This window comes from Macaca fascicularis, chromosome 10 (assembly GCF_037993035.2).
Source record: "Macaca fascicularis isolate 582-1 chromosome 10, T2T-MFA8v1.1".
Lineage (NCBI taxonomy): Eukaryota > Metazoa > Chordata > Mammalia > Primates > Cercopithecidae > Macaca > Macaca fascicularis.
The window spans coordinates 106,150,905-106,211,852 of NC_088384.1; the positions used below are offsets into that span (position 1 = coordinate 106,150,905).

The 60,948-nt window shown below is 47.2% G+C and overlaps 1 protein-coding gene across 11 annotated transcripts; it reads right to left on the bottom strand.

Annotated features, from left to right (window-relative positions):
• Positions 1 to 20,618: 20,618 nt before the first annotated feature.
• UBE2V1 (ubiquitin conjugating enzyme E2 V1) lies at positions 20,619 to 55,686 on the bottom strand. 11 transcript variants are annotated; one of them, XM_074005544.1, is made up of 7 exons: positions 55,628 to 55,686; positions 49,536 to 49,593; positions 47,102 to 47,216; positions 38,578 to 38,677; positions 36,612 to 36,760; positions 23,607 to 23,732; positions 20,619 to 22,408 (listed from the first exon to the last, which is right to left on the bottom strand). In XM_074005544.1, the coding sequence occupies exons 5-7, from the start codon at positions 36,654 to 36,656 to the stop codon at positions 22,262 to 22,264; spliced, it is 318 nt and encodes a 105-aa protein (XP_073861645.1). In that variant the 5' UTR covers positions 36,657 to 36,760; positions 38,578 to 38,677; positions 47,102 to 47,216; positions 49,536 to 49,593; positions 55,628 to 55,686; the 3' UTR covers positions 20,619 to 22,261. The 11 variants fall into 11 exon arrangements, with proteins under 11 accessions (XP_073861645.1, XP_073861644.1, XP_045219046.1 ...); XM_074005543.1 differs by having other exon boundaries at positions 38,570 to 38,677; XM_045363111.3 differs by lacking the exon at positions 38,578 to 38,677.
• Between the last annotated feature and the right edge of the window lie 5,262 nt (positions 55,687 to 60,948).

A 60,948-nucleotide genomic window follows, 5' to 3' on the forward strand; every position in this document is an offset into this window, starting at 1 on the left:
CAGGGCTGCAGGTGTTGTCCCCTCTGGGTCAGGCCCCCGTGGCTCCTCGGGGCACCCCTTGTCTGGACCACTTCTGCCCCAGGGCCCCCCAAGAGTAGGATAAGGAATCAAGAGGGGTTGAGCAGGTGGGAAGGAAGTGACGAGTCAGGTGCAGTGGCTTACGCCTTTAATTCCAGCACTTTGGGAGGCCAAGACAGGAGGATCACCTGAGCTCGGGAGTTCAAGACCAGCCTGGACAACATAGCAAGACCCCATCTCTACAAAAAATGCAAAAATTAGCCAGGCATAGTGGCATGAGCCTGTGGTCTCAGCTACTTGGGAGGCTGAGGTGGGAGCATCACTTGGGCCCAGGAGGTCGAGGCTGCAGTGAGTAGTGATCACGTCACTGTACTCCAGCCTGGCAATCTCAGTTCACGGCAACCTCCGCCTCCTGGGTTGAAGTGATTCTCTTGCCTCAGTCTCCTGAGTAGCTGGGATTACAGGGGTGCATCACCAGGTCTGGCTAATTTTTGTATTTTTAGTAGGGATGGGGTTTCACCATGTTGGCCAGGCTGGTCTCGAACTCCTGACCTCATGTGATCTGTCTACCTCAGTCTCCCAAACTGCTGGGATTACAAGTGTGAGCCACCGAGCCTGGTCCCCATTTCTTAAAAAATAAAAAATAAAAACATTTTAAAAGGAAGGGAGGGAGGCAGGGTGGGAAGAAGAGGCCCTGCACCCGCCATCGCCCGCAGCAGCCACTGCAGGGAGGACTCTGCTGAGGGAAGCCCAGGGGCTACAGGGTCAGGCCCCAGGGCTGACAGCTCCCTCCCAGGCACACACACAGGGGCCGCTCAGTCCCATTACACAAATGAGGATGCCCCTGAGGTGGCAGGGTGATGGCTTCCAGGCTGTCTACCCAGGAGGGCCGTGTCTGCAGGAGGGGACCTTTCCCTAATCTGAACAAAGGCCTCCCTTTCTCCTTCTGTGCAGAGGTTGGGTTGTTCGCCCAAAGTCACACAGCAGTAAATCACGGGCTGGGATTTAAACACAGACTGCCTGCTCCGGAATCCTCGTTTTACCCATTCCGTATCTTATATGGCTTGTGGACATGCATACGTGTGTTTGGACACACACACACAGAGACACTCACACACACGCACAGACACACACACACACACACACGCAGTGGCAGCTGCTCCCCCAGACTCAAGAACCCCTGCATCTGTCTCCAGGGCCCTCTGAGACCTGGGGCCGCAGCAGCTGTGTCTGGTTTGCAGCCCAGCTGAGAGCAGATAATCCCAAGTCCCTCAGACTCCATTCCAGCCCCCATCAGCCCACTCCCCAGCTGTGCATCTTTGGACAAATGGAGCCTCTCTCGGAGCCTCAGGGTCCTTGCCACCCCAGCACCCCCGCACCCCAGGACTTTGCTAGGGGTCCAGTGAGCTGAGGCTGCTTTGTGATTTATCTGAGCAGAGTTCCAGTGGGGCGCAGAGACCACCACACGCAGCTGGCGTCCATGCAGCCTGGCTGGCTGGTAGGGCTCAGTGGCCTCCCAGGGTCCCTGCTCCGTCAGGCTTCAGGGCCTGGTGTGTATGATTTCATAGGAAGCACTGACCTTGGGCAAAAATGTCACAGGGCATCAGCCTAACGGATTTGGCCTGGCTGAGAGTGAGCGGGAGGGTCGGAGTCCCCCTCCTGGGGCCGGGTTCTTCAGCGTGGGGGAACTCAGGGACCTCGGTCATTGCCTGTGATCAGGGTGAGGAGACAGAGGCCCAGGGACCAGCGGCTGCTGGTCACCCAGCACTGCCTGACCTCTTCCACCACCTCGGGGTCTTTGGGAAGGACAGGGTCGGTGGGGGTACAGGAACCTGCAGGGGCCAACAGACCTTCTCCTGGCAGGTCATTGAGGCCTCAGTTTCCTCTTCCGTAAGGTGGGTTTGATCAATAGTCCCGATCTCAGGGCTGGGGGAGAGTACATGAATTGCTTTGTAATGAGCTCAGCATAGAGAAGGGGCTCATTATGTCTTTTTTTTTTTTTTTCTTTTTGAGACAGAGTCTCGCTTTGTCGCCCAGGCTGGAGTGCCGTGGCGCGATCTTGGCTCACTGCAACCTCTGCCTCCCGGATTCAAGCGATTCTCCTGCCTCAGCCTCCCAAGTAGCTGGGATTACAGGCATGCGCCACCATGCCCGGCTAACTTTTGTATTTTTAGTAGAGATGGCGTTTCGCTGTGTTGGCCAGGCTGGTCTCGAACTCCTGACCTGAGGTTATCCGCCTGTCTCGGCCTCCCAAAGTGCTGGGATTACAGGCGTGAGCCACCGCGACCGACTGTCATTGTTGGTTTGCCTCACATCCCTGACCCCATCTGGAAAGCTCTGTACTTAGACAGTGCTGACTGCTTGGCGCTGCCAGTCCTGGGTTCAGATCCCAGCTCTGGTGGGTCACCCTGAGCTAGTGACAGAGCCTCTTGGAGCCTCAGTGTCCTCATCTGTGAAACGGTGTCACCAACACTACCAAGGAATGGTTGGGAGCAAAGTGAGATGGTGGCTGTGAGGCACTTCAGGCACCTCAGTTCATCAGGGTAAGTAAAGTTGCTCTCTGTTGACCTTGCCAGGCTAGAAGTAGCTGATTAATTGTCATGGTGAGCGGCAGATGGGCAGCTAAGGCCACCGGCTCAAGGTCACAGGGATCAGAGTGGAATCTCACTTTGTGGCTCAAAGCTGTGTGATCTTGGGCAAGTCACTTGGCCTCTCTGGGCCTCAATTTCATCCTGTTGGCATCAGAAGACCCCAGGACCATACAGTGGAGGACTGAGTGTAACTTGGCATCCAGTCAGTGATGTGCTTTGCACCCATTGCCTGGCACAGCGCTGCGCCCACCAGGAGAGGTGGAAGGGTGATGGCTCCCAGGTCGTCTGCCCAGGTGGGCCGTGCCTGCTGGAGGGGAGACCTTTCCTAATCTGAACAAAGGCCTCCTTTCTTCCATCCACACCCTCCCCTGGGAGTGCAGCCTCACACCTTAACCCGTTTCCACAGGGGCCACTCTGGTGCCTGTCCCCGGGTCACTCTGGACTGGCCAGCCTCCTTGAGCCCCCAATCTGAGGGTCTCACAGGCATTGTAGTTTAACACACTCCCATCCAGCTCCGGAAGGCCCCCACAAACTGCCTCTTCCTGAGCCTCCCCTGAGTTAGGCCAAAACCTGGGAGTCCCCCAGCTCCTTTCCCCCTCTTACTCTCTCACTTCTGAGTCCTGTGGGCTCCCTGGTCTGAGCGTTCTGCATTTCATGGACATCTAAGAGGCCACAGGAAAGGTATGCATTCCAGAATCAAGGAAATGCGGGAGCTGGAGTCTCATTCTGTTGCTATGTTGCTCAGGCTGGTCTTGAACTCGTGGCCTAAAGTGATCCTTTCACCTCGGCCTCCCAAAGTGGTGGCATTACAGGCATGAGCCACTATGCCCGGCTCCTGATCACTTCTTACCTCTTCTGGAACACCAGGTCCAGTGCCATCCTCTGCCCCTCTGGTCTATGGCAGTCAACTCCCTGCTTCCAGCAATGCCCCGTGGTCTGTTCTCTGAAGGAAGCTAGAGGGAAGCTAGAGGTAAAAACCTGGGGCATGGCCGGGCGCGGTGGCTCAAGCCTGTAATCCCAGCACTTTGGGAGGCCGAGACGGGCGGATCACGAGGTCAGGAGATCGAGACCATCCTGGCTAACACGGTGAAACCCCGTCTCTACTAGGAAATACAAAAAAACTAGCCGGGCGAGGTGGCGGGCGCCTGTAGTCCCAGCTACTCGGGAGGCTGAGGCCGGAGAATGGCGTGAACCCGGGAGGCGGAGCTTGCAGTGAGCTGAGATCCGGCCACTGCACTCCAGCCTGGGCTACAGAGCGAGACTCCGTCTCAAAAAAAAAAAAAAAAAAAAACAAACAAACAAAAAAAAAACCTGGGGCACATGCGTCCCTCCTCTGCAATGGTTCCCATCTCCCTTGGATAAAAAGATGGATCTTTGAAAGGCCCTGTAGGATCTGCCCCCCCACCCCTCCCCCACCCCTCCCCCACCCCTCCCCCACCCCATCTGCTAAGCTTCCTCCCCGCTCCCTGACCCTGCACTCTGCTCCAGCCGCACTGGCCTCCTGGCTGTTTCTCCAACAAATTAGGCATGCTCCTGCCTCACGGCATTTGCACTGGCTGCTTCCTCTGCAGGACACATTCTTCCCCCAGATGTCCACATGCCTCACTCCCTCACCTCCTGCAGGTCTTTGCTCAGACGCCATTTCTCAAGCATCAGGCACCTGCCCCCACTCCAGTTTTCAATGGCAACTCTGCCCCACCCCATCCCCATCCCCCTCCCTGCCTTGTTTCCCTCTATAGAATGTATCACCATCTCATCTTCTACATCGTTTACTTTTTCATCTGTTTACTGTTTCTCCCTAGTCCCTTGCCCTGCCCATCACCATTCCCAGAACATCCATTTCACGAGAGCCACGTTTCTGACTGTTTTGCTCCCTGCTGTGTCTGCTGGGCCTGCACACAGTAGCTGCTCATTAAATATCTGTGGAATGGGCGGCTCTGGAGTGTGGATACCTGCATGCCCCTGGCGAAGCAGGAGCTCTAGGATTTGGAATCAGCCTGTAAGCTGTAGAGGGCAGTGTCCTTTGGATGGCACAGCTGGGTCAGCATGTTCCCAGCAGGGGTTTGTGGGGAACAGCTGTGGAGGGTCCTGGTGTCTACAGTCAGATTCCCAGGGGAGAATGCTGATGGATGGGCCATGGCACGATGGGGAGGCCAGGGGGTGTGGCTGGGTCCGGCTTTAAGCCTCTGGCCACCGTATCAGGTTTGTGAAGCAAAGGGTCAGGAAGGCACCAAGGGCAGTGTGGCAGGAAGTGAACGGCCCAGGCTTCTGGGAAAAAAAAGAATTATATTCCAAGGAACCCATGGCTTGGGCGCCTGAGCCACTGGGGGCAGGGAGGACTGTGAAACGGGCAGGGCTTTCGTGGGCAGATGGTGGCCTCGCCTGAGGTTCAGAGTGGTCAGGTCTGTAGGTCAGGGTGACCCTGGAGAGCTGGGATTTTGACCAGGTCAGGGGAAGTGTCCCCAGATTGTGAATGGCTGGGGCGTGGCAGCCAGTCCACAGCTCCTGCTGCGGTGGGGAGGGGAGACCCCCACTATGGGCTGGAGTGCAGCTCAGGGAGCCCCAGAGGTGACTGAGCCACTTCCTTGTGCCAGCCGGTGTCCATGTCCACCCCCAGGGCCAGATGTGGGCAACCAAGCCAAGAGAGGGGGCTGCCGAGGCCCCAAGCTCATCCATGTGTCCGTTTATCCATCTGTTTACAGAGTGTCTATTGCATGCCCTGGGCTGCAGACTCTTTTTTTTTGAGATAGAGTCTCGCTCTGTCACCCAGGCTGGAGTGCAGTGCCATGATCTCAGCTCAGTGCAACCTCCACCTCCCAGGTTCAAGCGATTCTTCTGCCTCAGCCTCCTGAGTAGCTGGGATTACAGGTGTGTGCCACCATGCTCGGCTAATTTTTGCATTTTTAGTAGAGACAGGGTTTCGCCATGTTGGCCAGGCTGGTCTCGAACTCCAGACCTCAGGTGATCCACCTGCCTCGGCCTCCCAAAGTGCTGGGATCACAGGCGTGAGCCACTGCACCCAGCCCCTGTGCTGTAGACTTAATGTGATAATATGACATGCATCTTACGGCCCGGGCCTCTGCTCTTGCTGTTCCCTTGGCCTGGAACTGTACCTACCAGACTCCAGACCTGGCAGCTCCTTCTCGCTTGTGGTCACCTCCTCCAGGAGGCTCCCTGCCCACTGCTGCCTGCCCACCCTCTGTTCCTTTACTTGGATATGTGCTGAATGCCTGGAAGAGAACCTGGTGCATTTCCTTCTTTGTTGTCTAACTCCCCCATTCAAATATCAGCTCCAGAAAGGAGGGTTTTGTCTCTTTCATCACTGCATGTCCCTAGCACAAGATTTGGCACACTGTAAACACTCAATGAATGCCTGTTGAATGAACGAATGGACAAATGAACAAATGGAAGCTCTACTGCGGAAGCTCGGGGATGGAGACTGGTTCCTAACCCAGAGGGAGAAGATGTCCTGGGTAATGCAGTCCTGGAAGATGCAGTCACTGGTAAACTGAAGCCTAAAGAAGCTCAGGCAGGCGGGTGGAGAAACCAGGGAGACGGTTTTGTTTCAAAACACCTTCCTCCAAGGGAGGAAGAGGTGAGCTACCTCCAAGGTTGCTCAGAGGTGGAGACTGTGATTAAAAATAAAAAAGGCGGCCAGGTGTGGTGGCTCACGCCTGTAATCTCAGCACTTTGGGAGGCCAAGGGGGGCGGATCCCCTGAGGTCAGGAGTTTGAGACCAGCGTGGGCAATATGGTAAAACCTCATCTCTATTAAAAATACAAAAAGTAGCCGGGTGTGGTGGTGCACACCTGTAGTCCCAGCTACTCGGGAGGCTGAGGCAGAAGAATCGCTTGAACCTGGGAGGCGGAGGTAGCAGGGAGCCGAGATCACGCCACTGCACTTCAGCCTGGCTGCAGAGCAAGACTCCATCCCAAAATAAATAAATAAATAAACAAACAAATAAGGCTAGAAGTGGTGGCTCACATCTGTTATCTCAGCACTTTGGGAGGTCAAGACGAGAGGATCACTTGAGGCCAAGGGTTCAAGACCAGCCTGGGCAATATAATGAGACTCTGGCTCTACAAAAACAACAAAGCCTTTAATTCATTGCTACCATAAAAATCGAGATATTTCACTACATCCTGATGTTCCTGTCTCTCTTGAAGACTTGGAAGATCTGGCCATGTGGGCCAGCATTCTAGAGGCAAACGTGGTCAGTCCTGTGTTCTCCACAGCCCCTATCAGGTCCTTGAGGTATGTGAGCTTCAAAGCCTTGTATTCACAGCGCCACCCTCACTACCCCCACCTGCTGGGTGACCTTGGACAACTCTTTCTGAGTCTTACCTGGTCCTTGGCAAAAAATGGGTTGGAGGCCAGGCATGGTGGCTTACGCCTGCAATCCCAGCACTTTAGGAGGCCAAGGCAGGATCACTTGAGCCCAGGAGTTTGAGACCAGCCTGGGGAACACAGCGAGACCACGTCTCTACTAAACAAATTTTTTTTTTTTTTTTTTTTTTGAGAGGGAGCCTTGCTCAGTCGCCCAGCCTGGAGTGCAGTGGCGCGATCTCAGCTCACTGCAAGCTCTGCCTCCCGGGTTCATGCCATTCTCCTGCCTCAGCCTCCCGAGTAGCTGGGACTACAGGCGCCCGCCACCACCTCCGGCTAATTTAAAAAAAATTTGTTTTTTAATTGGCCAGCGGCCCGCACCTGTAGTACCAGCTACTCAGGAGGCTGAGGCAGGAGGATTGCTTGAGGAGGAGGTTGAGGTTGCAGTCAGACTTGATCATGCCACTGCACCCCAGCCTGGGTGACAGAGTGAGACCCTGTCTCTAAATGAATAAATAATTAGTTGGGCGTGATGGCGCCCACTTTTGTTCCGGCTACCCGGGAGGCTGAGACAGGAGAATCGCTTGAGCCCAGGAGTTGGAGGCTGCAGTGATCTGTGATCGCCTCACTGCACTCCAGCCTGGGCGACAGAGACCCTGTCACAAAAAAAAAAAAAAAGGGTTGGAAGCGCAGGTACTGGGGGAAAAAGCTTGCCCACTCTGCTTTGGGGGTCTCCAGCAGGCTCCCGCTGTGCCAAATGCACACACCCAGATGCCCGGTGGTCCACCCCTGCCCGGCGGTCACGCCTGTTCCCTCCTCCAGCCCCAGCCCCGGGTCGGCTGAGAGGTGACGCGTGGCCCGGCCCAGCCGGAGCGTTGGTCCCTAGAGCGCTAGCGCCCTCTGCTGGCCCAGGGCGGGCGCGCAGGCCCGAGCCGGAGCCGGGAAGCCGGGCGCCGGGAGAACCGGGAGCTTCACTCTTCCGGTAGGTGAGGTGGAGAAGAGCAACAGCTAATATATAAGCAGAATATACCGAAAGGAAAGGAAAGAACAACAGCGAACTAACATTTACGGAGGCGGTGCTCCGTGCCGAGGACTGCAAGAAGCCCACACCATGTAAAACCACACGTAATCCTTAGAATAACCCGGCGAAGTGGCTACGGAAACGCACGGAGAGGTTAAGGAGCCCGCCGGGGGCCACACAGCTGGTAGTGGAAACGGCTGACTCCTGGGCCTGCGCTGGTATCCACCGAGGCGGAGAGAGGATGTGAAGGTATCACCTCTGCTCATTCACTCATGCATGGCCTTCCAGCCACTCACCCATTCACAAGTATTCGCTGAGCACCTACTGTATGTCAGACATTGTGTGAGATGGCAGGAACACAGCCATGAACACAACTGGCCCCGTGCCTACCCTCTTGAAGCTGACATTTTAGTGGGGTGGGAGGGGGCAGATAATGAACATGAATATATCATTAACAGCTGCGCCAGAGGCCAAAGGATAAACGTGTATGCACTCGCTGATGTTACTCGGGCACCTACCCCAACATGGTATTTTGCCGCATCTGAGCCCCACCTGTACTATGATTTACTTGACATTTGCTCCTAGACAGTTGGTTTTTAGTTAAGTGTATTTACTTATTTATATATTTATTTATTTATTTATTGAGACAGAGTCTCGCTTTGTTGCCCAGGCTGGAGTGTAGTGGCGCAATCATGGCCCACTGCAACCTCCACCTCTTGGGCTCAAGCGATCCTCCCACCTCGGCCTCCTGAGTAGCTGGCATTACAGATGTGCAACACCATACCTACCTAATTTTTGTATTTTTTTGTAGAGATGGGGTTTTGCTGTGTTGCCCAGGCTGGTCTCGAACTTCTGGACTCAAGTGATCTGCCCACCTTGGCTTCCCAGAGTGTTGGGATTACAGGTGTGAACCACTGTGCCAGGCCAAAGTTGTTGTTGTTGTTGTTGTTGTTTTCCGAGATGCAGTCTCACTCTGTCACCCGGGTTGGAGTGCAGTGGCACAATGTCGACTCACTGCAACCTCCGCCTCCTGGATTCAAGTGATTCTCCTGCCTCAGCCTCCCGAGTAGCTGGGATTACAGGCACGCACCACCATGGCCAGCCAATTTTTGTATTTTTAGTAGAGACGGGGTTTCACCATATTGGCCAGGCTAGTCTCAAACTCCTGACCTCAAGTGATCCGCCCACCTGGGCCTCCTGAAGTGCTGGGATTACAGGCATGAACCACCGTGCCCGCCTGCCAAAGTGTATTTTTTTTTTTTTTTTTTTTGAGACGGAGTTTCGCTCTGTCTCCCAGGCTGGAGTGCAGTGGCCAGATCTCAGCTCACTGCAAGCTCCGCCTCCCGGGTTCCCGCCATTCTCCTGCCTCAGCCTCCCGAGTAGCTGGGACTACAGGCGCCCGCCACCTCGCCCGGCTAGTTTTTTGTATTTTTTTAGTAGAGACGGGGTTTCACCGTGTTAGCCAGGATGGTCTCGATCTCCCGACTTCGTGATCTGCCCGTCTCGGCCTCCCAAAGTGCTGGGATTACAGGCTTGAGCCACCGTGCCCGGCCCAAAGTGTATTTTTAAAAGGGAATCTCGGCATGGTGAAACTCTGTCTTTACTAAAAATACAAAAATTAGCCGGGCCTGGTGTTGTGCACCTGTAGTCCCAGCTACTTGGGAGGCTGAGGCGGGAGAATCGCTTGAACATTGGAGGCAGAGGCTGCAGTGAGCCAAGATTGCACCACTGCACTCTGGCCTGGGCCACAGAGCGAGACTCCATCTCAAAAAAAAAAAAAAAAGGGGGGGAGGGGGCGAGGGAATCTCACATCACCACACCTAGCCAACCAGTATCAGCTGTCACTTATCAGACAGCATCCTGGACTGACGATGAGGTATTGACATCACTGTTATGTTAATCAATGTCCTTGGCATGCCACATCAGTTCCCCTGGTGCCTGGCAGGGGCACTAGAATCTCCCCCTGGGAATCCCAAGATGAAGCCAGCCCCAGGGCCAGGCCTAGGGAACGAAGGTGCCATCAGCTTCTGAAGAAGGTGGGTGGCCTCTCCAGGATCCTCCCAGTCATTGTGGCCTGTGCCTTCTCTGGATTCTGCTGATGACCCTGAAGAATCTGAAGTGCAGGCCTTCCCTGGCCAATCTGAAAGCAGTGGCTTCCATCTTAGCTTCCTGCCCGCCATGGACAACCCTGGGTCGTGGAACCCCTGTCTGCTTCCTTTCATGGCCAGCAATGGGTGTAAGGGAGACTTGCTCAGACCTGATTCTCAAAATTCCTACCAGGGAAGGCCAGGCTTCTGAGCCAGTCCATCTGTTGTCCCCCCGACCCAGCCATCCAGCTTCCCTGCGTGCTGGGCAGAGGGAACAGGAGGCCCCATGGGGCCACTGGGACCCTTCCCTTGTCACTGCCAATGGCCTGAGAGGTCCACGTGACCCACCAAGAGAGGAAGGCCAGGCCCAGCCCTGAGGAGTGATTCACTGATTCAGTTGACACAGTCTGACTGTGCTGGACACTGCTTTTTGTTGTTGTTTTGTTATTTGAGATAGGATCTCGCTCTGTCTCCCAGGCTGGAGTGCACTGGCGTGATCTTGGCTCACTGCAACCTCCGCCTCCCGGGTTCAAGTGATTCTCCTGCCTCAGCCTCAGGAGTAGCTGGTATTACAGGTGTGCACACCATGCCTGGCTAATTTTTGTATTTTTAGTAGAGACAGGGTTTTGCTATGTTGGCCAGGCTGGTCTTGAACTCCTGGTCTCAAGTGATCCTCCCACCTCACCCCCCAAAGTATTGAGATTATGGGCTTGAGCCACCATGCCTGGCCTAGACACTATTCTTTTTATTATTATTATTATTATTATTATTATTATTATTATTTTGAGACAGAGTTTTGTTCTTGTCTCCCAGGCTGGAGTGCAATCGCGCGATCTCGGCTCACTGCAACTTCCGCCTCCTGGGTTCAAGTGATTTTCCTGCCTCAGCCTCCTGAGTAGCTGGGATTACAGGCACCTACCACCACACCCAGCTAATTTTTTGTATTTTTAGTAGAGAGAGGGTTTCACCATGTTGGTCAGGCTGGTTTTGAACTCCTGACCTCAGGTGATGCATCTGCTTCCGCCTCCCAAAGTGCTAGGATTACAGGTATGAGCCACCATGCCCAGCCTATTCTTATTATATTTTGAGACAGAGTCTGGCTCTGTTACCCAGGCTGGAGTGCAATGATTTGATCTCGGCTCACTGCAACCTCCACTACCCAGGTTCAAGTGATTCTCCTGTCTCAGCCTCCCAAGTTGCTGGGATTACAGGCACGTGCCACCATGCCTGGCTAATTTTTGTATTTTTAGTAGAGATGGGGTTTCACCATGTTGGCCAGGCTGCTCTCGAACTCCTGATCTCAGGTGATCCACCTGCCTCGACCTCCCAAAATGCTGGGATTACAGGCTTGAGCCACTGTGCCCAGCCTTCAACACTGTTTTTAACACTGGCTTCATGGCAGTGAAGAAGCCAGATGAGGCGCCCACCTGCAAGAGGGACAAAGGAATAACTACCACAATGAATGAGATAGTTAAAATATACTGGGCATGGGAGTCCAAGGAGGGTGGATCATTTGAGGTCAGGAGTTCGAGAACAGCCAACATGGTGAAACCCCATCTCTACTAAAAATACAAAAATTAGCTGGGCATGGTGGCAAGTGCCTGTAATTCCAGCTACTTGGGAGGCTGAGGTAGAAGAATCGCTTGAACCTGGGAGGCTGAGGTTGCACTGAGCCAAGGTCGTGCCACTGCACTCCAGCCTGGGTGACAGAGTGAGATTCTGTCTCAAAAAACAAACAAACAAACAAACAAAAACACTGGGCAGAGGACTGGGGGCGGCTGCTTTGCATGACTCAGGGAGGGCCTCTCTCAGGAGGAGACACACGAGTGATAACAGAGGGGCTGGGAGGCAGCCACCTAGAGAGAGGAGAGAAGCAGGAAGAGCATTCTGTGCTCAAGTGCAAAGGTCAAGGTAGGGTGAGGTTCCTGAGTTGAGCAGGATCCCTCTGGCTGTGTGACTGAGAGCCCAGGGTGGGAACAGTGACTTGGGGTTCGAAGGCAGCCGTATCCTGAGACCTGGCTTTGGACGCAGGAGTGTTCTAGGGTGTAAGCCTGGAGAACCCACTTGCTGGCGCGAGGCTGGTGCTTTTCAAATCACTGCCCTGGGCTGGAGACAGCAGAAACGCACGCCAAGCAGTGAAGACATGCTCTGGTCACGGGCAAGCTATGGGTGATGTCAGGCAGCCACCCTGCCAGCCTGCCAGGCTTCGATTTCAACACCTCTTCATCCACAAGACTCTGAAGGGCTGAGGCCACTTTCCTGCCTTTCGAGGGAGGAACTGAAAATGTCCCCAACTGACCACAGGGGAAGCTTCTGATCTAACTGCACAAACTCACCCACCCACCTGTTCCACAAGCCACTTGGCAGCTGGTGAAGGTGGCTCCTGCTGGGCCAGTCCTGCGAAGCCATGACAGAGACACTTGTTTATTCAGTCAATGACCGTCTCAGACAGCGAGAACTCCTTTACATAAGGCAGTCTTACAGGTGAGTGGGAAAAAGTAACAAAGGCCAGGCACAGTGGCTCATGCCTGTAATACTAGCACTTTGGGTGACTGAGGCAGGAGGATCACTTGAGTCTAGGAGTTCAAGACCAGCCTGGGCAATGTAGTGAGACCCCCATCTTTACAAAAAATTTAAAAATTAGCTGAGTGTGGTGGCCCACACTTGCAATCCCAGCTACTTGGGAGGCTGAGGTGGGAGGATCACTTGAGCCAAGAAGGTCGAGGCCACAATGAACTGTGATCATGCACTCAGCCTGAGCAACAGAGCGAAACCTTGTCTCAAATTAAAAAAGAAAAGAAAAAATAACAAAGATGAGTGAATGACAGAGTTGGCTTTTCACCACAAGGAAGGACACGAAGCCTCGTCCTCATGAAAACCAGGCAGCACCACGTTCAGAGCAAAGACGAGCAGGCACAGACGCGTGCCCACACAGAAAGGGAGGGGACCAGGTGGGTCTGCAGTGTTGGTGGGAGAGGAAGGCCACCATTCTTTGCTGGGAACTTGAAAATGTCAAAATTTAAAACGCAGCCGGGCACGGTGGCTCATGTCTCTAATCCCAGTACTTTGGGAGGCCGAGGCAGGAGGATCAAGAGGTCAGGAGATCGAGACCATCCGGGCTAACACACTGAAACCCCGTCTCTACTAAAAATATAAAAAAATTAGCCGGGTGTGGTGGCAGGGGGCTGTAGTCCCAGCTACTTGGGAGGCTGAGGCAGGAGAGGCGTGAACCCGGGAAGTGGAGCTTGCAGTGAGCTGAGATCGCGCCACTGCACTCCAGCCTGGGCGACAAAGCGAGACTTCCGTCTAAAAAAAAAAAAAAAAACGGCCGATATCTGGCTGGCTGTAGTGGCTCATGCCGGTAATCCCAGCACTTTGGGAGGCTGAGGCAGGTGGATCACCTGAGGTCAGGTTCAAGACCAGCCTGGCCAACATGGCGAAACCCTGTTTCTACTAAAAATACAAAAATTAGCTGGGTATGGTGGCAGGCGCCTGTAATCCCAGCTACTCGGGAGGCTGAGGCAGGAGAATCGCTTGAACCTGGGAGGCGTAGGTTGCAGTGAGCCGGGATAGTGCTATTGCACTCCAGCCTGGGCAACAAAGTGAGACTCTGTCTCAAAAATAAAATAAAATAATAAAATGCCTGTATCCTTGGATGGAGAAACCTGTTCCTAGAACTGTGTTCTACAGAGGTATGCAAATGCACACACATGCCCCGAAGCCAGCGGGCAGCAGAGCAGCGGAGACCACCTCAGGTCCAGCAGTCCAGGCCTGGCCACTGTGGTGGTGGCCCTTTGTGTGCTAGGTGTGCTGAAATTAACTAAGGAGCAGATCCCCAAGGCTGCTCTGCAGGGCGCTGGGAAGAATATCCCAGGGAGGAGTACAGTGGAGACCACATTCCCATTTGTGTAAAAAAGTGGGGGAAAGTGCATGAGGGGAGGGGAAAGAATGCGAAGTGGTGCTGGCTGCACATGCATGCGCTCGCGTGCTGCCTGTGCCATCTCAGAGGCTCACACAGTGGTGCTTGCCTTGGGAGAACGGGGTCAGAGGTGCGACTTCACCCTGCACTCTATTCCCTTTCTTTTTCTTTTCTTCCCATTTTTTTTTTTGGAGACAGAGTCTTACTCTGTCACCCAGGCTGGAGTGCAGTGGTGCAATCCTGGCTCACTGCAGCCTCCATCTCCCAGGTTCAAGCGATTCTCCTGCCTCAGCCTCTTGAGTAGCTGGAATTACAGGCATGTGTCACCACACCCGGCTAATTTTTGTATTTTTAGTAGAGACAGAGTTTCATCATGTTGGTCAGACTGGTCTCAAACTCCTGAACTCAGGCGATCCGCCCACCTCAGCCTCCTAAAATGCTGGGATAACAGACATGAACCACTGATCCCGGCATCTTTTTTTTTTCTCTTTTTTTTTTAGACGGAATCTCACTCTGTCACCCAGGCTGGAGTGCAGTGGTGTCATCCCAGCTCACTGCACCCTCTGCCTCCCTGGTTCAAGCGATTCTCCTGCCTCAGCCTACTGAGTAGCTGGGATTACAGGCATGCACCACCACGCCCGGCTAATTTTTGCATTTTTTGTAGATGGGGTTTCACCATATTGGCCAGTCTGGTCTCAAACTCCTGACCTCAAGTGATCCACCCGCCTTGGCCTCCCAAAGTGCTGGGATCACAGGCTTGAGCCACTTCGCGCAGCCATTCTATTCCCTTTCTGCTGTTTGAAATCCGTTCTAGGATCATGTATTCTCTATTTAATAAAATAAAAACGGGCTCTTCAGCTCGGATCTCCCCCAATAGTGTAAGGGGCCGATTCATTTTGTCAGCAGGGTTTTGATATGGTCTCTGGCCTTCACCGGCAGTGGCTCATTCCCTGTCACAACTGACAAACCCCCTCTGCCTTTCATCGACTCTAAAATGGACATCTTCACATTTCTGGAATTGGAATGTTTCTTACAGTTATAGTGTCTTACGCTTATAATTGGCAGTGTTTTTCCTTTTTTTCTTTTTTTCTTTGAGATGGAGTCCCAAAGTGCTGGGATTACAGAGTGAGCCACCATGCCAAGCATTTTTTCTTGATGGTATATAAACTAATAGTGCATCTTGCAGCAGGTTCAGTTACCTGTGGGTCTGGTTCCCATGGGTCTCCTAAAAGCAGGTGCCGCAACCCAGGCTCAAGCATGTCCCTGGGCAGAGCTGCCAGAACCACAGACCTCCTAGAGGTTAAAGGAACATCACATTGACCTTCTTGGGAGGACCAGGGACAGCTGGTGACAGAGAGTCACATATAGCAGTCTCAGCTGTGGCCTGTGCTGGGCACGGCTCATGAATGAGTTTATTTTTTTCTACGTGGGATAGGAGAGGTTTTTGTTTTGTTTTGTGTTTTGAGACAGGGTCTCACTCAGTCGCCCAGGTTGGAGTGCAGTAGCATTATCATTACTCCCTGCAGCCTCGACCTCCTGGACTCAGGTGATCCTCTCTCCTCAGCCTCCCGAGTAGCTAGAACTACAGGCATGTGCCACCATGCCCGGCTAATTTTTTAATTTTTGTAGAGACAGGGTTTCACCACATTGCCCAGTTTGATCTCAAACTTGTTGGCTGAACGGATCTGCCAGCCTTGGCCTCCGAAAGTGCTAAGATTATAGGCATGAGCCACTGCCCCGGCCAACTCTGTTAATTGACACATAAATGTGGGGAGACGTCATGTAAAATTCTGCCTTCACAGCTTCCTTGGAAAATCAGAAAAATCTGGCATTCACTCAGCCCATGTGCCCAGTACTTAGTAATACCTTCACACTCACCTGTCCTCACCCAGCTGCATGACATCAGACACATGTCAGAACCCCAAAGATGTGGCCAGTGTCGTCTTCTCACAGTGACAGGGCCACCGGCAGCAATGAGACGGCTCTAGCCTAAGGTCTCCCCTCTCCCAAGGTCACCTTGGCCCGTGTGTGACAGCTGACTGCATCTAGCAGGTGACCTTGCCCAGGTCTCACAAGGAAGTCTTTGATGTTGATCTGTTATCATCTAGAGCTCAGAGCTCTGTACAATCCACCCGCCCCAGCAGCTTGTTTCTTGCAAACTGGAAAGAATGAAGCTTTCGCAAACTGCTTTTTTTTGTTGTTGTTTTGAGATGGAGTTTCACTCTTGTTGCCCAGACTGGATTGCAATGGCGCGATCTCGGCTCGCCACAACCTCCACCTCCCAGGTTCAAGATATTCTCCTGACTCAGCCTCCTGAGTAGCTGGGATTACAGGCATGCGCCACCACACCCAGCTAATTTTGTATTTTTAGTAGAGACGAGATTTCTCCATGTTGGTTAGGCTGGTCTCGAACTCCTGACTTCAGGTGATCCGCCTGCCTTGGCCTCCCAAAGTGCTGGGATTACAGGTGTGAGCCACCGTGCCCGGCCAAGCTGCCTCTTCTTAAAGGAATTTCCTCTTCTGCCAAGTAAGGAAGTCCCTAACGCTGTATCTTGAACTTTGTTATGAGGCTCCGTGATGAGGGAGTGACGTCAAGAAGGGACAGGCCAAGAGAGGGAATATGACTGCCCAGGGACACCTGGGCTCCCCAAGGTCCTCTGAGGGGAGGTGCAAGAGGCCAAGCAGGGGCCGGGTGTGGTGGTCCACACCTGTAATCCCAGCATTTTGGGAGGGTGAGGCGGGCAGATCACCTGAGGTTGGGAGTTCGAGACCAGCCTGACCAACATGGAGAAACCCCATCTCGACTAAAAATACAAAATTAGCCAGGCATGGTGATGCATGCCTGTAATCCCAGCTACTCGGGAGGCTGAGGCAGGAGAATCGCTTGAACCCAGGAGGCAGAGGTTGCAGTGAGCCGAGATCATGCCATTGTACTCCAGCATGGGCAACAAGATTGAAACTCCGTCTAAAAAAAAAAAAAAAGCCGGGCGTGGTGGCTCACGCCTGTAATCCCAGCACTTTGGGAGGCCGAGGCGGGCGGATCACAAGGTCAGGAGATCGAGACCACGGTGAAACCCCGTCTCTACTAAAAATACAAAAAATTAGCCGGGCGCGGTTGTGGGCGCCTGTAGTCCCAGCTACTCGGGAGGCTAAGGCAGGAGAATGGCGTGAACCCGGGAGGCGGAGCTTGCAGTGAGCCGAGATCGCGCCACTGCACTCCAGCCTGGGCGACAGAGCGAGACTCCGTCTCAAAAAAAAAAAAAAAAAAAAAAAAGGCCAGGCAGGGTGGGAAGGGGCACAGAGGCAGGGGCCGCTCCGTTTATGTGACTGCATCCACATCGTTATGCAGCACCACAGCTAAAGGTGCAGTACAGCCAACAGTGCTCCCATCTAGAGGGCCAAGAACTTTCTCCAGTGGAGATGCAGCCCAAGGAACTGGCCCTTGCCCCAAGACCAGAGTCGGTCAGAGATCCAGGGCAGGGGGGCCCCATGGCTGGCTTGCTGTTGGTCAGCCAGAAGGGGTGCTTTCTACACCCGCTGCCTCCCCAACCTTTGTCAGATAACGACAGATGTCTCCCCACACCACAAGGTTTCACATAGTGAAAATTACCAGTGGACGCATCCCCTCTGGGACAGAAACCTGGCAGGGGCTGGAGACCAGAGGTGTGACCCAGGGAAACCACCTGGCAAAAGTAACAACATCTGGCTGGGCATGGTGGCTCATGGCACTTTGGGAGGCTGAGGTAGACAGCTCATCTGAGGTCAGGAGTTCAAGACCAGCCTTGCCAACATGATGAAACCCTGTCTCTACTAAAAATACAAAAAATTAGTTTGGTGTGGTGGCGCACGCCGGTAGTCCCAGCTACTTGGAAAGCTGAGGCAGAATTGCTTGAACCCGGGAGGCGGAGGTTGCAGTGAGCCAAGATCACTCCACTGCACTCCAACTTGGGCGATAAAGAGGATTCCGTCTTGAAAAAAAAAAACAAAAAACGGTGGCAACATCTGAACCTCAGACAAGCACTTCCTGTGTGCCCTCAATTTAGGCCTAAACTCTGTCCATAAACTTTGGACCATCTGTAAGCCCACCACCAAGGAAGAGCAAATGACACAAACTTGGGACAACGCCCACAAGATCACAGATCCAAACAGCTGTCTCAGAGGGTTTTGAGTGTTGTTTCACAGGTCTTAAGTCCAGGTCCACCCAGCCCGCATCCCCTCTGGTATACAAACCTGGTAGGGGCTGGGACTGGAGGTGTGACCCAGGGAAGCCAGGTAAAGTGCACACTCTAGGATTTAAGACAGCGTTTGTTTTCCTTTTGGGGGTCACTCAGCACAGAAGAGGCCAACTTTAGATTCCACAAATTTGTTCTGGGGTTTTCCAGCAGCATTTTATTTTTTATTTTTATTTATTTTTGAGACGGAGTCTCACTCTGTCGCCCAGGCTGGAGTGCAGTGGTGCAATCTCGGCTCACTGCAAGCTCTGCCTCCTAGGTTCACGCCATTCTCCTGCCTCAGCCTCCAGAGTCGCTGGGACTACAGGTGCCTGCCACCACGACCGGCTAATTTTTTGTATTTTTAGTAGAGACGGGGTTTCACCGTGTTAGCCAGGATGGTCTCGATCTCCTGACCTCGTGATCCGCCCGCCTCGGCCTCCCAAAGTGCTGGGATTACAGACGTGAGCCACCGCGCCTGGCCATTTTATTTTTTAGAGACAGGGTTTCCCTCTGTTGCCCAGGCTGCATGCAGTGGCACCATCATGGCTCACTGCAGCCTCAACCTCTCAGATTCAAGTGATCCTCCCACCTCAGCCTCTCGACCAGCAGGGACTACAGGCGTGCACTACTACCCCAGCTAATTTTTTTTTTTTTTTTTTTTTTTTTGAGACAGAGTCTCGCTCTGTCATCCAGGCTGGAGTGCAGTGGCACGATCTTGGCTCACTGCAAGCTCTGCCTCCCGGGTTCAAGTCATTCTCCTGCCTCAGCCTCCTGAGTAGCAGGGACTACAGGCACCCGCCACCACGCCTGGCTAATCTTTTATATTGTTAGTAGAGACAGGGTTTCACCATGTTAGCCAAGATGGTCTCGATCTTTAACCTCGTGATCCGTCCACCTCGGCCTCCCAATGTGCTGGGATTACAGGCGTGAGCAACCATGCTCGCCTACACCGGCTAATTTTTTAACTTTTTATAGCGACAGGGGTCTCGCTATGTTGCTCAGGCTGGTCTCAAACTCCTGGGCTCGAGTGATCTTCCCACCTTGGCCTCCCAGTGTTAGGATTACAGGTGTGGGCCACCATGTCTAGTCTGAAATAATTTTGGAACCTCTCCTCTCCTCCCTTGGGAGGGCTGACTGAGGATGAAGAAACCATGGTTCTTTCCTGGCCCAATGTATGTACTTTCAGAACCAAAGGGCACCAGTCCGTGCAGAGGACTCCAAAGACCATCCATAGAAATCTGGGCAGGGCTTTCTGGAGGGTGGCCTGTTGGGAAGAACCTGGCCCTTTCCTAACAGTCAGCTCTTCTCACACCTGAGCTGGCGCCAACAGCCAGAGGGAACAGCCTGCTCCTGCCACAGGGCACCAAGGTCGTACCTGTGTGTAGCTGGAACTACAGCAGGAAGTTCAAGCACTGGGTAAAAACTAGACACGTTCCCACTGCATATGCAGTAGATGGTAGACAAATCATTAATAATCAGATCAAAAAACTTTTTTTAAACATCAGAGAAATACATGTGACAATCCTATGATTTTTTTTTATCTGAACAGACTACTAAGTCCAGCCAATAACTGGCTTCTAGTGGAGTCTTAATAGCTCAAGACCTATGAGGCTACTTAAACCAAAGAAGAACCTTTTTTAAACTACCATCTTGGGCTGGGCACGGTGGCTCACGCCTGTAATTCCAGCACTTTGGGATGCCAAGGTGGGTGGATCACCTGAGGTCAGGAGTTCCAAACCAGCCTGGCAACCATGGTGACACCCATCTCTACTAAAAATACAAAAAAACTAGCTGGGTGTGGTGGCAGGCGCCTCTAATCTCAGCTATTTGGGAGGCTAAAGCAGGAGAATCGCTTGAACCTGGGAGGTGGCGGTTGCAGTGAGCTATCATGCCATTGCACTCCAGCCTGGGCAACAAGAGCAAAACTCTGTCTCAAAAAAAAAAAAAAAAAAAAAAAAAAAAAAAAAAAAGGAGGCCTACCATCTTTAGGACAGGGGTTGGCAAACTATGATCCATGGGCCAAATCTAGCCCACTGCCTGATTCTGTATGGCTTCTAGCATGAAGAATGATTTTTACAGATGAACATTTGCAAAAGGCTTGATGACAGGGAACATGAATGAATCCCAATTAAAGTACATGTTATCTCCTAGAAGAACTCCAATCCTCATGTTAGTGGGCCAATAACATTATAAATAAACAGAACTCTACTTTGAATTTCACCAATTACAAATTTGGGAAATCTGTTTTCTCTCAGAATATAAGTACTCACACAATGTCCTCAGATTTTGCCTCTTGGCCTGCAAAGCCTATATATTTACTAATTTAGGCCCTTTTAGAAAAAGTTTGCCGACCCCTGCTTTAGGATGTCAATTAGAACCCCAAAGCATCTAAAACATTAAATTCTGTCCCTAATATGCCAAGAGGAAGAAGAGTACAGCCTGTTAAATATTAACGCACACTTTTTTTTTTATTAAAATCAGGCAATGGTCTGACAATAAAAAGGCTGTTTATGGAATACTGTTATGTTAAACTTCACTTACAGGATGTTAAATCCTTAGAACTAAGGTTTTCCCTCCGGAAAAAGATTAATGGAAACATCAATTGCTTTTCAGACTTGATAGTTGCTGCTTCAAAAGGTGGTTTTACACAAATACTAAATTAAAAAAAAAAAAAACCTTTAGTACACAATGAATTGCTTTTATTTCGGTATGCATCCACATTTCAGCATTTAGTGGTCCTGAACAGCAAGTGGAAAGATGCAGCAATTTGCTAGGAGGTCAAGCCCACCAATTTCGGGGATCTGCTTTGCACACCGGGTTCTTTCTTAATCCCTGCTGAGGATCTTGGGAAGCAGCAGCAGCACCAAAACCAAGGCATGCACCGGATTCAAGGTTCTTTTTGTTCCAGTTGTCAGATTCCAAACTAGACCCCAATGGATTGCAAGGATGACCAAATGAAAGCCCTGTTTAAAACTTCTTCAATTTTTAAAAGCAAAACAATTATAGGAAAGTAAAACAATTCAGAGGGATCATGTGTGCTTACAAGTGTCTTCATGTGGTCTTTCTCCAAGTTCAACCACCAAGGACTCCAAGAGCTGGCAGGTCTGAGTAACCCTGGTGACGATTCTTTTCACCTTATCAAAACCTGAGCTAAAAACAATGCATCAGCTGATGACAGCAGAGGGTGGCAGGGCTGAGGCCCCATTATTCATTTCCCAGGCTGGTGGACAGTGAGTGAGTATGGTTCCAAAACTAAACAAGGGAGGTCAGAGACTCTTTCCAACCTTACCTGATGGCTTCTGGCCAAAGCAAGGAAGTGTCATGGAAGGTGTTGAGTGGTGACGGTGCAAAAAGGAAGTTGAGGAGGAGGGAGAAAAAGCAGCACCCCTCGATAAAGGTGGGGGAGAGAAGATATGGGGAAAGCCCTGAATTCCTCACCGAAGGCCAATCTCAGAGGGGAGCGGAGGGGTTACAATCTATGCTTCGGCCAAGGGTGGGAGTGGAGGAGTGTGGGAATAGGATGATGGCTTGGAAGGGGCATCATTTAAGACTTAAAGAAACCAGGGGTGCAGGCGAAGCACCCCACACACCTAGCAGTAGTCCCACAGGCTGCGACCTGAAACCTTCACATCTACTCTAACAAGCCCCCCAGGCTAGAGGGCTGTTGTTGCAGGGAGGGTGGGAGGCGGGAGGGTAAGGGGAGAAGTCAGAGACCCCAGGCCGTGTAATCAGCAGCAAGGTGATTGTGTGATGTGTCTTTTCACAGTTAAGTTAGATGTGCCCCACCAGTTATGATGGGAATCAATTTAAATAGACTTTCTTGATCCCAGAAGTTCAACTACGTGGACAGTGGTTACACTTGACAGGATGATTTGTTATAGCACAACTTATATATTTCAAATGGACAAAAAATTAGTATCATTTACAGTATCTTAAGATAAATTTCCTTTGAATGGGAGCTTCCTTTCCAGTACTTTGAGGTCTACAAGATGTATCTAGAAAATTTACTACTGTGGAAAATGAAGACTGCTTAAATCGAATGGGGGGGAAGGGGAAGGGGAAGGGCCTGTGGTTTTTCTTTTTGATTAATTGCTGTAACACTGTCCTTCGGGCGGCTGAGGGAGTTTCATATTTTCTTTAGACATCATTAGGCGCCGAAGCTCTTGCAGGACAACTTTGATGCTATATGAATTCTGCCATTTTGCTAGCACTGATATGGCTCTTGGGTCCACCTACAACAAGGCAAACAAAAGCAAATTACTCTCAGACTCTCAAACAAAACAGCTATATGCTGGGGCTAAGCTAAGACGCAAACTAGAGTAAGATGTACTTTTCAAGTGGAACCTGCTGCTAATCCTAATACCTTACACGAAAAATACCCACCTGCTGGAGTCCCTCCCTCCAGTCAGCCTGCCTTTCCCTTTTGTGTCCTGAACACTTACTATCTGGGATAAGGAAACGGTGGTACTGACACTTGGTGAGACTCAACCCAGCCCTACTTGGCTCCACAACAATGGCTGCAGCTGGGCTGGCTGCTGCCGTGCTCAGGGCCTGTCCTCTTCACTGCGCCTAGGTAGTGGGGACAGATGTGCATGCAGGGCAGTACGGACAGCCAAGGCAAAGGGTGGCCAGGACCCGTGCTCTAGTGACAAGGGTCTGCCACAGAGCCAGTGCCTCTCAGATTAGGGCAGCATTTCCCAAAATAAATTCCCCAAAGCATGGGTTGAGTTCTGGGCTCAGGACTTTAGGTGGAACTCAGATTCAGGATTAAACACCGAACACACTGTAACGAAGCTCATCTCTTTTCAATTTTCCAGTCTTCTGAGTATCTCAAAGATGAAGGCTTGGTGTGATGTTAATGTGAGCATCCCTTCAACACTTGCAGGAGAGCAGACCTCAAAGGCTCAAAGCCTTTGGGTAAATGACACATGGAGTCAAGATTTATTAACATTGCTCTGTTTTTATAATATTTACTATTGCCATTATTGCCCAGTTATGAGAACTGAGACAGGTTTTCCATTTATGGTAGTAAAAATAAAAAAGCAAGGCAATTAAAGGAAAAACATATTACGTGCCAGTGGTTCACAAATAAGGCCCAGGGGGTAAAGGTGTAGCCCTGGGCAAGATCTTCTATGTCTGTGCCTCAGTTTCCTCATCTCTACCTCATCGGGATGGCGTGAGGACTGAAAGAGCTCATATCTCAAAGTGACCAGTACAGAACTAGCCCAGGGTAAGTGCTATATGAGTGATCGCCAGATATAATTGGGAAATAGGCCCCACCCGAAATCTGTGCTCCTATGCACAGTGATACAGTTTATCAACAAATAACCCAAGAACATACGGAATTGGGCCCAGTCTAAAAGCTCCTGATGTTAAGTACAAAGCAACTGTCAACCCCAAGGAACAAGTGGGGCAGAAAAAACAACTTACCACTCCATTAGAACTATTTACTCCATTCATATTAATTTTTGTTACAAATCTTACAAAGGGGGGTGCTTCTGGGTATTTAGGTCCACATTCTATTTTAAGGCTGTATATTCGGTTTTCATAAATTGTCTGGAAAAAAAGGGTACAGAGATGTCACGCAATTACAACAAAGCATTCAAAAAGGTAGAGCCTGTGAAACCCCATTTATCCCTGACTGGAGAACTGGTACATCTGCTTCCAGCATGGAGTCTACTTGTTCTGTGATAGGCCAGCAGTTCTAAACTAGTTCCTATACTAGTTTATATGACTTCCAGGCCTTAGGGGAATAAAAAGAAGATGAAGCATTTAAGCTAGTACCAGTGAAGTTTTAAGTTAATATTATGTCTAATCAGAGGGACCTGTTTTTATGTTAATTTCTCTACTTTGCAGTCCTTCTCTGGGGAATGGTAAGAGGCACTCTCTATTCTAGGAAGCCAAGTTAAATGTCCACTCACCAGGCTCATCAGCCAATCAGTTAAATACCACTATGTGGTATTAAAGCGCAGAGCAGGCCACTGCTTTAGAGAACCTCAAAATTCAGACAAGATGAGGGAGGGGTGCAGACCCAGAGCTGCTTCCCCCTTCTCCATCACTCCGGGGTTAGGCACTGGGTAAGGGATTTCAGTGGGGGTGTTCCACCCCTCCCTGCAGTCTTTTTTTTTTTGGTAGTCTGACCTGAGAGATTACTGGCATTCAGTGGGTGAGGTGGCACAGGGAAAAACAGTTTTGTTTTGTTTTGTTTTTGAGACGGAGTTTTGCTCTTGTTGCCCAGGCTGGAGTGCAGTGGTGTAATCTCGGCTCACCACAATCTCTGCCTCCCGGGTTCAAGAGATTCTCCTGCCTCCTGAGTAGCTGGGATTACAAGCATGTGCCACCATGGCTGGATAATTTTGTACTTTTAGTAGAGATGGGGTTTCTCCATGTTGGTCAGGCTGGTCTCGAACTCCTGACCTTAGTTGATCTGCCCACCTCGGCCTCCCAAAGCGCTGGGATTACAGGCGTGAGCCACCACACCCAGCCAAAAACAGTCCTTCTTAAAAGGCTAACTGTGCCTTTGTTGAGAAACACTGAAAAGTCCAACCCCCTACGTCAATAATCTCTTCATTGTACCGTCTAACCCAGGAGCAGTGAGACGCGCTCTGCTGCCCGACTGTTCGTTCGGCTTGGAGCACCCCGCCCGCACCTGAAATGCCTTGCAACCCTGAAGACCCAGCTCAACCACCACCTAGTCCCTATCTTTCTGTCCCATATGAAGTCACACTGCTATCACATGTGTCTGAAGACCACACTGAAGGGTGATGTCTCCCAGTTAAGAGTAGCCCCCTCAAAGGCATGAGCTTCCCTCTCTGCGGGTTCCCCTCTCAGGCATCAGCGCCCTCTCCTCGCTAAAGGAGTCTTGTACCGCGCAAGTCAATTGCTCCGGTGCAAAGAGCGGCATCTAGTGGTCTTTAGGGAGAATAAATCAGAGGATGTGATTTAAACCCTTAATTCAGAAGGCATTCATAATATACCCATGGAAACTTTTCTTGTCCACAGGGATCCCTAACTATAACCAAACCAAAACTGTGAATTTCTACCTACCCTCAACCTGCCCTCTTCTTCCTCAGTAAGTGACATCAGCATCTACCCAGCTAAAGCAAAAATCTAGCAGGCAACCCAATTCCCCTTTCCCTTACCCTCTACCTGCCAGCGGTCAGAAGGTCCCACTGTTCTACCTCTGAAAGAGACCCTGTATCTGTCCACTTTCCTCCACCACCGTCACCTCTTCTGAACTCCCCCAAGTCTTCCTCTCTTGCTGCCGGCACAGCAGCCAGAAGACGGACATCTTCAAAACAGGAAGCTGTCTCTGCTGGCTTCACCCTCTGACAGCTCCTAGTGACCTGAAGAGGAAGCCAAAGTTCCCAGACTGACCTGGGCAGCCGTAACTTCCTCTTCTTTTACTCTTCTCCCTCCCCTGCCCACCATTCCTCTTCAAGCTTGCCAAGTGCTCTCTACCTTGGGGCTCTCACCCCAGCTGCTTCCCCTTGGAAGTCCTCCCAATCCCCTCAGCCCCTCCCAACCGAGGCTCAATTAGGCATCAGACACCCTCACTAAACAAGGAAAAAGGAGGGTGCGGGCCTTGACAGGGGCCCTCAACTGAATTGGTACTTAAATGTTTGTTGAATGAATGTTTATCTTCACACTTTTATGTTATAAAATAACACCTCATTGCAATTAAGGTGTTTCCTCAAAGAAAAAAAAAAAATCCCCCAGTACACAGAATAAGTAGGAAGCAAACAAAGGCATGACTCACATACAGATTTATGGAAAATATGAGAGATCCATCTTCAGAACCTATCATAGTCTCCATCAACAACTACATACTCAGTGTCGACTGAATGGATCCTGAATGGAGCAAAATTATACTCCTTGGTTTTGTCACACAATTCAAGGATGAAATTCCTTACAGTTTAAGGAATCAAATTTCTCACCACTGATGTTCATCTGGTAATTTCACTGGAACACAGTAAAACAAACAAACAAACAAACAAACAAACAAACAAAAGCCTCAAGTCAAGTGATCCCACACACATACCTGAAGGGTCATTTAAAAGCCCCAAGCTAAGGCTGGGCGTGGTGGATCACGCCTGTAATCCCAACATTTTGGGAGGCCGAGGCAGGCGGATCACGAGGTCAGGAGATGGAGACCATCCTGGCTAACACGGTGAAACCCTATCTCTACTAAAAATACAAAAAATTAGCCAGGCGTGGTGGCAGGCGCCTGTAGTCCCAGCTACTCGGGAGGCTGAGGCAGGAGAATGGTGTGAACCCGGGGGGCGGAGATTGCAGTGAGCCGAGATTGTGCCACTGCACTCCAGCCTGGGCGACAGAGTGAGACTCCGTCTCAAAAAAAAAAAAAAAAAAAGAAAAAGAAAAAGAAAAAAAAAGCCCCAAGCTAAGGCTGGGGGCGGTGGCTCATGACTGTAATCCCATCACTTTGTGGGGCCGAGGCAGGTGGTCAGGAGTTCGAGACCCACCTGGCCAACATGATGAAACCCTGTCTCTAGTAAAAATACAAAAATTAGCCAGGCATAGTGACAGGTGCCTGTAGTCCCAGCTACCCGGGAGGCTGAGACAGGCGAACGCTTAAATCTGGGAGGTGGAAGCTGCAGTGAGCCGAGATTGTACCACTGCACTCCAGCTTGGGTGACAGAGCAACACTGTGTCTTAAGAAAAAAAAAAATAAAAAGCACCAAGCTAGATTTTAATAGAAAACAGGGTTACAGGGTTTCTGGTTTTTTTCTTTTATTTTGTTCATGAGTGCTCCAGGGACCTGCTAAAACAGTTTCAGCAAAGGAAATGTACCTGAAGAATTGCTGGAACATTCTGTGTCTGTGAGAAATACTGCTCTTAAGATTCATTATTTCATCATGAAACAAACACTTTCCACTTTGTTGATATGGCTCATGCTTTGTGGAGCCATTTGGCAGTGCTCACCAACATGTGAAATGAGCATGCTCAGACCAGCAGACCCCTTCCTAGCAATTTCCTTCAGAGAGATGCATACTTGTGCACAAAATGTGAAGCACTGTCTGCAATAGCAAAAATACCTACAATCTACATGTCTACTTGCAAGGGACTATATGAACATGGCATATTCATATAACCCAGAGACTTCATAGCCTTCTCAAAGGCCGAGGGTACACACACACTCACATGAAAGACTGGCAAAACACGGTACCGGGTATTGACAGTACATTGTAGGATATGTGTAACATATAGAAGCAGGCCTACACTTTCTTCCAATTCTGGGTATATTTGTGTGCACACAGGCTACTTCATCCATTAGGCACTACAGGCCCAGAGCCTGGAGATTACAAATTTTTCCTGGGTCAAATGTATATATATGAGATAACCCCAGTCTAATCATTAGAAAAAAATAAAAAGTCAAATTCCAATAGAGAGACAGTCTACAAAATATCTGACCAGTACTCCTCAAAACAGCCAAGGACATCAAAAACAAGAAAAACCTGAGAAATGTCATTGTCACGAGGAGCCAGAAATATGACGACTAAGTGTAATGTGGTATCTTGGATGGGATTCTGGAACAAAACACAGACATAAGTAAAAACTTAAGAACACCTGAATAAAGTATGGACTTTAGTTAATAATAATGTATTAACATTGGTTTATTGGTTGTGACAAAGGTACCATACTAACATAAGATGCTAGCAACAAGGAAAAGGTGGTACAGGAAGTACCACCTTTGCAACTTTTCTATAAGCCTGTAAGTATTGGAAAATAAAATTTGTTTTAAAAATGTATGAGCTAGGCTAGGCACAGTGACTCATGCCTGTAATCTCAGCACTTTGGTAGGCCAAGACAGGAGAACTGCGTGAGCCTAGGAGTTCGAGACCAGCCTGGGCAACAAAGTGAGACCTCGTCTCTACAAAAAGTAAAAAAAATTAGCCAGGCGTGGTGGTGCGCCTGTGGTCTTGGCTACTTGGGAGGCTGAGGCAGGAGGATTACTTGAGCCCAGGAGGTGAAGGCTGCAGTGAGCTGTGATTGTGTCAGTGCACTCCAGCCTGGGTGACAGAATGAGACCCTACCTTAAAAAAAAAAAAAAAAATACGAGAAAAGGAATAAGGTATTAATTACAAAAATATGCAAAGAAAATTACAAAATCTAAACATATAAAAAGGAAACATTAGGTCAACTAGTCACCTGCTATTCAGTTTGAATCTTACGTAGTTATACACAAATTATGTTTAATGTACAATGTGGGTACATGCTATGTTAGAATGCAAATCACTGTTACTACTGGGGAGAAGAGTAGGGATATGGCAGTTAGGGTAAGTCAGGAAAAAAGACTCCACACTAGGTTTTATAACAGAATTTAATATAAAACATTGGTTAAACAGGCGTCAGTAGACTGGAAATGCTAAAAGGGAATCTAAGCTAACACAGATGTAATAAACGAAATGAAGCAGGATGGAAACTCTTAAGGGAGTGGGGACTAAGCTGGAGTTGACCAGGGTTGGAGGCTAAGGAAGAGGTCTGCAGAGCTGAACTCAGATCTCTGAGGAGGGGGTGCTGCCTGGCTGCTGCTAGAACTTCCAAGGAACGGGCCTGGCGGGATGTGATGAGGCTGGTTTTGTGACTGTCCCCAAAAAGCTGGAGACTGAAACCCACTGCTGATGCCAGGATGAAGGGCTGTTACCAGGGTGGTACAGACAGAACAAACAGGCAAACAAGACACAGCAAATCCCTTTTCCCTTCCCCATGCCTTTCAGGCTCTCTCTTGTGTCCCTGACTGGTGGAACCTTAAGAGGAAGCCAGCTGACAAAGGAAAAGTGTAGTGTGCAGAGTCCCAGCCCCAGCATCCAAAGTAAAGCGGAGAGAAGCGGGCTTGGAGCTTCCTAACCAGCACCAGCAGGCACCTCTCTGCACAGCAACGAGACACAATTATCCTTTGTACAGAGACTCTCCCTCTTCCCACCACTCATGGTATCCTTCTGAGTAAGCACAGGACCCATCTCTAGGCAATATTAAGTTTTCACTTCTCTAGTTAGGTTGTAGAATATTTGGGTGACACTCAGACTTAAGGACTGAATGGTCAAATTAACCACATGATCCTAATATAAAATAAAAAGGAGGAGGCATTTGCCCCTTCATATTTGCTTGCTGTTCCTTTAGGTATCACTCCAGTATGAGTCCCCTCACCTTGGCAGCAAGAGCTGGTTTTGGGCTTCAGTGTCTTTTGTACTCCCCCAACCAGCCTTGCCCTTGCCCCGTGGGTGCCAGCAGCAGCAGAGGGGGCACCTTTTTCCCAAGTGCCAGATTCTGACAGCCCAAGCTTCCTCTCCTGGCCTCCCAACCCCAGGGGGTGGTTACTGTTTCTGCAGCGGTATCTGTGTTCTCACAGTGTGCCTTCTTTGATTTTTTAGTCCAACTTAAATTTGATCAACTTCCTATATTAAATTATCTCTGTTGCCTAGTATTGGGTATAGATCCAAAGGAAATTAAATCAGTATCTCAAAGAGATAGCTCTTTGCAGCTATTCACAATAGCCAATACATGGAAACAACTTAAATGTCCTAGAGAAAATATGGCATATATCACACAATGAAATATTATTCAGCCATAAATAAGAAATCCTGCCAGTTGGAGAACGCTTGAACCCGGGAGGCGGAGGCTGCAGTGAGCCGAGATGGCGCCACTGCACACCAGCCTAGGCGACAGTGCGAGACTTTGTCTCAAAAAAAAAAAAAAAAAAAAGACAAAAAGAAATCTTGCCAGTCCTGACAACATGGATGAGCCTGAAGGACATTGCGCTAAGTGAAATAAGCCAGACACAGAAAGACAAAGACTGTATGATCTCACTTATATGTGGAATCTAAAAGTAGAACTCACAGAAGCAGAGAATAGAACAGTGGTTGACAGGGACCAGGGTGTAAGGGGAAATACTGGTCAAAGGGCACAAACTTTCAGTTATGAGTAAGTTCTGGGAATCTAATGTAAAGCATGGTGACTACAGGTAATAATGCTGGATTGTTTACTTGAAATTTGGTAAAACAGTACATCTTAAGTGTCCTTACCACAGACACAGACAGACACACAAGGTAGCTACATGTAGTGATGGATGTGTTGATTAATTTGGTTGTGGTAATCATTACACAATGTATATGTATATCAAGTCATCACATTGTATACCTTGGATATATATAGTTTTTATCAATTACACCTTAATAAAGCTGGGAAAAAAATTACCTTGTATGATTTCTCTTTTCCTGACTGACACAGAGTTAAAGCGGGACTAAGTTAACTTCTTATTCTATATACTCTATATTGTCGGAAAAAAAATTTTTTTTGAGACAAGAGTCTTGCTCTGTCACCCAGGTTGGAGTGCAGTGGTATGATCTTGGCCCACTGAAACCTCTGCCTCCTGGGTTCAAGCAATTCTCCCTCCTTAGCCTCCCGAGTAGCTGGGACTACAGGCGCACGGCACTATGCCCAGCTAAGTTTTATATTTTTAGTAGAGATGGGGTTTCAACACGTTGGCCAGGCTGGTCTCAACTCCTGACCTCAAGTGATTCACCCGCCTCGGCCTCCCAAAGCGCTGGGATTACAGGCGTGAATCACCACGCCTGGGATTTTGTCGTTAAAAATATTTACAAGAATATATTCATTAATTAGTCATATAACTGAAGGCTTTTTTTTTTTTTTTTTAGACGGAGTCTTGCTCTTGTCGCCCAGGCTGGAGTGCTGTGGTGCAATCTCGGCTCACTGCAACCTCCACCTCCCGGGTTCAAGTGATTCTCCTGCCTCAGCCTCCTGAGTCAGGCACCTGCCACCGCGCCCAGCTAATTTTTATACTTTTTTAGTAGAGACAGGGTTTCGCCATATTGGCCAGGCTGGTCTTGAACTCCTGACCTCAGGTGATCTGCCCGCCTCGGCCTCCCAAAGTGCTGGAATTACAGGCGTGAGCCACCATGCCTGGCCTCAAAGCTTTTAAAAAAGAGATCAGTCAATAAGCACTGATATAGAAAGATGTCCACCATCTACCATCTATTAGGTGAAAAAAATTAAGTTGTAAAACATTATGCATAGGAAGATCTCATTTTTCTTAAAAAGATATATATTTACGTTTGCACACCCACAGCAAAAATGGGTAGAAACACACCACACACCAACTTAAGTTTCATTCAATGGTGAGCGTAATGAATCAGAGAAAGGATCACTTTCCTTTTACTTCCTACACCCCTGTAATTATGTTCGGTTCCTCTGAAGCATGGGTACCAGTACTTCAGGGTAAGTATGTGTATAAACACACAGCCAGGCTCTAACCTACACATAAAACACTATTTTGGCTGGGTGTCGTGGCTCACGCCTGTAATCCCAGCACTTTGGGAGACCAAGGTGGGCAGATCACCTGAGGTCAGGAGTTTGAGACCAGCTTGGCCAACATGGCAAAAACCTGTCTCTACTAAAAATACAAAAATTAGCCAGGCGTGGTGGTGTGTGCCTGTAATCCCAGCTACTAGGGAGGGTGAGGCAAGAGAATCGCTTGAACCTAGGAGGCAGAGATTGCAGTGAGCTGAGATCATGCTACTGCACTCCAGTCTGGGCAACAGAGCAAGGTTCATCTCAAAAAAAAAAAAAAAAAAAAACAGAAAAAACACTATTTTGGAGAACCCCAGAGGCACAATAGTGCTTCTCAATGAGGGCAATTTTTGCCCCTCTGCTGGGAAGGGGAAGGGAGGATCAAGCACTGTCTAGACACATTTATGGTTGTTGCAATGGAGACGGGGTACTGCTGGCATCTAGTGAGTAGAGGCCAGGGATGCTGCTAAACAGCCTACATGCACACACCTAGCACCCCCATGACAAAGAAAAGAACCAGCCCAATATGCCGAGGCTGAGAAACCCTGCTCTATATAACTTGACTATTGTTAGTACTTCTGTGGTCAAAGTAGAAATACTCCATGTCTAATGCTATGAACAGCCAGACATTTGCCAGAATTATGCAAGGAGTAGTTGGCTCAGAAGCTTTGTTTTTAGGCTTGCAGGATTTGCTTTTCTTTAAATAAAAACAAACAAACAAACAAAAAAGGTGGGGGCACTATTCAAACAGCACACATATATGACTAAAACATTCAAAGAGTACAGAAGGGTATATGGTAAAAAGTAAGTTTCCTTTCCACTCTAGCCCTAGCCAGCCAGCTCCCTTCTGAAGAAGACAATCCCTGTCAGCAGCTTCTTTTCCATTCCTCCAGAGGTATTCTAAGCACACAGAAGCAGTGTATGCATGAGCTCTTCCTCTGCCCCCATGGCCCCCGACTCCAACTGGCAGCATACTCTGTCTCCTGCTTTATAATTTACTTTTTCACAATATCATGGAGATCATTCCATTTACTTTTTCACAATGTCATGGAGATCATTCCATTTCAGCACACATAAATCTGTCTCATTGTTCAACAGCTAAACAGGAAATAATATGGTGTACTCAAAGATGATGTTGTTTCCAATATTTTGCTACTACTGACAATGCTGCATGAAATAATTTTGTACACTGCCTTTGGGCAATACATTGAAGAGAAGCTGGAAAGTAAATTCCTAGAAGAATTCCTGGATCATATGGTACAAACCTTTGAAATTTTGATGGAAAACATTCTTTTGAGTAAAACAAAAACAAAAATATAATAGGGAGATGAGTTACTCAAGTGCTCTATTTAGATGCTGTAATAATTATGTGGATATTCGAGTTATATAGCAAACAGCTCATGTGTTAATCATAAAAGATTGGTCACAGGAAGTATCTACATGCAGATAGTTCCTTTTATGACTTAGTTTCTAACCTTGGGGAACCAGGATAATAAAAACTAAAGGGGTCAAAAGACAGTAACAAGTACTGGTGAGAATGTTGAGAAATGGGAACTCTCAGGCATTGCTAGTAGGAATGTAAAATGGCGCAGTCGCTTTGGGAAACAGTTTGGCATTTCCTCCAAATGTTAAACACAGTTACCATATGATCCAGCAATTCCACTCCTAGGTATACACCCAGGGGAATTCAAAATCTGTATCTCCGGCAGGGTGCGGTGGCTCATGAGGTCAGGAGTTCAAGACCAGCCTGGCTAAGATGGCGAAACCCTGTCTCTACTAAAAATACAAAATTAACTGGGCGTGGTGGCAGGCACCTGTAATCCCAGCTACTCGGGAGGCTGAGACAGAGAATTGCTTGAACCCAGAAGGCAGAGGTTGCAGTGAGCTGAGACTGTGCCACTGCACTCCAGCCTGGGAGACAGAGGGAGACTCCAACTCAAAAAAATATATATATATGATATATAATCTATATATATCTATATATAAATATATATCTACATAGACATAAAATATATTTATATAGATATATAGATATATATCTATAAATATAAATATATATAAATATAAAAATATATATCTATATATAAATATATCCATATATAAATATATAAGATATATATATTGTTATATATAACATATGTTATATAATATATTGTATGTTATATATTATATGTTATGGATAATATATATTACATATGCTATGTATAATATATATTATATTATGTATGTTTTATATATAATATAGGCGTGGAGGATTTGCTTTTCTTTAAATAATATATAATTATATTATATTTATATTATACAATTATATATGTAACATATTTACATATGTGTAATATATATGTAATATATGTAATATAATTGTATATAATATAAATATATATTATATGTTATATATTATATAATATAAATATATATTATATGTTATATAATATATAACATATATAATATATATCCATCTTCAAAGGAGAAAAAATTAGGTAGCCAAAAACAAAAACTATGTCCATCCATTCCAGCAGGTGTAGATAAAAAAAAAAAAGAAACTATATGTCCACTTACAAACCTTTAATATAAACATTCCTAACAGCATGATTTATAATAGCCAAAAGGTAGAAACAACCCAAATGTTCACCAACAAATGAACAAAATATGGCATATCTGTACAATGGAATATTATCCAGCCATAAGAAGAATAAAAGTATTGATAGATGCTACAGTATGCTTGAACCTTGAAAAAATTATGCTGAGTAAAGGAAGCCAGTCACAAAAGGCCACATACTGTAGAATTCCATTTTTATAATAGATATTCAGAAAAGGCAAATTCATTGAGCTAGAAAGTAGACTGATGATTGTCAAAGATGGGAAATGGGGCATGTGGGAGGGAGAATGGGGGCTGCCTACTGATGGGTATGGGGTTTCTTTTTGAGGTGATGACAATGTTCTGAAATTAGTGACAGATGCACAATTCTGAATATAAGACCACTGAACTGTACATTTAAAGGGGTGAATTCTATCCCAATAAAGCTGTTACTAAAAACAAATACATGAGGCCTGGCGTGGTGGCTCACACCTGTAATCCCAGCACTTTGGGAGGCCGAGGCGGACGGATCACGAGGTCAAGAGATTGAGACCATCCTGGCAAACACAGTGAAACTCCGTCTCTACTAAAAGGTACAAAAATTACCTGGGCGTGGTGGCGCTCGCCTGTAGTCCCAGCTACTTGGAGGGCTGAGGCAGGAGAATTGCTTGAACCCGGGAGGTGGAGGTTGCAGTGAGCCGAGATTGCGCCACTGCACTCCAGCCTGGCAACAGAGCAAGACTCCGCCTCAAAAAAAAAAAAAAAAAAAAAAAAAAAAATATATATATATATATATATGGAGGACACCTGGCATACCATAGCTACACATTACAACTTCCAAAGCCTCTTTTGGAAAGAGATAAACTGAAATTCAGGGTAGCCCAAGCTGTTTCAGGTGGATAGAATATTTTCAGCAGAACTTACTGATTCATTGTTTTGTGTGTTTTTTTGAAAGTGTACAATTCAGTGGTATTTAGTGTATTGCAATGTTGTATACTGGTTCAATTCTCAGTATTTTAGAACCTGTAAATCATTAAGTTGATTAGCAAACCTATTGAGTACCCCATTTCTAGGTATTCTGGGAAGTAAGGAGGGAAGCACAGTTCTCATCCTCAAGAAACCAAAATCATTCTTAGGAAGAGAAGACATGCAGTGAAGAAGACGTCAGCATGTGATGGACCTTCAGAGACAGTAAAGAAAATTATCTCCATGGAGAAATAGGATTTCTAGATTGGGTTTTCCCCAGTATTTAGCAGACACAGAACATTCTAGTTTTCATAGAAAAAAAGGATAAAGAAGTGAGTAAAAACAGATCGAACGTATATATTTTTAAAACTCCACAAAACTACAGGGTCACAAAATGATTCAAGAAGCAACATTAAATGGTAAAGCCAATCATTCACCATGAATGTTGATGACCATCTGAGATGAGCATTAGTGTCCTAACACGTAATGAACAGTCACTTGTCCCTGTTCCAGCCGGGGCCACGCCCTGCATGTCTTTCTGCTCCCACAGTGCTAGTGCAAAGTCCTGTACACAATCAAACGAATGAACGTCGTCATCACCCTTAAACACACACAGACACAGGACAGGTCTTGCTACATTCAGGCAGAAGCTCTCACTGCTTGTCTGAAGTGTGTGTCACAGTATGGAAACTGATTTCTTGACTCCTACATCAAGTTACTACTTGATTAGTATCTTCTATAATGGTAACAGATGAAAACTCAAAATGTAAACAAAAGGGAGACACCACAGCACAGTGGTTAAGAGCACAGGCTCTGGAGTCAGATCTGATTTGGGGGTTACCAGCTATGTGACTTTGGGCAAGAGACTTGACTCCTCTGAGTCTGTCTCCTCAGCTGTAAAATGGAATGCAATTGCACCTAACAATAGGGTTTTGTGAGAGTTAAGAGACATTTCCTGAGGGTTTACTATGTGTCCTCGAAAAATGGTTGGCTGGCATTATGAAGACTGGGAACTCTCACAAATCAGGAAGTTCTGAAAGAGGCCACTTTTCCCCATCCTCATTGTCTTGGTCTTCTTTGCAAAGGCCTCTGGGTCTAGCAGTGCCTGGAATAGACCAGGAGCTGACAGGCTGGCATTAGGATACAGGTGCACGGCAGACCTGGGAGACAGTGAAGAAAAACAACAACTGGGAAGGCTTTCCAGAGTTCATTTGGAGACTAGCTTCAGGAATGCTGGCTATACCTAGGGCCTAGTTATTTGGTTAGTCCAGAGATTGTTCGGAATGACATCTGAGGGTGCAATGACCTCATACCTTACTGTCTACATTGTCATATAAATTCACACTATGAGTCTAAACAGATTTTTGCTTACCATTTAGAGGGGTTAAACAGCATCAGAGGAGGTTCAAATATATAAACTGAAACTGGTCAAAAAAGAATAGCCACATTTCAGAAAATATACCATTGGTGAGCTTTTTTTCCGTGATAAGGCTAGGATTTTTCTAAAAGGAGGCACAGTGAATTTAAGACATTGACATTTATAGCCGTAGCTCGACGCTTACTCTTGGAGGCCCAATTATCATCCCTGTCCATCTTGTAAGTGTCATGTCTTCGTCATCTTCTAGACCCCAGCTAACTGTGCCATCTCCTACTCCTTTCTGGCCTTCTTCGAGTTCTTCCAACAGTCGGAAATTGCGAGGGACTTTTACTCCTAAAATAAATGGAAAGAAATTCAAGATACCAGCAACTCCAGGGGAACTTGTAAGCCTAGAGCTAGCTGCTCATTATCGCTCCCTGGGAATAAAGATGCTAACATGCAAAAAAATCATGGGAAGTTATCACACCTCAAACTTGCCACTTATAAAGCTATCAGTATCAACCAGCACAACCAGAGGGAAGGGGCACATGGTTCTCTGACAGGTGAAGTGACTAGGGCTAGATAACCAAACTTAGATACCCCACCCCCACCCCTCGGACAAACCTTATAAGGGGCTTACATGTCTAAATGTCGATGAATTGGGGTTAACTAGTGTGAGATGAAAACCATCAATATCAAGTGCTAACAAAAGTACCTTGGAAGACAAGAGGCTGAGACTATGCTTATTTGTTGGCATGACTCTCAAACAACCTTTAGGAGGAATAGTCGCCATGGATATGGCAAATAAAAATGGTGTCCTCTTAGTCAACTAAGAGTCAATTGAAGGCACCAAGGATAAAATGTTCTATTGTTTTTCAATTATTTAAACGATAGTTTCTCTTTTAACTTACAAAAAAGGTAAAAGGGAATAGCTGGCTCTCTAATTTTTTCCCAAAAATCCCAAAGCCTGGCAAGTAGCTCTTGAAAGCAACACATGAAAACATCTCAGAGGTTCAAGACACAGTACCGGGTTCAGGCTGAGATTTGAGCCATTTCTAGATGTCTTCCAGAACAGAATATTGGCCAGACTCTCAAGAGACAAATAGGACTAACCATGTGACTGTGAAGAGAGGCTCACTTGAGGGACCCCAAATTGTGGGAGGTGTTGCCAGTATATGCATCTCCCAAAGTGTAGGACACATGCCATTAATTTAATTGGAATAAATATTTGAGCACCTATTATACATCAGGCACTTTTCTAAGCACTGAAGAACAAGCAGTGAATAAAACAAAAATGCCTGCAGCTTACATTCTAGTAGGAGACATATAATGGACAAAAATCAATATGTAAATTATACAGTATGATAGATTCTGCTGTTCTGGAGCAGGGAGTAATAGGGGAGGGGCAATACTTTCAAATGGAGTGATCGAGGAAAAGTGTTATTGCAATCAGGTGTCATAACTAAAGACTTGAAGAAGGTGACAGGGCATGATTTATGGATAGCTGAGGGGAAAGTCTTTGAGACAGAGCAAACAAGTGCAAAGGCCCTAAAACAGAGGCTTGCTTAAGGTGTCAAAGGACAGCAAGGAGGCCAATTTAGCTTAAACCAAGTGAGGGATGAGACAGCAAGAGGAGATTAAGGATGCCAACTGTTACTGCGTGACATGATCTGTCCCTCAGACTGCTGTGTGAGGACAAGAGTGAAGGGAGCAAGAGCAGAAACAGCTAGGGGGATACTGCAATAGTCCTAGCAAAAGGTAATACCGGCTTGGACCAGGGTGATAGCAGGAAAGTAGTGAGGAGCGGCGTAATTCTAGGCATTTGAGAGGTCTGAGCTGTGGAGATTTGCTATCAGGTTGCCTGTGAGGTGTGAGAAACAAGAGTCAACTACAGCTCCTGGGTTTTTGGTCCAAGCAGCTGAAAGACGGAGTTGTAGTGGTACGTTAGAGGACTTTAGGTGGTATGTGATTGAACACTTCGTTTTACAGTCATGTATTTATGTTTAAGAATAATTTATTTAGGGTAAGTAATATACTAACTTCCCATCCATAACAATGGTAAAAGTTTCCTTTAAAATAAATGTAAGCAAAAGAGTCAGTTGATTACAAAAAAATGTTAAATAATACTACATATGGTATTTGAAAGGAAACAGCAAAACCTACAAGCATACTTGAACTGTTTGTTTGGAAAACACTGGCATTTTCATCTGCACAGCAGCCAACTGGATTATTCAGCTACCCGGGACTGAGTCTTCTCTAGCAAACATAAAACTGAAAGACAGTGGTGACATTACAGGCAAAAAGTCAGACAACACAACTGTTGTTCAGAAAGGGTTCAATCTAAATCTTTAATGATCCTAATTAGGCTGGGGGGGAGAAGTCACTGCCTTACTACTGGTTAATTTATAAGCCTACACTAATAAAAATGAAGATCAAAAGAACATAAAATCATATTGATAGGAAGGCTAATGACTGAGGTACTTGTTCACAGATGGTGTTACGGCTGAACTGTGTTTCCCTCAAATTTATGTACTGAAGTCCTAACTCCCAGTACCTCAGAATGTGACAAAACCTGCTGACACCTTGATCCTGAGCTTCTGGTCTCCAGAGCTGTGAGAAATTTGTTAAGCCCCCACCCAGTCTATGGGATTTTGTTATGACAGCACTAGCAAACCCATACAGATGAGAAGTGACATCTTGTTTTTTCTTTTTTTTTTTGAGATGGGGTCTCGCTCTGTCGCCCAGGCTGGAGTGCAGTGGTGTGATCTCGGCTCACTGCAAGCTCCGCCTCCTGGGTGAACACCATTCTCCTGCCTCAGCCTCCCGAGTAGCTGGGACCACAGGCGCCCGCCACCACGCCCAGCTAATTTTTTTCTATTTTTTAGTAGAGACGGGGTTTCACCATGACAGCCAGGATGGTCTCGATCTCCTGACCTCATGATTCGCCTGCCTCGGCCTCCCAAAGTGCTCGGATTACAGGCGTGAGCTACCACGCCCGGCCAATAAGTGACATCTTAAGAAGCTTTATAGAGTTGGTAAGGATACAGAACAAGATGTTAAGAGTTATCTCTGGGTAAAAGAATTATGGATGATTCCCCCTACTTTCTCTATTTCCTGATTTTTTACAACAATCCCATGTTATTTGCATAACAAAAAACCAATTAGGAACCATTTCAGTTGTATCCCACACAAGAACCTACTCAGGGCCTGTGCGCCTGTCATTCCTGCTGTCCAGAAGGCTCCTTCCCCTAGGAATCCATAAGCTAAGCTCCCTCAGCTTCTTTAGGGCATTGGTTGTCCAGCACTTCATCTCACTAAGGATCAAGCGTTCTTCTCTGAGGAGGAATCTCACTTAACAGCATTCCTTAAGTGATTAACTTTTAGTGGACAATGTTTTTAATGTTACTAAAACTTGGTCAGCTGGGTATGGTGGCTCACACCTGCAATCGCAGCACTTTGAGAAGCCAAGACAGTCGTCTGAGGCCAGGAGTTCAAGACCAGCCTGGGCAACATGGAGAAATCTCATCTCTACAGAAAAATACAAAAATTGGCTGGGCATGGTAGTGCCCACCTGTAGTCCTAGTTACTCAGGAGGCTGAGGTGGGAGGGTCACTTGAGCCAGGGAGGCGGAGGTTGCAGTGAGATGAGAGATTGCACCACTGTACTCCGGCCTGGGCGACAGAGTGAGACCCTGTCTCAAAAACAAAAATAAATAAAAAATAATAAATAAATACATTAGCTGGGTGTGGTGGTGCACACCTGTAGTCTCAGCTGCTTGGGAGACTGAGACAGGAGGACTGCTTGAGCCTGGGAGGTCAAGTCTGCAGTGAGCTATGATCATGCCACTGCACTCCAGCCTGGGCAACTAAGCAAAAACCTGTCTCTTTAAAAACAAACAAACAAAAAGATGGGAAACAGTGGCTCACGCCTGTAATTCCAGCACTTTGGGAGGCCGAGGTGGGCAGATCACGAGCTCAGGAGTTCGAGACCAGTCTGGCCAGCATGGTGAAACTCTCTCTCTACTAAAAATACAAAAATTAGCCAGGCGTGGTGGTGTGCACCTATAGTCCCAGCTACTTGGGAGGTTGAGGCAGAAAAATCACTTGAACCCTGGAGGTGGAGGTTTCAGTGAGCTGAGATTACGCCACTGGACTCCAGCCTGGGTGACACAGCGAGACTTCCATCTCCAAAAACAAACAAACAAACAGACAAACAAATAAATAAATAAAAGTGTTAAGACTGCCAAATAAATGGCCAAGTATAACAGCTTCTATAGCTGAGCCTTTCATTACTGAATGGAAGCTGTATTATACATGTGACCTCTATTTTGAGTTGCTCTTTTTGGCAAGACAAAAAAATGTGTTAGTTTCTTATGTCAGGTATTTAAATGTCAGCTGGACTATTTATAGTAGGACTATTCCTCTTGTAAATTTAAGCAAAGAACATCTCTATGGCTGAAAGGTTACCTTTTCATCTAACAATCAGATCTGATTAGGAAATCCTAACATTCAAATATCACAAGCTTGTTGCTATTAGTTTCAAAACAGTGAATTCAAGTTATATTTTTCTGATATTTAATTTTTACTTGTGAAGTAGGGCAAAATATATCAGTAATTAACCCTATACTTCCAACAGACATTTCCATCGGATTAGATATTCGATTACTTAAAACCAAGCGTGCAAAGCCCACATATACAACTGAACCAAAGAAACAGGTCAATTTATTTTAGGCTAGTATTTGGAACAGGAATTGAGATCCACAGAGGGAAAGGTCAGCTTTCTTTTGTTCCTGCATTATAGGACAATTTGATTCTGACTCAAATTGTAAAGCCAGCACCAGAAACAGTTCAATAAATGAAAAACTTTGGACTGGCTGATATCTATCTGTATTCCAACTAGGAGTTGTGATACACATATAAATATAAGAATAACTGCTATCTACTGAACAATTACAATAAACATTTATTTCATTTGAACAGCAGTTCTCAAACCTTTTGCTTTCAAGAATGCTTTATACTCTCAACAATCACTGAAGACCTCAAAGAACCTTTGTTTGTTTGTTTGTTTTGAAATGGTGTCTCACTCTTGTCACCCAGGCTGGAGTGCAATGGCGCGATCTCGGCTCACTGCAGCCTCTGCCTCCTGGGTTCAAGCGATTCTCCTGCCTCAGCCTCCCAAGTAGCTGGGATTACAGTTATGCGCCACCACGCCCAGATAATTTTTGTATTTTCAGTAGAGACAAGGTTTCACCACGTTGGCCAGGCTGGTCTTGAACTCCTGACCTCAGGTGATCTGCCTGCCTTGGCCTCCCAAGTGCTGGGTTACAGGTGTGAGCCACCGCGCCCGGTGAAGACCTCAAAGAACCTTTATGTGGGTAACACCTATTTATATTTGCCAAGTTAGAAATTAAAACCGAGAAATCTTAAAATTATGAACTCATTTAAAAGTAATCACAACAAACCATTATATGTTAAGACAAATAATAAATTTTATTAAATAACTATGTTTTCCAAAGAACAAAAGAAAATTAGTGAGAAGACGGCATGGTTTTGCAAATAACCTTGACGTCTGGCTTAAAACAACAGAGCATATGAAGAACTGAGGTGAGGGGAGAACACACATGCTATCTAAAGGGGACAGTTACTCCTTAACTCTGGCCAAATGTCTACAGGCCAGATTCTGCTCATGGACCATCATGAGCTCAGAGAATATTTAAAACTCTTTCTTTTGTCAAAAGGGCAAGTGAAGACTGGTAAACATTGTGCTATCTGGCATTGGGCAGTTAAGAACTCTGTAAACCTTTATTCAACTAAATCTTGAAGAATTTAAGTCCACAAACTAGAAAGCTCCTAAAGTAGATTGTTAATCAGAAGTGGCAAGTTGCCACCAAGTTAGTTGGTATACTAAATTATACTGTGCTAAGAGCATAAAGCTCTTGGTGAGGAAGCATTCTGGGGCTCGTGATTTTTAACGTGTATAGAACTGGACTCACTCCACATTTATAAGCAAAAAAAAAAAAAAAAAAACAAAAACCCAAAAAACAAAACAAACAAAAAAAACTACACATTTCAGAACCACAATGAAAAAAGTTTGCTAGGCTTTTTACCTGCTTGTCAAAATTTCCCTATACATAAATTATCATTAACATATATGCACACACACCTTCTCTCAGTGTGATAATTATGCAACACTTATCCAGCACTTTGCTAGACAATCTAGGGGCTACAAACAAAATAAAAAACTGGGGTCTCCCTAATGCAGTCTAAGGTGTCAATGTAGAAACAAGATATACACAAAAGGCAATTAAATAAAACCATATCAAAACATATGAGAAACAGAATCTACCAGAGGACAGTGTTACTTAGCCTTTGAGGGGTCATAGACTTCTCTGAAATTTGACAAAAGATGAAGAGGTTGGAGCCATGTTACTACTGGACTTTACCGTAAGGGTAATAGCGGGGAGCTGCAAAAGGCTCGGAGTAGGGCAAGAGATAAGGCACATCCAAGTCTCCTAGGTAATGATCAGCTTTTGGGTATGCTACTGCTAATGTCTCAGGATATAGAGCCAGAAGCATTTGCCTAGAGCAAATACTGTGACCGAACGTGTGGCACCAAACTTCTCACAGGCCTGCATGATGGGAAGTAGAAGAGATGTAGAAGATAGGGTAATTAATTCAGCAGCTCCCATTCATTTGTATGACTGTGGTGGTAGTTCGAAAAACAAAACAACAAAACAACAACAACAATAAAAACTGGCCTGTACGCAGTACTTCAGATAAATACTTGTTGAAAATTTTTAAAATTAAGCAAAAAAGGACAAAAGGTTGGCAAACCTCATTTTCTAAAAAACAAACACAAAAGCGACCTTTTATGTGTCCTTGTATGCTCACTGTACTCTCACCAATGATCCTGGGGTGTCATGACGCAGAATCACTAACATAAGGATGCCTGGTCTACCACTCTGTTTTTAAAAGGCATGTCAGGGTAATGGATATATTACCTCCCACAAGTAAGAATTAGAATATATTTTAGAGAAAATTCCATAATCTCTTAGCGGAGGATTAAGAGCACAGACCTAGGATCAAGTTCTGTCTCCACAACTTTCTAGCAATCTAGCTTTGTGCCTGAGCAAGGTAAAGCAGGGATCATGGCACGCCTGCTCCACAGGTGGCAAGGGAGACTACATGAGGTAAGGTCTGGAAAGCACTTTGTATAATACCTGGCACACAGTAAGCTTGCTGCTAAATCATCTCCATCGGCAGACTGTATTATCCATGACAAAACAAAAACCAAAAACCCTCACTTGACCCTATATCCCCCTCCAGCTACCATCTAATTTCTTTGTTCCTTAGTAGCAAAAAAATGAAAAACAGCTGTCTAGACTCCTGGTCTAGATTCTTCACCTTACCTGCACCTATTCCAATCATGCTATTCCACCTAGTCACTCAGGGGCACCAAGGAGCACCCTCTAAATCCTACAGCCAAATCCCATAGTCAGTTCTCAGCTCCCACCCTATAACTGGAGTTTTGGGCAGCACCTGATCACTCCCTCTTTTTTCTTGCTTCTCTGAGCTCCGCTTCTCTTCTCACTAGCTGCCCCGCCTCACCTCCCGGACCTCCAGACTCTGGCTGCCAGGCCTCAGGGCACAGTTCACCTCTGAGGTCTTCTGTCTGCTCCATTCTTCCAAGCAATTTTACCTACAACCAAGGCTTCGAGTAAGCTGACAACTCTCCAATTTAAATTCTCAATTAACTGCCTCTTAGACATCTCCATTTAGATGCCTAATAGGCCTCTCACACTTAAAACACCTCCAAAACAGAATTCCCATGCACTGTTCCTCAAAAGACAAAAACTACCCACTCCTTAAGCTCAGTATATGGCATAAATATTGCTCCGGCCAAAAATCTTGGAGTCATGACGACAAGTCTTTCCCTTATATCCCGTATCTAACCCATTTCCAAAGCTATCCAACACCTGGTTATTTTCACCATCTCCACTGCGACCACTGTCATCCATGCCACCTCAGCCTCCTAACTGGCTATTTCATCCACCAGGCTATACTGACAGTCTATTCTCCACGACGATCCTCTTTTTTTTTTTGAGACGGAATTTCACTCTTGTTGCCCAGGCTGGAGTGCAATGGCACGATCTTGGCTCACCAAAACCTCCACCTCCCGGGTTCAAGTGACTCTCCTGCCTCAGCCTCCTGAGTACAAAGCAGTTCTCCTGCCTCAGCCTCCCAAGTAGCTGGGATTACAGGTATGCACTACCACGCCTGACTAATTTTGTATTTTTAGGAGAGACGGGGTTTCTCTATGTTGGTCAGGCTGGTCTTGAACTTCCAACCTCTCAGGTGATCCGCCCACCTCAGCCTCCCAAAGTGCTAGGATTACAGGCTTGAGCCACCGTGCTTGGCTGACGATCCTCTTAAAGGTAAAATAGGTGCCCTTGCTCTCCTACCGGAAGCCTACTCTTGGCCTTCCGTTGTACCTGCAATCCAGCCAAACTTGTCACCTGGCCAACAGAGCCCCACCTGCTTTGCCAGCATCATTTTGTGCCACTCCGCCTGGCTCCCCCATCCTCCTCCAGCCACACCAGTCCTTCTCTAAGTTTCTGAAGAGGCATCCTCATTTCCTGCCTTTGCATTTGTGAGTCCCTCACCCTGGAATTCTCTGTGCCAGAGCTGGGAATGGCTGACTGGTTCCCTTGTCCTCATCCAAGGGTCTAACTGTCCATTCCCTTATCTTGCCTTATTTTTCTTCATAGTACTCACTGCCACTCGACATTGTAAATATATTCATTTCCACTTTATTGGTTGTTTCTTGTCTGTCTCCCATCTGAACTTAAGCTCCATGACAGTACAACTTCGTCTGTTTTGTTCACTGCTGAATCTCCAATGTCTCAGGGTGCTTTGCCCTCTAGAGTAAGCACCCAAATACTTATTGAAAGAATTAATGAATGACTAGGTATTAGCTAGGAATAGTACTTCAGAATGAACAATGCTCAATGTCACAAAATTCTAATTCTGGTTTATTCTTGAAAATACAAGAGAGAAACATTCACAGTATCATTATCTGGGAGTCTAACATGATAAGGATTATCAAAGGGGCTTAGTATGAATTTTAAAGCCCAAGAACAGTTATATGTTAAGAGGCAGAGTCTCACTCTGTCACCCACATTGGAGTACAGTGGTGTGATTTTGGCTCACTGCAACCTCAGTCTCCTGGGTTGAAGTGTTTCTTGCACCTCAGCCTCCCAAGTAGCTGGGATTACAGGCACCCACCACCACAGCCAGCTAACGTTTGCATTTTCAGTAGAGACGGGGTTTTACCATGTTGGCTAGACTGGTCTCGAACTCCTGGCCTCAGGTGATCCGCCAGCCTCGGCCTCCCAAGGTGCTAGGATTAGAGGCATCAGCCATCACGCCCGGCCTGAATATAATAATTTTAAAAGCTATAAAGCTTAATTAGAAACCAGATGGTCAGGAGAGGTCCTCTCAGAGCCCCCAGTCCCATACACCTTTACTGCCACACAGGCCTGTGCGGTACTTTTTCTTTACATTTTATTTTCTTCCTTTTTTATTGTCTGACTCACTCTCTAAGTTTCTCAAGTTAGAGCTGTGACTCATTCAATGCCGCCTCCCCAGAATCTGGTATGCTGTCTGGCATATAATGATATCAATAAATGTTTTCTGGTTGAAGAAATGGCAGTATCAGGCCAGGCGTAGTGGCTCACGCCTGTAATCCCAGCACTTTGGGAGGCCGAGACGGGCGGATCACAAGGTCAGGAGATCATCCTGGCTAAATGGTGAAACCCTGTCTCTACAAAAATACAAAAATTAGCAGGGTGTGGTGGTGGGCGCCTGTAATCCCAGCTACTCGAGAGGCTGAGGCAGGAGAGTTGCTTGAACCTGGGAGACGGAGGTTACAGTGAGCTGAGATCGCGCCACTGCACTCCAGCCTGGCAACAGGGCGAGACTCTGTCTCAAAAACAAAAACAAAAACAAAAACAAAAACAAAAACTAAAAAAGAAATGGCAGTATTTCCTACTGTAAATTCTAACCTACCGGGTCCAAATTATTGGACAATGTTGCCATATAATTGATATTGGTTTTTTATTTTGAGAGAAGTAAAATTTGGTAACTATTTTTATTTTTATTTATTTTTACAGATGGAGTCTTGCTCCATCACCCAGGTTGGAGTGCAATGGCGTGATCTCAGCTCACTTCAACCTCCACCTTCCTAGTTCAAGCGATTCTCCTGCCTCAATCTCCCAAGTAGCTGGGATTATAGACACGCACCACCATGCCCAGCTAATTCTCATTATGTTTAGCAGAGACGGGGTTTCACCATGTTGGCCAGGCTGGTCTCAAACTCCTGACCTCAAGTGATCCACCTGCCTCAGCCTCCCAAAGTGCTGGGATTACAGGCATGATCCACTGTGCCCCACCTAGTTTTATTTTTAATGAATGAGAATTTTAGGGAAACTTACAATTTTTTTTAAATGAGGGAAAACTGGTGTCTCACCCAAACCACACAAGTGAAAGAATTCTTCACTATAAAATGAACTTTGTTTCATAAAATATGTATGAAAGCAAGTTACTAATATTTCAAACCTTTTAAAAACTGCATACAAATACATCAATATTTTCTACAAAACAAAAGAGCATTTAATTCCAAATGGCCTAACCATACCGTAGTTATAGAACTTCATGGTCTACTCCAGGGACATAAGTCCAAATATTGTTGGAATTCAGAGATCCTGCAGACTTCAAGATGTATCAGTGACAACTGAAAAGCTTATCCTATTCTAAATAGAGAGTTTAAATTAAAAATCATGGTACATTAAACAAAACATTTTAGTGAATATATTAAAAAATTAAACCTACATATGCCAAACAACAGAAGCATAACAGATGAGAAAACCCAAGAATACTCTAACATATGTTTTGGTCCTCTAGCACTTTAATCAATTGAATCAACATAAATTTTAAGATTCCCAATATTTCTCTGTGAATCTGACACCAAAAAGGCAGCTGGAGAAACAGCATCAAGTGACAATATGGAAGACATAAAAACGGACTCTTATAGTCCAGGTGCGGTGGCTCACACCTGTAATCTCAGCACTTTGAGAGGCCGAAGTGGGTGGATCACCTGAGGTCAGGAGTTTGAGACCAATCTGGCCAACATGGTGAAACCCCAGCTCTATTAAAAATACAAAAATCAGCCAGTTGTGATGGCACATGCCTGTAATCCCAGCTACTCAGGAGACTGAGGCATGAGAATCACTTGAACCCGGGAGGTGAAGGTTTCAGTGAGCTGAGATCATGCCATTGTACTCCAGCCTGGGCAACAGGGACTCATCAAAAAAAAAAAAAAAGGACTCTTATAATCTTGCAAAACCAAGAGAACTACAGGCTCTATGATAGCTAGGAGGTACACTAGGAAAATCTACAGCTAATGATAAGTATAATCAAATAGACTGTGACTATTAAAAAGTGAACTATGAAAATGTTAAGAAAATTTCACCAAGGTGCTAATATATCATAGTAATCCAAGACTTTTTGAAGAAAATATTTGTTCCTATTATTTCAGAAGTATTCTTTCCAGAAGGCTTTTTCCTGGATCTGTGTCAGTATCAAAAGTCAGCCGGTTATTCTCTTAGCAAAATATAAAACTTAAAAGTCAGCAGTTGCAGGATATTGCAAATCAAATATGGCAACCAGGTTTAAAAAGCATGAATAGTTGATAGAGCTTTATACCATGTCACAGTAAAACATTTAATGTAGTAATCTGAAACACAGCAACATATTAAAATATTTGTGGCACAAAAAGGATTCTGAAGTCCTTTAAAACATCTTTTGGGAAAATCATGGCCACCAAGGAGCAGCTATCCCAGCATGTCAATCTTGGAAAACCCTGGCCTAGGTCTTGAATTAAAATGGTAGAACTGGCTGGGCGTGGTGGCTCACACCTGTAACCCCAACACTTTGGGAGGCCGAGGTGGGTGGATCACCTGAGGTCAGGAGTTCGAGAATAGCCTGACCAACATGGAGAAACCCTGTCTCTACTAAAAATACAAAATTAGCCAGGTGTGGGGGCACATGTCTGTAATCCCAGCCACTCGGGAGGCTGAGGCAGGAGAATCGCTTGAACCTAGGAGGCGGAGGTTGCAGTGAGCCAAGATTGCACCATTGCGCTCCAGCCTGGGCAAGAAGAGCAAAACTCTGTCTCAAAAAAAAAAAAAAAAAAAAAAAAAAGTAGAACCTCAGAGGTTCCTCCTGAAAAGAAAGCTGCTAGATAAAAATGGTTTGGTTGCCCATTCAGGGAAGACAGTGAACTGAGCTAGGAATCTGATGCTGCTCCCACTTCAGAAAATGAGGAGGTATGGAAGGTGATGCACTGGGATTCAACGTCCTTGAAAACTGGACATAAAGCCAAAATCAACTAACTTTTATTTCTGAGCAACCGGCCAAGTGTAGTCTGGCTGTCTAGTTAGCCTGCCCAGGAGATCTTTTTTTCTCCTTCTCTAGAGCAATGGTTCTCCAAGTTAGTCCTCAGACCTGCAGCCTGGACCTCATCTGTGAACTTGCTAGAAATGTACATTCTCAGGCCCCCAGACCAGAATTCCTGAATCTGAAACTCCAAAGGTGGGCCTAAGAATTTGACAAGCCCTCCAGGTGACTCTGAGGTATACTAGTTTGGGATGCATTGCTCTAGGGGAATTCTAGGGGAAGAATTAGTAGCAATGTGTCATTCTTTACAGTCCAACGATGTGACAACAGCTGGTGACAGAATACAAGACCTTATGCTCTTCTGCTGCTAGGGTCAGTGACCAAGGCCAAGCATCAGATTTTCTTTGACAAGGGGGGAAACAAGATGTGGGAAATGAGTCAGGACAACTGGAGAAGGGGAGGAGGATGGTTAATTCTATGATCAAGTACCTCTATAAATACCACCAAACAAGAATAAGAGGTTTAGTTTTTTGAAAGGCTGAATAGCCACTTTTGCTTCCGCCCTATCAGATACACTGTTTCTCCGCAAATTGTCAAATGTATCCATTTGGCTACATCAAAAAGATCCTGAATTAACTCACTGCAACATTCACAAATATTTACTGAGTACTTACTATTTGGTCCAGAACTGTGCTCGTGCTAGGGACACAGCAGATGGGACAGAATCTTGCCCTAGTGAAAAGGCATAGAAAATATGCAACAAAACAACACTTCAGGTAAGGTTAAGTGCTTTAGAGAAACAGAGCAAAACAAGAAGCTGTGACAATGACTGAAAAACTATATTGAATGGAGTGCTCAGGGATGGCCTTTCTGGGTAGCTGTGACCTGAAGAACAGCAGTCAGGTCCATGAAGATCTGGGGACAGAGTAAGATCAGAGGTGTATATGATACCACATGAAGTCACGGCGGCAGGGCCTTGTGGGCCGTGGAAAAGGGATGGGTTATTCAGTAATAAGAGCAGTGGGAAGGGCTTTCTGAAGGGGAGTGGCAGTTTCTGTTTTATGTCTGTGAAAGATCATTCTGTCTCCTGTATAGAAAGTGGAAAGGCCAAGACTGAAAGCAAGAGGCTTTTTCCATCTTCCAGGCAAGAGAAAGATGGTTCTGGTTAGACTAGGATGACAAGAGTGGAGACAGAAAGGAGGATTTGGCATTTAGTTTGGGGTTACACCTACTGGACTTGTGACAGGGTGGATGTGAAGATGAGGAAAGACTACTACTTGAGAGGCCATTGCTATCTACCCACGAATAAGCTAAACAGCCAAGGCAGAAACAACAACAGACATGCCAATGGCTGAAGATGCTTGCAGGCCTACCTCAGAGAATAGGAAATGGGGGCTGAAAGAACGATCATCCTGGCCAAGAGCACGTGTCCTGAAGCAACACTGTCCCAGAGCACCCAGGCTCTGCACCTCAGGCTAGTCACTCCTCTCCTGGCCTGTTTCCTCACCTTCAAAATCGATACAGCCCTTCACAATGGTCTGCTGTGACAAGTGAGATAATGCAGTTAATACAGTGTCTAGCAGTTAGTTAACCCTAGGAGTGCAACTTAAAAAGAAGTTTGATGGCTTGCATGTAAATAAGGATGAGGAACTACTTTGTACATGCCATGATGGGGCTCCAAGCCCAAGAGTTGTGAGTTATTCAGTATAAAATATAAGCAAGAGCTTCCTTAAAAAAGGACCTCACTCTCCTTGGACAGCACATAACCCAGAAGAGGACAAACAGTGGCCAGAGATGCTACAAAAAGCGTTCCTGAAATGGGTAGCAGCAGACATTTCTTACTAAAGCCCTTTCTCTCTCCAAGATTAAACATTCCAAGACCTAGGAAGAACATATCCCTAAATCCATGCCTTTTCCTTTTCCTTCCTAAGGTACTGGAGTAGGCTGGGGAGGTAACGGGAGATAAAAATGCCTGGGCTCTAGTCTGAGCATCACCAGTCTCCCTTGGCTTTGGCTCCTCCCTCAGTAATGTGGATGGATACTGCCCCTGGCTGGTGACCAGGCTGTGGAGAGTTAGATGAGACAACATCACAGGTGAGTCAAAGTCCATGGGACACTCTAAAGCACTATCAACAATATAACAGTAATAATATTCAAATATTTACTTTGCCAAATGTGCTACTCTGAACTTCATTGTGCCCCTTCAAAATTAAGCAGAGGAGGCCGGGCGCAGTGGCTCAAGCCTGTAATCCCAGCACTTTGGGAGGCCGAGATGGGCGGATCACAAGGTCAGGAGATCGAGACCATCCTGGCTAAAACGGTGAAACCCCGTCTCTACTAAAAAATACAAAAAACTAGCCGGGTGAGGCGGCGGGCACCTGTAGTCCCAGTTACTCGGGAGGCTGAGGCAGGAGAATGGCGTAAACCCGGGAGGCGGAGCTTGCAGTGAGCTGAGATCCGGCCACTGCACTCCAGCCTGGGCAACAGAGCAAGACTCCGTCTCAAAAAAAAAAAAAAAAAAAAATTAAGCAGAGGATTCCTGACTTCATATTTTGTATTCTACTTTTATCAAATTTCTACAGAGCTACAATTTGGGGGGAGGTGGGAGGGACAGAGATATGAAGAGAAAAGAGAATGTGGTGGGGGAAATAGAGTGGTTTTAAGTTAATGTGAAGGGGGAAAATCATGATCATCAAAATTAACCTTGGTAATCCCTTAAGAAAACAATAGCTGGCGGCCCGGCGCGGTGGCTTATGCCTGTAATCCCAGCACTTTGGGAGGCTGAGGAGGGCAGATCATGAGGTCAGGAGTTCGAGACCAGCCTGACCAACATGGAGAAACCCCAACTCTACTAAAAATACAAAAATTAGCCAGGTGTGGTGGCGTGTGCCTGTGATCCCAGCTACTCAGGAGGCTGAGGCAGGAGAATTGCTTTAACCTGGGAAGCGGAGGTTGCAGTGAGCCGAGATTGTACCACTGCACTCCAGCCAGGTGACAGGGCGAAACTCCGCCACACACACACACACACACACACACACACACACACACACACACAGAAACACAAAAGCTTGCACTAGCCCAACAAAGTCAGTTTCCCCTCTATCACTGGGGCAGGCTACTATTTCTTTGGCTGAGCACAATATGAGGCTGTTCTTTAAATGTAGGGCCCATGTTGTAAAAAAGGCACTTAATTACAATTGGCATAAGATTCTCACACAGTGAGACACAAGGGAACTGAGAAAAACTAAGGGACTGTGAGTTTTCATCCATTTCCAGCTCTCTCTGAGGAAGACCCTCGAATGGCAGGGAAGACTAATCTCTGCTGCCCACATGGTTAAGGTTTTTTTTTGTTTTGTTTTTTGTTTGTTTGTTTTTGAGACGGAGTCTCGCTCTGTCGCCCAGGCTGGAGTGCAGTGGCGCGATCTCGGCTCACTGCAAGCTCTGCCTTCCAGGTTCACGCCATTCTCCTGCCTCAGCCTCCTGAGTAGCTGGGACCATAGGCACCTGCCACCACGCCCGGCTAATTTTTTGTATTTTTAGTAGAGACGGGGTTTCACCGTGTTAGCCAGGATGGTCTCGATCTCCTGACCTTGTGATCCACCCGCCTCGGCCTCCCAAAGTACTGGGATTTACAGGCGTGAGCCACAGCACCCAGCCTTATGGTTAAGTTTTTATAAGTTGAATGTGCATATGAGGCCACTCCGATGTATGCAAATTTAAAATCATGCCCCACCAGGGCTTACCACTCTGGCACTTACTTTCTGATTAAATGTCAGGGAAGCCCGTGGGCTGCTAAGTGAGAGGAAGGGCCTGGCAACCAAGGGCCACTATTTGATGTGCTGCAATCCTGGCCAAGGCAGGAGGAAGTCACTGTCATAACATGGGGATTCTGAGGATCTGTGGTGGGCTTTTCACAGTTCCACCCTCTAAAACATATGTAGATACCACACATTGCAGAACCAAAGGAAGTGGGAAGGCGGTGTAGCCAAATGCTGAAAGCAGTGACCATAAAAAACTAAGTTCAGCCCTTACAGGAACTCAAAGGCTTCACAGCTGTTTCCTGGCAACCAGAAGCACAGATTAATAAAGAGCCTCACTCTAAACCTGACTAAGGAAGGCCTCAGGGCCCTGACCACACCTGGAAGACTTCTCAGGGTTAGAAAGCAGGGAGGCCTGTACACTCATTTTAGTTTAACCCAAGTAAGGTCTGCTTAGCACCCTGCACTCTTTTCACTGCCTAGGGACTCTTAGCACCCTGCACTCTTTTCACTGCCTAGGGACTTAGGTCAGATCTTGCCATACTCCTCTTTTTAAGACTCTTATTTATTCATTCAACAAATATTTACTGACTGCCTACTTCATACCAGATACTTGTTTGATGGCTTCCCCTCACACCAAGTCAAATCCAAAGCCATGTCTCTCCAACTCATCTCTTTAACAAGCCTTGCTTGCACACTAAGGCCTTTTATCCTGTTCTTTCAACATGCCAAGCTCAGTCCCACCACAAGGCCTTTGCACTCACAGTCCACCCTCTCTCCTACCTGTGACACTGTAGGGTTGGCGCTTTCCATTATTCCCCTCAGTTGAAATGTCACTTTCTCAGAGAAGCCTTCCCTGACCACCTCTCCAGACACTCTTTATCATATCACACAATTTCCTCCATAGCACTTACTGCTATCTGAAATTGTCTTATTTATTTACCCCTTAACAGCCTTCTCTCCTTGACTCGAATGGAAGCTCCCAAAGGACACAGACTATGTCTGTTTTGTTTGCTATCCACAATGGGACATAATAGGCCCTCAGTAAATATCTTTTGAATAAACAGACAAAAAGAATTTTGGGAAGTCCATTTTAGGGCACCTCAAAGCCTGTTCTATGTTATTTAAACCATGCCAAATGCTCTTGTATTCCACTCGAGAGCAGCTGACATTTTATCTGATCGCCATAGCCATTTACGAAGCACTCACTTTTTAACTGTCAGGGTCTCCAGAAGTTAGAATCGGGCACCTGTTAACTCAGATTGTAGGTAGCCAACCGAGTGACTGCAAGCAGGGCTGAGCTGCAACAGCACCTTATTGCTGGCTACCGCCAGCACACTGGGCCCCTTGCTTCATTACGACCTGGTACGAGTGTTATTCTGGTGAGAAGTTTCCCCCAGCAGTCTGGCCTGACTCAGAATCTCTCTTCTGGGAGTGCCTGGGGCAGCGTCTTGGTAAATGAATTGACTCAGCACTGTTCCAGCTGAAACCAAAATCGAGTAAAAGGATTCATGGTCTCCGCTATGCTGCAAGAAGACCCCACTGTTTTAAATGCAAAAGGCAGCAGCTTCTGGTGGGTCACTTCAGTCAGATCCCCCATATTCAATTTCTTTTATTCTCACCCCAACCATCAGACAAGTATGGCTCCTTGAGACCGCAGAGGAGCAACACTGTAAAGAATTTCCCTCACCCTATTTCTCATGGATCACCAATTCCTTCCCAACACTGCCCCTGCTGTGGCCTTAAATACCCCAATGACTGCCGTACTCAGGTTCGTGTCCCTGCAGCCCCACAGTGGGGAACACTGTGGTTCTGTTTCCTTCCTCCATCAGAGGTAACCCATCTTCACCCCATCTGAGAGCACCTCCTTGGCCAACTTCACTGCCAGGCACCCGAGGGTGCAGCCTCACCCAAGAGTGTCCATTTCATCTATTCACCTCCCTACTCCCATCAGCCAGTGGGGAACTTCTGAGCTGAACCCACATATCTGTCCCAATTATCAAAGGAGTGGATGAGAGTGAGCGTCTCCACAGAAGAGACACTTCTAGGATATGCTTCCCTCACTCAATTCAAAAAGAGGAGACTTATCTCGTTTACAAGAAACATCTCTGGAACCCGACCTTCTCCACTAACTCATTTCAGGGGCTTCCCTCAGTTGAATCCCCACTCCCAAAGAGACATCCTCGGGATTCCCAATTCACCTGTTCTTCCTCATTCAATATCAGAGGCTTCCACCAATTGCCCCAACGGACCTGTCCCCTGAAAGCGAAATTGGAGCAATCCATCTGTATCCTCGAATAGGAGACTGGTAATGATGGGGTCATTTCACTATCACTGCAATCAAGTCCCTGTGGCATCTGAATCCTTTCCCCCCCGCTCTCACTTATCATGCGGAGATTCCTTAATTCTCCCCAAAAGCAGCCGCTCCAAGGCTCCTCCTTTCTAGTCAACACAGCTATTTCCTCGGCTAACCCTATCTCTAAAACTAACGCCGGAGCCGTCCCCTCAACCAATAGGGGATCCTCTCGAGTCACCCCCTCAGGATCCCGTTTCTTCCTCCCATCCAGCTTGAGGGGCTCCTCTGATGTCCCCTCCAGACATCCCAAGGCCCCCCCCTCAGCCGCACCCCTGGCACCCAGTACGGGACTTCCATCCGCTGTGGGGCGCCTCCTCCTCTAAGGAACCCCTTGGTCGCCCCTTAAAGAGTCGCCAGCCCCGGTCTCCTCAGAAGTGCCTTGGAGCTCGCTCCTCGCCCACTCCGGCTCCCCCAGGTAGCGCAGCGGGGCCCTCACGCCTCCCGGGGGAGCCTTAAGGCTCGCCGCGCCGCCCACAGGCCCCTCAGCCCCCCGCCCGTGCTTCCGGCCACCGCCTGCCCGTGGCTGCAGCGGAGCCCACCGGACAGAGGCGGCGCGGGGACCCTGGCCCCCCTGCAGGAGCCTTTGAGAGTCCCCAGCCCCCGGCCCAAGCCCATGCCCCTTCGGCCGGCCGGGCCCGGCGCCCCCGCTCACCCGAGCCCGTGGTGGCTGCCATCTTGCGTCGCTGTTGCTTGAAGGCCGGCCCCTTCTTCACCCCCCACCCGTCCCCTGGCCCTGATGCGCAGGCGCGCGCGCACGCACAGACGCCGCCACTGACGCCCGCTCCGGAGACCTGCGCGACCCGAGGCCGGGGAGGCTCTTTTCCTTCCCTTTTAGAGAAAGGAAATATCTGCGTGCTCGAGGGCTCAGCAACCTGCAAGTCCCCCCACATCGGGTGCGAGGGAGGTTGTGACGTGCTTAGTGAGAAGGGCAGGGGTGACGAGGCTTGGGAAGGCGCGATTGTGAAAGAAAAAGAAAAGATAGCTTCAAACAAAAGCGCCGAATTCACTTGGGGCTTTTTCCTGTCTAGTTCCTATCTAGATCCTCACCACATCTCCACAAGGTCGGAATTAATGTGAAAAATGCAGCCGAGAGAGATTAAACGATTTATCTAAACTCAGCTGTTAAGTGGCAGAGACAGACAGAATTTTAACCTCCAGGTTCAAATTTGAATTTGAATCGTCACCCTCCAGGTCAGATGATCTGGCTTCTAGGATTGATGCTCCCTGGCCAGAGAAGGCTTGAAGTGGGTGCAGCTAAATGATTTGGGGGCAATAAGGTGGCAGGGAAAACATTTGCTAACCATCTGCCCAATTCATTCATTCACTCATTCGTTCGTTCATTCATTCAACCAAACAAACATTAAGCACCTACTATGTACCAGACACTGTGCTAGGAGCTGGGGATGGATAGACATCTCTGAAGAAGCAAATCCCTGCTTTCAGGGGCTTCCATTCTAGTCATAGATAGCAAGTAAATAAACAGGAAACTACAATTCTGATAGGCTAGAGATAAACCAAGAAAAGGGCAGCGGAGGATGGTCAGGAAAGGCTTCCTAACGTGGTCGTATTTCAACAGAGACCCTAACAATGAGGAGGTAGAGGGAACAGCTTGTGCAAAGGCCCTCGGGAAATATTTTTGCAAATAAACCCAAGAAGTTAATCCTCCTATATTATAAATTGTCTGAGAAGCCCTTATATGGATGTAGACCCTGAAGCTGAGACAGGTGAAGGGACTGGCTTAAGGTCACAGAGCAAAATACTGGCAGAAGGACTAGGACTCTAAACAAAGAGGGACAAGGAAGCTGGAAGCCCTCACCCAGCACATCCAATTCATCACCTTTGTCTGACAACAATGCCTACTCTGCATCTCTCCTGCTCCATTCACTTCTCCACTCAGGACAAGCTGTCTTTATCTCCTACTTGGAAGACCCCGGCAGCTTCCATTCTCTCCCCCATGGTCCATTCTCCATATGGACCAACATCTGCTCAAAACACCCTCCAGCTAAAGCCTTCAGTGGCTCCCTATTCCCTCTGGATAAAATGCAAACTCTACAAGTTGAGTGACCATAGATTATCACCTAATGAGGACACTCATCAGATTAAAAGAGGACCTATTATAATCTCACCAGGGCAAGTGGAAACCAGGGCTCTCCAGGGCAAACCAGGATGCCTGGACACCCTGTGCACAAGGCTTTGCATCCAGGGCTTGGACGAGGATGGGGCCATCAGATTTAACGGGGCTTTCACTCAGGTCCTGACTCTGCACTTGTACAGCCCTGCAGGTGAGTGACTCCTTAAAATCTGCACCCTAGGGCAGGGCGTAGTGGCTCATGCCTGTAATCCCAGCACTTTTGGAGGCAGAGGTGGGCGGATCACCTGAGGTCAGGAGATCCAGACCAGCCTGGTCAACATGATGAAACCTTGTCTCTACTAAAAATACAAATTAGCTGGGCGTGGTGGCAGGCGCCTGTAATCCCAGCTACTCGGGAGGCTGAGGCAGGAGAATCGCTTGAACCCGGGAGGCAGAGGTTGCAGTGAGCCGAGATCGCGCCATTGCATTCCATCCTGGGCAACAGAGCGAGACTCTGTCTCAAAAAAAAAAAAAAAATTCTGCACCCTAGGTCCCCCACTTGCCTCATCATAGCCTTGGCACAGCCTGCGCCTCTGAGACTTTCTGTACCTCTGCAGCGACACTGGCCCTTTGCAAGCCCCCTGGAACGCAAGGCCTCTCCCACTTCAGGGGCTTTGCTTGTGCTGTCTCCACTCTTCAGTTCTCAGTCCAGCACCACCCCCTCAGGGAAGTCTTCCTCGATTCCTTCAACCACGTCAAATTCAGCTGTAATTAGCTCTCAAAGTGCCAGCACTGGCTACAGGTGAAGCAACTTGACTTTTCGTGTATCACGTGATACAAGTTTGCTTTGGGGAGCACAGAAAATACTTGCCCTGGACTTAGGGTCACTGTAAAGCATGAGTAGCAGGTGGAAGCATTTGGGTTCCTAAGGTGGACTCACTTTTGCAGTTAAATTTTCTAGGTTCAAGTCTTCCTTCATCACTCAGTGTGCTTTGTGACTTCAGGTAAGACGCTTGAACCTCTCCTGGTATCAGTTTCCCCTTCTATGAGGATAGCAGTATCAACCTCATAGGATTGCTGTGGAGATAAAATGCTTTCCTAAAACCCCTTGGCACAGGGAGGAGGAAGGGACACTAGAAGCGCTGATATTTACCAAGCCGTTACATCCAGCTTTTAATCCTCACAACTCGATGCGCAACTCCTGTGACTATCCCCGTTTTAGAGATGAGAAAACTGAGACTCAGAGCTAACAGGTGGAGGATGAGGATTAAAACACAAGCCTTTTATCCATGATGCCCGTAAATGTCTACTCGCATGGATTCCTTGGCTTTTGTAGGAAACTTCTTGCAAGTAAAATTGACAATAATAATTATCGTGCAGAGCTCATCGCAGGAAGAGGTTAAGCGGGACAGCCCGGGGCATGCTGGTTATTGTAGGCTGGCGTTGGCGCGGTGCCTGGTGGGAGTTATAGTACGTCCCGCGCACACGCCCCCTCGAAGAGGCTCTACCCCATTCCTGGACGTCACAACCGGTCCCCAGAGCGGGATTCCTCCCGGCGCCTGCGCCTGGTCGCCGCTGTGCGCTTGAGCTGATAAACTCAGCTGATGGGGATAAGAGTCTTGTTTTATCGGATTTTGGGGAAGATTAAAATGGTTAATAAAACTAGAGAATTTAGAAAAGCGCTTGGCACTAAGTGCAATATAAGTATTAGCTGCTATTATTACTTAATCCTCAATGACCCTTGCAAAGTAGCTGTTACCATTTCCATTTGTGAGATGAGAAAACTGAGGCTTAGAGGAGTTAGATGGCTTTTCCAAGGTCACACAAGGAAGGAGTAAAATCAGTTCTGGAATCCAGTTTTCTTTATCCTGTGTCACCTGCTGACTCTCCTGTGATGAGGGAGGTGGAGCCTGGGAGGTTTTGAGCAAAATGTGGGCAGGTTTGCCTTTTTGCAAAGTGCATCGTGCTGCCATGAGGAGACAGGGTGAGGACACCCAACTGGGCAGCAGCAATATTGGTGGCAGGGAACCCAGAGAGGTGTGTTGGGCACTGTTTACTGCCAGTCCAGTTGCCATGTCCCCACATGGCGGGGTGGGTGTTTGGAAACTTTGCCTCCCCTCATAAAAGCTGAAGAGAAGGTTGGGCGCCCTGGCTCACGCCTGTAATCCGAACACTTTGGGAGGCCGAGGCGGGCGGATCACCTGAGGTCAGGAGTTCGAGACCAGCCTGGCCAACATGGCAAAACCCTGTCTCTACTGCAAATACAAAAATTAGCTGAGAGTGGTGGCTCATGCTTTTAATCCCAGCTACCTGGGAGGCTAAGGCACGAGAATCGCTTGAACCTGGGAGGCAGAGGTTGCAGTGATCCAAGATCACGCCATTGCACTCCAGTCTGAGTGATAGAGTGAGACTCCGTCTCAAACGAACAAAAAAGCTGAAGAAAAAGCCTATTTTTGTCCCCTTTCCTCCTTCCTACCATATGAGGTTGTAATGATTAGAACCAGAATCCTGGGTGATATCGCTGAGCTGCTAAAGGAATCGCGGGGCTGCCCACCTGCAGACTTCTGAAGACGTGAGATAATGTGCCTGTTGCTTAAGTTGTTCTTAAAGGTAGGTTTTTGTTACCTACCACCAAAAAGCATACCTCATCGATACAGGAAGCTGATGCAATGGTTCAGCTGAGAGGCATATAGACCTGACTGTTCTGCAGTGTTCATTCATGAACTCTGTTCTCAAGTGAGAAAACACTAGGGCTGGTTTGGAATCTCAGGGATGTGAAAGGCATGAGTAGTTTGAAAAAGTATATTCGAAAGGTGGAAAATCAAAAATTATATAATGTTATCCACAACTTCATATTTCCTATTTATAGTTAAGGAAAACCCCCAACCTCTTGCTATAGTTTTTGTAACATAAGCTACAGAAAGTAAAGCTGACAAACTGTTGACAGGAAGGGCTGTGGACTTGCAGAAGACAGAGAGGATAATCCCTGGGAAGGGATGTGTGGTTAACAGGGTGTGATGAGGCCAGGCATGGTGGCTTACACCTGTAATCCTAGCACTTAGGGAGGCTGAGGCGGGTGGACCACCTGAGGTCAGGAATTCAAGACCAGCCTGACCAACATGGTGAAACCCCGTCTCTACTGAAAATACAAAAATTAGCCGAGCGTGGTGGCTCATGCCTGTAATCCCAGCTACCGGGGAGGCTGAGGCAGGAGAATCGCTTGAACCTGGGAGGCAGAGGTTGCCGCAGCACTGCACTCCGGGCTGGGCAACAGAGCGAAACTCCATCTAAAACAAACAAACAAAAAAAACCCCAACAGGATGTGTGATGCATTTGCCAGTGAAATTCTATGGCATATATATGGAGTCATGGTTCCCTGAGGTGTGTCTAGCCATAGCGCTGAGACATCTTATTTAATGTCTGATGTAGTTTTGAAATATACAGTCAAAAAGAGGTGGGAGTGGGTGGGCAGGGGGCCTTGGTGCACTTCATTAACTCACTCTATCAATGGACATCTCAGTTGTTTCCATTGGCTTCTTCTGATACAAGTTTTGTAATGTCTGAATTTTGTATTATATGTTACTTTTGTGGTCAGGGAAAAAGGAATGAAAACCAGGGGTTTGAGGCGGGGAGGCAGGGGAATAAAAAGGATGTTTCCTTAATTTATAAAGAGCCCTTGCAACTCATTAAGAAAAAATAACTCAAAGATGACAGTTATAGCAAATATTTATTGAGCATTTGCCATATTCCAGGAACATGGTATTTTGCATATAATAATGTATTTAATCTTCACACCTATCCTATAAGGTAGGTACCATTATTATCCCCATTTTGTAGATGAGGAAACTGAGACACAGAACGGTTAAGTAACTTGCCCAAAGTCACAGGCTTGTAAGTGGCAG

What these genes read in the sequence shown, in the direction of transcription:
- UBE2V1 (XM_005569332.5), bottom strand. Translation starts at nt 55,649, where the DNA reads ATGGCAGCCACCACGGGCTCGG. An exon ending in GGCAGCCACCACGGGCTCGG is followed by an intron (nt 36,761 to 55,627) that starts GTGAGCGGGGGC and finishes CATTTATTTTAG; the next exon opens with GAGTAAAAGTCCCTCGCAAT. An exon ending in TAAATAGTTCTAATGGAGTG is followed by an intron (nt 22,409 to 23,606) that starts GTAAGTTGTTTT and finishes GCCTTGTTGTAG; the next exon opens with GTGGACCCAAGAGCCATATC.